At 33.6% G+C, this 56,720-nt stretch overlaps 3 protein-coding genes and 1 pseudogene across 6 annotated transcripts; 1 reads left to right on the forward strand and 3 right to left on the reverse strand.

The window, feature by feature from the left end:
- Positions 1 to 7,380: 7,380 nt before the first annotated feature.
- LOC114747721 (pentatricopeptide repeat-containing protein At1g52640, mitochondrial-like) lies at positions 7,381 to 12,892 on the forward strand. Of its 4 annotated transcripts, none has more exons than XR_003740402.1 (3): positions 7,381 to 7,636; positions 9,470 to 11,439; positions 11,909 to 12,892. XR_003740402.1 is itself a non-coding variant. In XM_028936067.1 (2 exons), the coding sequence occupies exon 2, from the start codon at positions 9,628 to 9,630 to the stop codon at positions 11,161 to 11,163; it is 1,536 nt and encodes a 511-aa protein (XP_028791900.1). In that variant the 5' UTR covers positions 7,381 to 7,636; positions 9,470 to 9,627; the 3' UTR covers positions 11,164 to 12,892. The 4 variants fall into 4 exon arrangements, 2 of the variants coding, with proteins under 2 accessions (XP_028791900.1, XP_028791901.1); XR_003740403.1 differs by having other exon boundaries at positions 12,475 to 12,892; XM_028936067.1 differs by having other exon boundaries at positions 9,470 to 12,892.
- Positions 12,893 to 13,709: 817 nt separating this feature from the next.
- Positions 13,710 to 16,253, reverse strand: LOC114747722 (uncharacterized). The gene is made up of 2 exons (XM_028936069.1): positions 15,543 to 16,253; positions 13,710 to 14,549 (listed from the first exon to the last, which is right to left on the reverse strand). Exons 1-2 carry the CDS (start codon positions 16,251 to 16,253, stop codon positions 13,758 to 13,760), a joined length of 1,503 nt encoding a protein of 500 aa, XP_028791902.1. The 3' UTR covers positions 13,710 to 13,757.
- Positions 16,254 to 20,744: 4,491 nt separating this feature from the next.
- LOC114747724 (trihelix transcription factor ASIL2-like) lies at positions 20,745 to 22,534 on the reverse strand. Its single transcript, XM_028936070.1, has one exon. The coding sequence runs from the start codon at positions 22,108 to 22,110 to the stop codon at positions 21,061 to 21,063; it is 1,050 nt and encodes a 349-aa protein (XP_028791903.1). The 5' UTR covers positions 22,111 to 22,534; the 3' UTR covers positions 20,745 to 21,060.
- Positions 22,535 to 30,193: 7,659 nt separating this feature from the next.
- LOC114747720 (ABC transporter C family member 14-like) lies at positions 30,194 to 38,572 on the reverse strand (annotated as a pseudogene).
- Positions 38,573 to 56,720: the final 18,148 nt, after the last annotated feature.

Raw genomic sequence — 56,720 nt, forward strand, 5'->3', positions numbered from 1 at the left:
AACTCTAGGCTTTATCACAACTTCAGCCTGAGTGTTAACCATTTCTACCAATACCTTCCTCTTCTTTTAATTCTGTCATCAGTTTCCTCAGCTAGACCTCTCTTCAATCTGACTTCTCAAGACTCTCCACCACTTCAGCTAGGGGAGATATACTGCCATATACAACCACAGCCTTTGATAAATTATTCACTTCCTCCTCAACCTTACCCTTCTCACATCCTTCCCAGTTACAATCTCCGCTACTTCTTTACTTTTCTTATTTGTCTCAGCATTTTCAGAAGCAACAGTATTCACCGATCCACTATTATACTATGCACTATTTTTGTCTGACACACTCCCCTTCTCCTCAATGCTCTCATCCGGACATGTTTCACCTTCCTTCTTATTTTTAATTTCAATCTTTTCAGTCGGGCTAAGATTAGAACACAAGTCTCCATCTTTCCTTTCACTAGCCGAGATACTAATATGCTCAAGCTTTTTCCCCTGCCTCCTTACAGAACCATTCTCATCATTTCCTCCCAATCTTTTTTACAGCTGACTATAATATCATCCACCCTTCTAGTAGCTTGCACATTTAGCCAGTTACCATACTGTGTTTCCACCGTTTCATCAGTATTCTCGCGGTAAGTACAGTTCCTCAGATCATGTCCAATTCTACCACAAACAAAGCACAAGTGGGACAATCTTTCATATCTTACTTTAATCCAGGCTGGATCTTTACCAGGTCTAGGCGACTTGATTCCTATGACCAGCGGCCTTTCAAATCAATGAGCACACGAGCTCTTAAAAAACTTCGAACCAGAAGGTCTCCCTTCCTCGGATCTTCAACTAGAACTACCTCACCTATCGCTCCACCAAGCCTCTTAGCACTCTCTACATTCATCTTGGCTCTTGGTAAGTCTTGAAACTGGATCCAGAATGGGCATCGCTCAAAGTCTATTTCACTTATAACCATATCATCGCTCCAGCATTGTATGTTCAGAAGCCATCCATTAACCGATCAAGGCCTCCCCTGAAGGATTCTCATGTAATCCTCCTTACGTCTGAATTCAAACATAAAAGCCTTTCGATCTATCTCCACTATCACCAAATCTTCCTTCCTCTCCAAGTTCCAACCCTTCCTGATCATCTGTAAAACAGTAGGAACATTCAAATTCTTGTCTATGATTAGTTTGCCGACTAAAACACCACCGGACCTATTACGGTCATTCGCTTCAATCCAGTTCAACTCAACCTCTACACCTTTTCCCTTCTTACTCGATCCTTTGCTATCACTGCCTTCTAACATCTCCATTCACAGTGATCTTCAAAGCACCTTCAACAACTCACAATCTCACTGAACCTCTAATACAGAGAATAACAGAGGCTCCACTCGATTTTCCCCGTCGCAGTGGGCGACGCGGTATACTCTATCACTCTCCTTCTTCTCCACCGCACCGGCACGACGAAACAAGAAGTTACGACTTCCGACGATAATCGTCGTAACTAACTCTCACAACGGAGAGAGAATACGCTCCCACAACGAAGAGAGAAAAAAATTTTCATTAACCCTAATTAAACTATATAGGACAGTGTTTTATTCAAATAAACTAAACCATATCGTAGATAAATGAAATAATCCAAGTTAATCTAGATCCTAATCCACATCAAATCTAAGAGAATTCTAAATAAAAAAGTAATCCTAAATCTTAAAATAAAACAAAACAACATAATTAATCTTATATTCTATTAATATCATAGATATGAATTAATAAACCACACACAAGCACCGGAATACTTAATTTTTCATGGACTTTTCAGGGGTGATTAGAAAAGCAAGAGGAGAGAGAATATTTTTGAAATCTTTATAATCGCGGAATGAGGTTTATCCAATGGTAGAGTTGATGTTGGACTTCTATGATGTACATGTACCTAGATGAATTGAACAATTATATTATACAACAAGAATCTTCGATGCTTTCGTTAAAAAAACATAATTTTATGATCTGTTGAAGTTGGCGGAGGTTACTTAGTTAAATACTACCTCTAGTCTTTAATATAAATCGAGTTGACTAATTTAAAATAATTAAAAAAACTAAAAAATTATTTAATTAAAACATATATTACTTGATCTCTCTAAAATATTTATTTGTATTATTAGATTATATATCAGTTTTATAGGCTGAGCAGACTAGTTTGGGGAAAAAAATAGTATTTTTAAGTAATTTACTTAACTTTCTTAAGTTTCCCAAATCAGTCAACCAAGTTTTATATTGAGAATCAGAAGTAATAGTTTATTCAGTTTGTGAAAGTGAACCGAATAACTTAATGACTTGATCAACTTCCTGGTCAACCTTTACTATGCGTTACATTTTGACCTTTTCACCTGCGTCCAGTTTCTTCAACTTAAGATTTGATCAATGATACAAAGCAATGAAAGTTATGTGGTAATGATGCATTCTTGATGGCTACATTGGTGCGGCGTATTTGCAGCATATGGCAGGTGAACTACATGTGTAACCAAATTCCGTACTAGTTTTAAAGCATGTGCTAAGCAATTTTCTGTACAACACTTTGGAGAGTTGTGTAAAGTACTGTGAATAAGAGTCTGGGAAAAATTTTGCAATTAAGTTTCTTGCCTGGACCATTCACCCAATTAAAAAAAAATTGACTTTCAACGGTCACAAAAAGTCATCTCAAAATTGCTTAAAGCATCCCGTGATAACTATTTCAATTCGCCACTAAAAATAGACAATAAGCGAAGACATTTCTTTCTTGTTGAAAATCAAACCATTTGCCTTTGAAAAGCAAGTTGTCGTTGAGGATAGGATATTGGCGGCGATAAGTGTAACTATTGCTGCTAAAAGTAGGACTGTTCAACATGTGGACAACACCGATCTCATTGAGCAAAATTGGTTTTGTCAACTCATGAAATCGATTTTAATGTATAGAATAGATTTTGTGAGAACAAGTTTTTGCAAAACATGATTTTTAAATGTAAATTTTCAATGAACATAACTTTCTTTGCTTAACTCCATACTCCCTCTGTCTTTTTTTTATAAAAAACAATCAATTTCTCTCATAGTGATCTTTTTAAATATGAAAAAAGAAATCATTTTTGTTTAAAATTTTAAACTTGTCTTTTTACTTCCATCCCTATTAAATTGTCATCAATTATCTCTTTATAATAAATTTTCACTTATTATTTCTCATGTACTTTGTTTTTAAATAAGGGTATAATTGAAAAAAAAAGGGTATATATATCTTACATATTTATTACTTTTAACTAACATTTTGACCTACTACTTGATTTTTATAGACGTTTCTTATAATAAGAAACATAATGAGTATCAAGCAAATGACCTATTGTTGGAGAGCTTTCCGAATGTAGGTTTAATGTAACAAAACCCATTCAAAAAGGCTTTATATTTCAAAGGGTTAAGATCTGAAAGTATTTACGAAGAAGCACCCAGCATCTGTAAACTTTTTTTTTTTTTTGTGTGGCTATAATATACTCAGGAAGTTTTATTTCGTAGCATTTTTGCCCTAAACCTTCATCCACCGTTAAGTTTGATCGTTAAAAATATGGTTTAAATTACATAATTTAACAGTCAAATTTAATTATAAATAATAGCAAGGGCATATTTCTTATAAAAATAAACTTTAAGAACATATAAAAGCCAAAAAAACAAAAAAAAAAATTCAGGTACTGAGTGCTCATATGTGGTTACTTCAGGATATTTATGCACCTTAATCATATTTTAAAAGATATGATCAAAATAATGGGTAAAGGTAAGAAACGTTTTTCACACCGGATTGAAGCACTAGATTTCAAAATAACATATATTCATGTGAAAAAAAACCTTTTAGTGAGATACGTGTTAGTGAAAATCTTAATGAATTGATTTTCAAATGAAACATGAAACAATTTTCACTTCAAAAGTATTTATAGCTTGTGTGATATGTAAGGACATTGATCCACTATCAAAGTTGAAATGTTTAAGATCTTCACCCACTATTTTGATCATATATTTCAAACTACAAAAAAATTTTAAATATGCTTTATTGCATTAGAAATTAGATTTTTTTTTTAATTTGAATTCAAATTAAGAAAGTTATATCCATTAAAAATTAACTTTTAAAAATCGTGTTTTGCAAACATTGGATCCCACAATCATTTTGTTAGCCTACTCAGTGTAAAGAATAAAGATAAAAATAACGGAAAAAATATAGAAATCAAAATTACAACTCATTAGAGACTAATTAAGAGTGATTTATCCCTTATTTTAATAGGGGTTAAGGTTCAAATTTACTCATAGAGTATTTAACCACGCACACATAACATCATAAACTTTGCTTGGATATAAAAATACACATGAATGTTTTAAAAATGATGCGAGAATATCATGGTCATAACATCAACCAATATTTATTGGTCAGCAAATATATCAATGAAGAAAATATTATAAAAATACACATAAAATTTTTAAAAGAATTAAAAAATGTTATATGCCTATTAAATCAACCAAAATTATCATTCATCAAACAATCCCCACACGCATTACCAAGTAACCCTGTCTGCCACAATGTGTCAAAACCCACTCCTTTTTTCTGGTTTCTTTGCCGTCAGTGGATAATATCAAATAATTTGAATACGATTAATTTCTATAATGATGAATGAGTCTTCTATAACCTTCTCTTAATTATCCTTCTCTTTATCTCCTTTCAGCATATGACTAATTTATAAAAAGAGAGCCTCTAATCCACAACTCGTTACATTTGAAAGTAAGCAAGCACAACATGAAATTCAAGTATTGGAAATCAGATTTTTATTTTCCATTCAAAATCGATTTTTGTTCTTTAGATTTCTTTCGCCAATGAATTCTTTGTTTTTTATAGCATATTTATCTTTTTTATGACTTAAAGTTCATCTAGCACTTTGATATATTTGCTCACATGTGTCTAACATCTTAAAATATTTTTTTTGGTTCATCTAGCATCTTGAAATTTGTTTTTGATTACGTTCAGTATCCTAAAGTATTTGGCGATTAATCTAGCAACCTAAAGTAAAATTCAGGTGCATTCAAAACTTTAAAAATATTTTAGGATACTTGATGCACGTTTATTTAACAAATTTTTTTTGAGGAATTAACGACGACATTAAAATTGCTTGGCAGAGTTTGGTTTATAAAGACTCTAAAATTACATTATGACAAACAAACTAAAATAATTGTATACACACAGAAGCAAAGATTCTAGACAGACATATAACATAAAAGTGAAGATGCCTTTAATTATTATACAAGACAATCACTCTTTGACTTAAAGTAAAGCTAAAGCAGACACTTAAAGTGGATTCTTGGTGGGTTCTCCTGATTTGTTATCCTTGAAGATTGGCTTATAGCTTGGAGATAAGTTTATGTAATATTTTGGATCTGAGTTGTCAGCATCAGAATTGTACCAGAAAATACTTTAGGGTGTTGAAAGCAACTGAAAAAAGCTTCATGATGGTGAATATGAACTTCAAAATTTTTAAAATGCTGAATGTATTTGTAAAAATAATTCAGTGTATTAAATACACTCTTAGCCTTTTTTATTTATATTTTTAATGAGTTTTGAATTTAATCAGTAATACGAGTTTTGGTTTTTATTCACATACTAAATGGCATTAACATGGTTAAACTCAAGCTAATAAATTCTTATGAAACTATAAGAACTAATATTTTAAACCAAAGAAATTATAATGACGAAAATATATGATTTGAAACTATAGAACCAAAAATCAAAATTCAATTAAACTCTTAAAACAATGTACTAACTAGGAGAAATGTCAGATAAAGAAGGTGGAATATATAATATTTCAATTTGAGAAGCTAAGGAAATATAATGACAGATAGGAAAGTCCTTCTCAAATTGAAATTTTGAAATTTAGTGAAATAACAAAAATACCCTTTGTATTTTTTTTTTTTAAAAAAAGCTCAGCTCCTCACTGGTGGCCGACCACCGACGGTGACTGGCCGCCGACGGCCAACAGTCACCATCGGGCTCTAATGCCAACCACTAGTGCAGTGGCTGTCGGTGGAGTTTTTCTGTCAAAGAATTTTTTTTTTTACCATGTAAATATTGCAAGAAAGTGGTAGGGGTGAGATTTGATCTCACTATCCCTTAGTTATTTGGGTCAACAAAAGATATTGACAATTGAGCCATCAAAGACTTATTAATCTTATAATACAAACAAAAATATAAGTTAACTTTTTTAAGTGATTCCAACCCATGACAACAATTTATCTAAGAATGACAAGTCTTAATTGAGAAGTAATAAGTCTAAATTTGATATTAATAAAACAATTTTTTCTGATGCATAACAAGAAATAGCATGTACATTAATTAAAAATGACAATAATTTATTTGAAAATGACACTTTTTACTAAAAAATGACATGCCTAAACTTGATATTAACAATGTGTTTTTTCCTGATACATAACATGAAAGAACATGTATATTAATTAAAAATGACAATAATTTATGTGGAAATGACATGTCTTAATTGAGAAATAACAAGTCTAAATTTGATATTAACAATGTGTCTTTTCTTGATACATAACATGAAATAGCATATACATTCTCAAATAAATTGTTGTCATTTTCTACTAAAGACGTGTCATTTTCCAACAAAGACATATTATTTTTAAATAAATTATTATCATTTTTAATTAATGCACGTGCTATTTTTTGTTATGTATCAGGAAAAGTTACTTTGTTAATATCAAATTTAGACTTGTTATTTTTTAATTAACATTTGTCATCCCCAGGTAAATTGTTGTCACGGGTTGGAGTCACAGCAAAAGAGTCGACTTATATTTTTGTTTGCGTTATAAAGTTAATAAGTTTTTGATGGCTCAATGGTCATCTTCTTTTTTGTTGGCCAAAATGACCCAGGAGTAGTATGATCAAATCCCACTCCCACCACTTTCTTGCAATATTCTCATGGTCAAAAGAAAAAATGTGACCAAAAAAACTCCACTGGCAGCCACCACGCCGGTGGTTGGTGCTAGCGGCCAATCGCCTGTGGTGGCCGGCCATCGGTTAGGGGGTGAGCTTTTTTTTAAAAAAAAGATACAATTTTTATCATTTTACTGAATTTTAAAATTTTAATTTGGGAAGGACTTCTCTCTGTCATTAAATTTTCTTAGCTTTTCAAATTAAAATATCATATATTCTATCTTCTTTATCTGTCATTTTTCCTATTAACTATAAACCCTTTAATAATCGACTCCACATCAACAACGAGCCACAAATCCTGATCCTCGATGCTAATTTAATCCTGACCGTTCATTCTTACACCCGTTAACCCCCAGTCTCTCTGTCCCTGTTTCTGGGTTTCTGCTCTTTTGGGTGAGCGACTGCCATGCCCACCTCTCCTCTCCGTTTACTGTTGGCTCCTCCGAATAAGCAATCGCCATTGTCGGCGAGCTTCCTCAGGGCGAGCAACACCCTTTTTCGGTTATTCTCTTTCCTCTCCATTCATGGCTCCCTTCCTCTCTTCTTTCTCTAGCCATCGACATCCCGGTACTGGTAATCGGAGGACAATGATGCGTGCGGAGGGATGAAGAAATCTTTGGTTGGATTATGGAGGTCTAAGATGAAGGACAATGAGGTGCTTCTTGGGTTCTTGCATATAATTGATCTACTCTGATTTATGATGTTTATTTTGTCTAAAGGGTCGTCCTATTGTGGATTCATTGCTTCCCATATGATTTTTTTTCCCCTTTTATCCAAATCTTGATTCTTGATTCGTTGGTCTAGGACGGAGGTATAAATCTGGATTTGAGTGCAATTGATGTGGGATATTCTATTTTCTTCTTATTTTTTTACTGGATTCGTTGCTGCCCATATTTGAAATTGTTTTTCAATATTTCCAGCCTTGTAATCCTTATGTTTACCCAGTTTTGTGGTTGTTGATATACAGAGAAATGTGTTCGAAGCACATTCTTAAATTGTATTGAAACGGAAGTGCATTGATACTCAGTAAACAATGGCATTGTATAAAAAAAAGAAAATCATATAAACTGGTACAATAATATTATAGATTGAAAATGAAAAATAATATAAACTAAAAGGAAGAACCGGAGTTAGTCCTTGGTTTATTTATTCGATTTCATATTTAAGAGAAGGACGGGGAAAAAGAAACTGAAAACTTGAACTAAAACTTTGAGACAATACAAATATTGAAAGCAAGTTTTCCCATCCACAGGCTAGTCGTTGCACTCTATTCTGTCTATGTTCGTCTCACCCCGCTGCACAACCTACGTGGTCCTCTAGCTGTTTGTGCTTGGCAGAGTACATTGAAATGGTGAATACAGCAGGAAGAAAATAAAAGAGGGTAGGAAAGAAAGAAGTAAATGAAGAGTCACTGTTTTCTTAGTTACTATTACAATAAAACAAGTGGCTGACAGCTAGGATGAATATCAGGTGAACGGTTGTGTTTTGAGTGGATAGAGTACAAATATGCTGGCACTTTGAGTATATGTAATAATTTCTCCTAGCTGCAGTCACTAAATCTCCTCATCTTTTGTTATTAGATCATAACACAAAATTGGAATGCAAGAGACAGCATAGCATGTAATTCTAACCAATGGAATTGGAATTCATTAGAGCTTGAAACGTTTTGCTACTTTCTCAGAAAAAATTCACTACCATATCTTCTATTGTAGAGGGCCTCCAAATGATTTCATCTCTGATGGAAACGTTGCTGAAATATATTAATATAAGCTGTGATAATATCAAACTGAAGCAAAATCACTGATTATGCCTTCAACCTCAGTGGGAGAATTAACGACTAGAACCAGAATACACAGCTTAGCTACGCACGTAGTACAAGACAGAACAAAGGGAAACAAAAGACACAATCAAACCTCACAGACCTCACCCTACGCTAGCATTCAAGAGTCTCTCACTTTTTCCATGCCTCCACAAAGACAGAACAACGGGAAACAAAAGACACAATGAAACCTCACAGGCCTCACCCTACGCTAGCATTCAAGAGTCTCACACTTTTTCCATAGCCCACAAAGACAGAACAAAGGGAAACAAAAGACACAATGAAACCTCTCACCCTACGCTAGCATTCAAGAGTCTCACACTTTTTCCATACCCCCATGCACACCCACACCACCACTATATGTCGGAATTCATTACACTAGTTTCCCCTTTTTCTGCCAACTGATATCTCTGGTTTGTATAGTTCTTTCTACCATAGGGCTAATGTCTCAGGCCCAATATTTCTCTCAGATCCCTCAAGCTCACTATTTTTGCTAAAGTTAGGCTTAATTCAAACTGTTAATGTATAGCAGCCAATTTTCATCTTATTTAGTTGGCGAAAATAGAAGTTCAGTGAAAAAACAATGTTGTGCAGTACATTCATTTGAAGAATCATTCCATAATTGTACTATTGGTTTAGTTAACGGATTTTCTCTTACTTCATATGCAGGGGTATTATGTTATTATTGTACATGAGTGATGGGCATTTGCTTTGAAAAGTATTCCAAATCCAATAGTTGTTTCTGATGGTGTTTTTGCTAAAACAACTGAGGACAATTATGTTGAGTGCTGGAATAAGCTCTAGATCAAACATAATCTAATTCCAAAATGGCCATACGCTTATTCTTCTCTAAGCATAGAACCTTGTGGTCTTTCTTTCAGCATAAACCCCATTGTTATCACTCTTCCTCTTACACCTTATCATCAGATCTTGTGAATGAGATTTCTCGTGTGCTCAGTGACCACCGTGATCCCCACCATGATTTGGAGCACTCTCTGCATCCATTTTCAACTCAAATATCCACAAATTTGGTTGAGCAGGTCTTGAAACGGTGCAAGAATCTTTGTTTCTCAGCTCACAGGTTCTTTATTTGGGCTAAGTCAATTCCAGATTTTCAACCTAGTGCTGAGAGCTCCCACATTTTGGTGGAAATCTTGGGAGCAGGCAATCAATTTGCCATACTATGGGACTTTCTCACAGAAATCAGAGAGACCCGTTGTTGTGAAATTAGGAGTGAACTTTTCTGGCTCATTTTTGGGGCATATAGCCGTGCTAATTTGCCAGGTGGTGCAATACGGGCTTTCATTAGAATGGAAGAATTTGGAGTTAAGCCAAATATTCATGATTTTGATAAGCTTTTGTTTATTTTATGCAAGAAGAAACATGTCAAACATGCTCAACAGTTTTTTTATCAAACTAAGAGTAGGTTCAAGTTAAATGCTAAGACTTACAGCATTTTAATAAGGGGATGGGGTGAAATTGGTGATGCAGAGAAAGCACTTGAGTTGTTTGATGAAATGGTTGTAGAAGGTTGTACTGTGGATTTGCTTGCTTATAATAACTTGTTAGAGGCCCTATGCAAAGGAGGTAAAGTTGATGAAGCCACCAAGTTGTTTCAAGATATGATGTCAAAAGGAGTTGAGCCAGATGCCTATACATATTCAATATTCATTCGTACATATTGTGATATGAATGATCTGCATTCAGTTTTCAGGGTTCTCAGTAGAGTGAAAAGAGGTAACCTCTTGCTAAATGTGTATGCATACAATCATATTATAAAGAGACTTTGTAAACTTGAGAAAGTGGAAGAAGCTTATGAATTGTTGGATGAAATGATTGCTAGTAGTGTCCAGCCAGATGCCTGGAGTTATAACTCAGTATTAGCTTACCATTGTGATCATTGTGAGGTCAATAGGGCTCTTAGGTTGATATCCAGGATGGAAAAAGAAAACTGTCTTCCTGACCGTCATACCTATAATATGGTGCTGAAATTGTTGATCAGGATTGGAAGGTTTGATAAAGTAAATGAAGTTTGGGAGAAGATGTTAGGTTGGGGTTTTCATCCTTCAGTTTCAACATATGCTGTCATGGTTCATGGATTGTGCAAGAAGAAGGGCATGCTGGAGGAGGCTTGTAAGTACTTTGAGATGATGATTGATGAAGGAATACCTCCTTATGTTACTACCATTGAGTTGATGAGGAATAGGCTCTTGGGTTTAGGTTTTTCAGATCAAGTTGAAATACTTACTGATAAAATGCGGCAGAGCACATCTTGCACAATCCAAGAATTAGCAAATGTTATGATGGGCACTAGAGCTCTAACAAAGTCAAGATGTGATGGGACAGACATGGAAAGTGACTGAAGAATGAAGTGGCAGTTTGGTGGATAAGGGAAATTGTTATGGTGAAGTGTGCTGGACTGTATGAACTTAGTTGTCCATTTTATAAAAGCATAGCGCTCTTAGAAGATTGAGAGTTTTGCAACTGCAATTGACCATGATGCTTGCTGTACTATGGAGATGCTAATGGAAGGTTCTGGGATCAGCAGAGCAGGTGATAGATGAAGCAAAATGTTGATGGCCTTGTTTTTTTAATCATACCTTCTCATGCCTGTTGCATTACTTTCCACCTATTGTCTTGTTAAGTATCCCTTTATTGCCATTATTTTCTTGATTGCATATGTGATTTTAAGTGACTGAGGATTTATTGAATCTGCATATTAGGATTCAGCTACATTTTCATAGATTGGTGATTATTATGGCTGAAATCTTGATATGATAATCTCGAGAATACCCTAAAAAATGAAGTGATTCCTTCTAGATGCAAATGATACTTAGTTGTCTTAGAGAAACCATTGAAGTTATTTTGCAGTTGTAAATCGAAAGTCCGAGGATTTATTGAGTCTGCATATTAAGATTCGGCTACTTTTTCAAAGATTAGTATTTATTCCTCTTTGTAGCTGAAATCTTGATATAATAATCTTAAAAGTACCTTGAAAAATGAAGTGATTCCTTCCGGACGCAAATGATACTTAGTTGCCTTAAAGAAACCATTGAAGTTATTTTGCAATTGTAAATTGAAAGTCTGACTTTGCTTTCGTTATTGCAGTTTCTCAATTCACGTTAGAGCTAAGAGCTGCGTAGAAATAACCTCAATTTATGTTAGGCCATATTATCCAAGAATTTTATTTTCCACATAAGAGCAATCTACAAAGTTCCTTCCGGAGACTCAGGGTAGAGCAGTGTATGTTTTTCGTCATAAACTTGTGATTTGGGCATATTCTTACTATAGAATGTGAGGCATAATTTTCAAGGAGCCCATGAGATAATGTTGTTTCTTAGCCTTGAACATTTGGTAACGAGTTTTGATACTAATATTGTATAAACTACGGTAAAGAAACCGAAAGCTATTGTATAAATAATAGAGATTTGGTCAAGGGATATTCTTGTCCAGAGTTTTCATTGAATTGCCCCTTATAAGACTAAAAGAGGTCCAGCTCTTCACTGCTGGGATTGTTCGCCAATGGTTCAAAGTTGAAAGATCGTATTTATATATTTCCCTAATAATTATATGACTTACCTCTGAGCTGTTGAGTTTTCTACCTTCACACTTGTGCTTATGGTTTTAGTTTCTGATGTAGGCTCTACGTAGTCTTCCTTTCGCGCTAATTCCAGGAACACTTGAAGCCCAAGGATCTATAATGAGGAATGCTCCCATAGAGTTCTGTCCTCCCATAAGAAGAGGATCTGTTTCGTGGGTTGATTCTGGACCTGAATTCTTTATCAGCCTAGCTAATCACAATGAGTGGAAGGAGGAATATACTTTGATTGGCTATATGTTCGTTATGTTCTATCTAAGGATATGGAAGTTTTGGAGAAAATATCTCAACTACTAAGCAAGGTTTGCAGTAACCTCTCCTGTGTCGGAGATGGTCCTGCTGCTCTCAGTAGTTAGTTATGTATCATTTTCTACGCTGTAAATGTAATCTGTCTAATCTTACTCAGTTACCCCTGTAACTATGAATGAATCGGCTCTTGCCATTGCTGCCGTTGGATGATGATATTTGTGTAGCTAACTGATGAAAAGGATGAAGTCTGAATCTCTCTTTTCCCCAAAACGAAAGCCAATTTTTCAGGATAAGATTTTACTGTTGTACACTACTAGAGCAGTATGAATCATTCTGCAATTTAATATCACTGAGCAACTTCACTGTGCTTGCCATAAGCATGCTTCTAAAGGAATGCGGATCATATACATCACCTTATGCTAATAAAGTTGAAGATGCGCTTGCAAGAATGATTGTGTTGAAGTCCAAAACTTTGCATTGAGGAAGAAGCTCATACTGAGGTATGAGACCTTGATTTGCGAGGATAATCTCAGGAATCCTCTCCCTATCACTGCAGGCATTTAATTTCAAGGTTAAAGAGCTCTCTCCCAAAAAAAAAAAAAAAACGATTTATTCTTCCCTATTATCTAAGAATTATGAGATATTTTAGGCTGGAACAGTTTGCTTTTCTGACAAATTTTCCCCAAAATTTTGCTGCTATAAGCTGCTGCAGTTAGATCGTGATATCCTTTGCCCATTAACATTTCGCCCTCTATAACCCTTAGTTACTCATTTATTTATTGTTTTATTGTCATTTTTAAATCAAATCTAGCTACCTTTTTATAATAAATATATTTATAATATCTAATCCTTTCATTCTGCATTTATCGTGCAGTAGGTGCCTTGCTTCTAATTGTAATTATAATGTTGAAAGCGTCAAATGGAATTGCTGAAACCTATATGAGACGTGATTTTAGGGCACTTTGAAAAACTGGTTTGTTCAAGACGATCTGAAATTGCCAATCTCACTCTTTACAAAGATTCCTATGTAGGAACCAGGATTCCTACGTCCATGCAAAATGAACATTTGAATGGAATTGCCATCCTGCTGCTCTTTATTTCTATGCTCATCTAATTACTTGGCGGTTGATACTGACAAAGATTGTTCCCATTGTTTCTGTTTGATATGCAAAGAAAAAGCCTTTCATAAGCAGCCACCATTTTTGTAGCAGTGAAGAATTTCAGACCTCTTTGCAGAGCAACCTGACCTTTCCTCTCTAAAACTTCCCTACCCCCACCACATTCCTCATAGATGGCCTTCTTTAATGAAGTCACTGTTGGAGAAAATGTATAACCCATTTCCTTGTCAACAATTACAGACCCTACAATGCTTGCAAGCCTAGTAGCCATTACTGGCTTCCCAGAAAGCATTGCTTCTAACAATGTGTGATCCAACCCTTGTGCTCTTAAAGTAGGGTTTAGGAATATGTCAATAGCATTATAGAAACAAGCCAGTTCAGCTTGATCAAGTGGCCCCAAAACCATTATATTCGGCCCTAAATCTCTGTATCTTGCAGCCCAAGGACCATCTCCAGCAACCAGAACCATGATATTTTCTTGGAACGTCCTGTTTTCTGATATAATCTGCTCTAAAGCTTCAAACATTAATGGGTGTCCTTTGTCTTTGACTAGTCTACCTGCAAGTCCTATAATCAGTGACTTAGAATCTGGAATGTTATGCCTCTGCTTGAACTCTTTTGCTTTGGAGATGTCTGGTTTGAAAACATCTTGGTCCACCCCATTGAGAATAATATGAACTCTTTCTTCTGGGATCATGTAGACCCTCTTCAGGATGTCTCCAGCATGGTCACTAGTGGCGACATGATGTGCATAATTTGGGAAGAACTTTACCTCTTCAACAACCTGCTGATAATATTCAAGATAGTGAGTAATTGTGCATATTTGAACCTTATGATTCTAGGATAATCATGATGGAGTTTAATAGATTAGGGCTATGATACAACCTGTTAGGCTCCTAAGGTTATAGTATTAGGAGAGAACTCTAGTGAGAGGAGAATCAAGAAATAGCTAGAGAATGCTCAGTGAAATAGGAAGTTGTATTTAGAATTTATTAAAAGAAAATGACAAAAAAAAAAAGAAGCTGAAAATTACTAAATATTAAATGAGAATGTCAACAAAAATTTGTTGTCATTTACAAATTAATGTTGTCAACACGAAATAAAGTGTTGTTATCATACTTGATTTGGGATTTAATAATTTTCAGCTTCCTTTTTTGTTATTTTTCCTTTATCAAATTACTTTCTAGTTACTTCAACTAAAAATATCAATGCAAAATAAATAAATTATTAACTAATATAGCACAAATGCCCTACTCTTATGTCGGCCTATTTAATCAGCCTTGTGATAGGAAGATTGGGAGACATTGCCCAGTAGTCAGTAGACCTTGTGTGTGTGAGTCAATCTATCAAAAACCACACATTTAAATAGGCGCCAATATGGTGGCCTCAATGGGGAGAAGTTGGACTTTTTAAGTAGTAGTAAAATACATATTGCTTGGTTCACTAAAAAAATTTAACTTTCCAAAAATTAAGCCTCATACTTTCCTTAAAACTAGGTAAATTCTACTTCTATGGTGTTTTTGTCTTACGAATAAACAGATAATATATTTCTTTAAAAAATAATTGTAATTTCCCAATAAATACAAAATAAACCAAACAACTTATACATTAACCTTCTGGGAAGTTACTTCTCAGTAAGTGTCATTTTCTGGGAAGAACTTTCTAGTTGAACCAATAGAGGCGTTAGTATGTAAAATCAAACTGATTACCCAATTAAGGCCATAGATGTTATAGCAATAAAATATACTAATCCACAATAAAAAGATTGCAACACAACCTTCATTGCCCTTTCGGTCAATGCTTTCGCCTGTGGTTCTTGGGGACTTCTCAGAAGTTCTTGAATGATATCAGAATGAATGGTTTCATATGCAATCCCATGCCAAGAGACAGCCAAATTACTAACATAGCGTGATCGAGTGTACCTAAGACCAACACTCTCAGTATGAACCACATCAAATGGTCTTCCTGTTGAGTTCTCTGCTTGAAATTGCTCCCAAACTGAAGCTTGATCAAGGTAACCACCAGGCGTTGGTTCTGAGAGGTGAAAATGCAAGTTGGTAAGCTCATATTCTGGAAGAGATGAATCCGAAGGCGGCGGCGACGACGACGACGTCGTGAAGATGTGAAGTTCATGGCCTCTTCTGGCAAGAGCGAGGTGGAGTGTGAGGGCGTGGCGTTCGAGCCCGCCGGCGTGAGATCTCCGAGGCCATTTCTTGACAAAAAGTGCAATCTTTAAGAGCCTTGGAGGTGGTAATTCTGATGAAAAGGCAAGGCGGTTCCATGCAAAAGGATATGAAAGGAGGTTGATGATTGGTTGATTGCTATTATAATTTGACTTCTTTTCTGTTGATAATAATTGGTTTGGATAATAGCATTGGCCAGAAAAGTGACACCAAGAGAGGACTAAGATGACGGAGAAGATGGAGAAGATGAAGACAAGGTAACAGAGACGTCGGAAACTGAACATAAAACGTTGTTCCCTGGCCATGAAAATCAGGTTCTGGGAGGCAAAAGCTGATCACGAGATTGAAGTCAAAGTCACCTATTTCTATGCATTGATTTGTTTTCATGGTGAACACACAACGAGAAGGTGGTGGGAAAGTACAAAAATGAAGAATCCTAAAATTGAGGCACATGGCTGTTCTGCTCTGTTCATGCCTCGTAGAGATTGACGAAATTATTTTAAGAGTTTGCTTCGACGACAATGTTGCTGTTTCACATGAGGTTGCCACACAACTCTGTTGTGGATGCAGCAGAGAAATTCATCAGAGTCGAGGCAGTAACTTACTCTGCGGTATCCTTATTTATTATAAGGTACTTCTAACCTCCTCACCAAAAATACAAAGATGGTTAAATTATTAAATTTGTTTGAAGACTAAAAAAAGTTAAATTTACTCTTATTTTAAATCATGAATTACATATGGAGAAGCGAACAAGAAAAATTATATGGAACTTTAAATGGGAGCAAGTTTGATGATTAAGGTCCAATTTTATCCCGAAAGTTTTTATTTTAAATTGTAGGTACTGGAATTTTTTTTTTTAGTTTACTCATCTCTAACACGTGGCAGTGCCATGTCAGCATCAACTTCCCTTCTTTCCTTTACCTCTGTACTCCCAAGTCCCAAACCCACCCCCTTCTTTTGAAACCTTCCATTCACTCCATCCACTCTGAGAAATAAATTGCAATACTTAAATATGCTTATCAGTATATAGCCAAAAATTGGTTTTAAAAAAACTTTTGAATATCCACAGCTCCCGAATAAAGACTTGCGGATAAAATTGGACCTTGACCCTCATTAAAAAAAAAAAAAATTGATATCCCACTTGAAGACTTCTAATAAGGCTGTCTTATAATAGGAACTGGGGTGGTATTATTTAATTTGATTCAAGCAAGATGTTAAGAGTTTGGCGCGAAGATTTGACTTTGAGAGCTCATAGAAGCTTCATTTGATCATGTGTATTATTATTATTATCATCATCATCATCATCATCATCATCATCATCATCATCATTATCATTATTATTATATGCGAGTTTGTAGAGGCAATTCCTTTTCTTCTTTTGGCGTTTATCCAATTTGTGTTCTTCTGCAATTAGATATTTGGTCTTTACCAACGTAAAAGTTTTGAAAAGTTGCAACAGTGGAAGTTGAAAAGGAGTACTCAACCAAAAGGGCAGTGTCTTTTTCTTCTTTTTTTTAAGTGATCTCTCCCGGTATCCCAGGCCAATGCCATCTTTCAGGCTTTTTAACATTCCTAGACTAATTTGGAACGGCACCTATAAAGGATCCCCTAACGGATGGTTTGCCTATCACTCCACGCTGCTGCGTTCCCAAACGGGATCGAATCCCTGATCTTGGTTAAGTTAAAACGACCCCACAGCTAGTCGATTTAAACACTCAGTGGTAAAAGGGCAGTGTCTTTGTTGTGTCTACATGTTCCTAAAGACGCATTTTCTTTGAAAATGCATAGCCATTACTTCGTTTCTGCCTCATAGACTGAGAAAGTCAATTGTGAAACTGGCCTAGGTGCTTATTTCATCATCTGGACCGTTCAAATCAAATTGGTCCAGATTTATTTTGTTTTTTTTGTTTGCTACATCTAACATTCTAAAATATTTTTTTAAATACATTTAATATTCTAAACTATTTTATAATGCATCTAGTATCTAAAATGTTTTTTTAGGTGCGTCGTGAAATATTTTTTGGTGCACCCAACACCAAGACAAAAAAAATCTCACTGAACCGAGATCACTAACTAATACTAATCTAATACTAATATAATAACTGTCTTTTCTGTATACTCTCCCTGATTCCGTTGCTACAGCAGGCTATACGCAATCACTTAAAAAATACTTCAAAATGTTGAATGCACTACAAAATACTTCAAGATATTAGATACATCTAAAAAAAAATTTTAGGATGCTAAATGCAACTTAATATTTTAAGAGTTTGCTTCGACGACAATGCTGTTGTTTCACATGAGGCTGCCGCACAGCTCTGTTGTGGATGTAGCAGAGAAATTCATCAGAGTCGAGGCGGTAACTTACCCTGTGGTATCCTTATTTATTATAAGGTACTTCTAACCTCCTCACCAAAAAAATAAAGATGGTTAAATTATTAAATTTGTTTGAAGATTTAAAAAAGGTTAAATTTACTCATATTTTAAATCATAAATTACATCTGCAGAAATGACGAAGAAAATTATATCAAACTTTAAATGGGTTGGTTTTAAAGATTAAGGTCCAAATTTTTCTCCGAAGTTTTTACCCGAGCTTTTTTTTTTTTTTGAATGTCATCCCAAGAGTTATCAAAACGTAACAATATTGCTCCCACCTACCCGTTAGCAAAGTTAATTTTAACTGTTTATTGGCTCAGTTATGCTTAGATGGCTTTAGCACGTAGGTATCATCATCTTCCCTTCACTCCTTCACCTCTGCACCCCCAGCCCCATCCCTTCTTTTGCAACCTTCCATTCACTCCATCTACTCTGAGAAATAAATTGCAATACGTAAATATGCTTATCACTATATACCCGAAAAATGGTTAAAAAAAAACTTTTGGATATCCACAGCTCCCGAATAAAGACTTGCGGACAAAATTAGACCTTGACCCTAATTTCTTTTTTAAAAAAATGATATCCCACTTGATGACTTCTAATAAGAAGAATTCAATTCTTCTTAAGACTGTCTTATAATAGGAACTGGGGTGGTATCATTTAATTTGATTCAAGCAAGATGTTAAGAGTTTTGCAGCAATGGCTCTGCATTTTCAAAGAAAATCGCCTCTTTAGGAACATCTTGACACAACAAAGACACTGCCCTTTTGGCTCTGCATTATCACTATACACCCGAAAAATGGTTAAAACATCAAATTTGTTGCTAATAACTTTATTAAGCTTTTAAAGGGAAAAAAAATCCTAAAAAAATACCTCTAAAATTTTAAAATCTTAAATAAAAAATGACTACAAAAATATATTGTTATTTACTTTTTAAATATTGTTAATTATTATTAAAGTGTAGTAAATAAGACAAATTTAAAATTTTAAAATTCAAAATTATTTTTTTGAGATTCTCGCAGAAAAAAAAAAATCCAATCGACAGTCATCCATCATAAGTTAAATCAAAGCGATGCGAGTGAAGTTGTTTCTAAGAGAACAATGCTTTTTGAGTCTACTATACAGACAATAATACAAGTTGATCCGCACAGCTGAAAGGCATTGCATATGAAAAAAAAATGCAATAAACTTTATGAAGTCGAGAAAATTGCATTTTATGGAAGGCCTGCAAAACGCTACAACCGTCTACACAAGAGTCAATTATTTAATTCAATTCACACCCTAACTACCCATGCAGGAGAGATGAGTCATAAGACGTGTTTGGATTTAAAGTGAGAGCAAAAAATTTTCCCCCCTTTCACTCACACCTGTTATGCTTCTAAGAAAGAATGTGAACTTCAAACCTTACGCTTAAGAAAGCCTCAGATGCCTAATGTCAATAGAGCAACAAAGTCTGATAACACAAGAGCCATAATTATAATTTTCTTCAAAAATAGTTTTTAAAAAAAATACGATCAAGTTCTTTATATCTATTATATCAAATTCTTCAATCAAACATATGTCTTGTTTTTGTTGAGTTTATAATTAATTGCTATTAAACAATACTACCTCAATCCTTAACATAAAAACTATTTTGACATTTAATTTGATTATAAATGTAAAACTTCAAATAACTTTGTCTATCTTTTACCAATACCTTACATGTTTCATTAATAATATTTGTAGCTAATACATATAATTAACAAAGATATTTTAAAATTTTCATTCATTTATCTCACTGTAGACATGTCCAATTGGCACAATGAGTGCAAGTGCGTGTGCGCGTGTGAGAATCTTATCTTAATAAAATTAATAACAATGAGGTTAGGACGTTGTATTATTATTTATTAATCATCTTTATCATAACCTTTTTCTAGACACAAATTCCAAAACAGGAATGAGAAACAAGTGCCTGCAAATAAAGTAAAATAAATTCCTCAGGCGATTGAACCAAAAAAAAAAAAAACAAAGAAAGAAACTCTTCAGGCAAAACAAAAAGGGAAAAACAACAAATCTCCATTCACAGTTTTACAATCTTCCCTGTATGCCTAAAACCACTAGAAAGATATAATGCAATAGTGAACGCAAGTGTTAATTGGGAAATGTCAAGAACGTCAAAGAACGCTCAGAATAAGCATTTGCTCATACTCTAATGATCAAACCCTAAAAATTCTAACCATCTGTCATTTTTTTACCCCGTCACCCATCATGCCCACAAAGAGTCAAACTCGCAGCCTCTTGTTTAAGACAGGGCTTAAAAGAGAGCAGTTGGTTTTGGTTGAGCCATACAATTCCGACTGTAAGAGTTACAACTACAAGGAGAGGGCAAAATAGTGAGCCATAATCATGCAGGATTATGCCTCACATTTTCATGCCAGATTCAATTAGTTCTCGTAATATATGTTTATTTATAAATAATTTGATTTAAGTACTAAGCACATATTATCCATCATCAATCTTAAACTGATCAAGTTTTCCCTACTAAGAAAGAATAAAAGACAAATGAAATCCAAAAAAGAGACAGAAAAGCAAAGACCTAACTCTAATAAACAAAGAAGAAACACAGCTGAGCTGAGCTGAACTGAACTCACATACAGATGATAATGATAAAGTGAACTCATTGGCTTCTCTAGCAATGCTCCATCATCACTTTACAACGTCCAAAAAAAAACCCTATACGTTACCCATCCATTGATCTCTCTATGATTCTGAAGGTGATGAAGGCATTCTCTTTGTCTTCTTCTCTGAAACTGCTTTTGCAAATGCCTCCACAATCCTCTGCTGCGATTCCAGAATCATCTCCGTACGCTTCATCTCCATCTCCATTCGCATACTCTCAATCTCCCTCGCCATCTCCATCTTCATCTGCTCCATCTTCACAAACCCATCTCCCAAAACCTTAATTGCACACACCATCTCACTCACAGGATCTCTCTCCCTCTCTCTTTCTCTTTTCCCCAGTCCACTCCTCTCTTTCAAAACCCTAGTTTCATAATTGGGATTATTAAAGCCATGCCCAGATTTTGAACCAGGGTTGTTATTGTTATAGTTGTACTTCTGATCAGAAATTTTCCCATACAATTTGGAATTCCCAGGTTGTGCAATGCTTACCCCATCCGGAATTCGAATCCGAAATCCTCCGCTGCCATTGACGGTGCTGCCGCCGCCGCTCATCCCATTCCGGTACAACTTATTCAAGCTCCTCGTATTGGACCCACTGCCACTTCTGAATTCCTCGTACAAGTCATTATCCTCATCGCCATCAAACTCATCGGGGCTATCATCGGAATCGTTCTCAGGTTTGACAGGGGAGGGACCTTTCTCCATGGAATCCATCCGTTTGAAGTGAACCCAAGAGGAATTGAACCTCGCAACAGGCATGTTACGCGCGCGTTGGATCTCCGTGCGGTACCGCTTCCGGAGCTTCTCCATCTTGTGACGGCACTGCACGGCGGTTTTGGGCGGCGACGCCCCGGGGCAGCGGGAGGTAACAGCATCGGCGACATCTTGCCAATGCGTGGCCTTGAGATTACCCCGGCCAAGAGAATACCACTTGTCACGGTACGCTTCGATGAGAGCGACGGTCTCCTCAGCAGACCAGCACGGCGGCGGAAGGCGGCGAGAGGATGACGAAGGCTGCGAAGAGGGCAGAGCAGGGGGAACAGCAACCGAGAGAGGCACAGCGGTGGGAGGATCGGCAGGTGGGGTGGTGGTGGAGGAATCAACCGGAGAAGAAGGAGGAGAAGCCATGGAAAAAACAAGACGGAGGAGACAAACCGTTATCCTCAGAGATTCAGATCTTATGGCGGAGGTGGCGGAGGATTAGGGCAAAGGGGTAAATGACAAGGAGGGCGGCGCAGGATAGTGAGAGGAAAGAGAGGATTTTGGGAAGAGGGGGTGGTGGTGGCGGCGGAGAAAGAAAAAGTGGGGAATGGTGACATGTTGGGTTGCGGGTGTAGGGTTAAAGGGGTGGTGGTGGGAGTGGTGTGCGGCTGATTATGAGATCTTGAGCGATGGGGAGGCCACCACCGCTTAGGTAGGGTGGGCGGCTAACGTGCGCCGGGAGATAAGGTGGCGCATGATTGCCAGGAGGTGAGGAACACATAAAAGGGCAATTACCGTTTGGATCACAACTCATATTTCAGGTAATTAGAAGGGAACTGAATTGGTAGGAGGCGAATTGGGAGAGAGGGATATCATATAGAGACTAAATAGTTTTATATAACCCAACACAGTTTTTTGTTTTGCTAATCAAATGAGGAGGGAAGGGTTAGCCTTGAGGGCAACCGGGGTGGGGCATCAGTTTTCCTTTATTATTATTATTTTAATTGAGGTGGGGCAATGGGATTTTTTCTTGCTCTTTTTTTATTGGAAAGATCATGTGAGTTTTTAAAGGAAAGATCATGTGGGCTAGAAAAAAATTCATTGAAATCAGCACAATACCACGAAATCCCATAACTTTCAAAACAGCTCTAGCTGCTACGTAAATTTGCCTCGGCTTCTTGTCTCCTATCCTCGTAAGCTTCGTTGAAGATCACATATATTGATCACCTCAAACCTTTGTTATTGAAAAGACCTTATAATTTTTCATGGATTTGGAAAGAAATATTTGAAAATGTAGACCTCATTGTCATTCATCCTAACCGGAATGTGGAAGCGAGCTCTTCTGTATTATCCAACCGCCCCTTACAGCAAAATCCTTTCAATTGGAATCCCGTGCAATGAAATTGTTCTCCGGTTTATTCCCTGCACTCTCCTCTTATTGATAATAAAGTCTTGAGTTCTCGGCCCCAAAAAGTCTTGAGTTCTCTTCTTTCTTTTACTAATATTCCTAATCAAATCCTATGGAATGGCAAGATCTCTACTCTGTCAAAGATGGCTTTTCTCTCTAGGATTAGGGATGATGAAGAGGAGGACTTGTTGAGGTTTGAGATGAATTTCTGGAGTTGTTTTGCCTTGAGTTACTTTTTGGAGCCTTAGACCTCTTTCTTTACCCAAAAAAAAATATTTATTTACCGGTTGAGACAAAATACTTCTAATAAATTATTGTTTAAATTTGTATTGGAAAGTAGAGCTGGGAAAACGGGCTGGGCCCGTCGGGCCGGCCCGTTTAAGCCCGTTTAAGTCGAGAGCCGGGCTTATATTTTGGAGCCTTGAAAGAGAAGTCGGGCTTAAAAGGGCCAGCCCTGTATGGCCGAAAAATAAACGGTCCGGCCCTGTAGGGCCGCGGGTCGGCCCGTTTAGGCCCGCCAATTTTTTTTTTTTAATTTCTGTCCTTTTTTCTTAACTTAAAAAAGAAAACCCTAACATTTTAAACATAGCATACTCTTAGTTTTACTTATCTTGACAGCTCACATAGATAGCATTCACAAAAAGAAAAAAAGAATCACTATAGTTGTGGGAAAAATAACCAAAAAAACATGAAAATTGCAAAATTTAAAACTAGGTATATTCATAAAAATATATTGTTATTTATAAGTTGTCAAAACCTATTAAAATACTGTATCTATAATTTTTACAGTCTTTATTTATCATTCTCCCATATTTTTTATACTTGAAATATAATTGATCAAAAAATCTTTTAAACTAAAATAAAGATCTATATCATTTTTATAGTAGAAACAAATTTAGAACTAAGAATGATGGACTCTTTTCTTTTTTGTCGGTATGATAAATGATTATTCTTTATGTATACTATGTTTGTTAGTTAAACTTTTTTGTTAATTATTTATAATCAAACTAGATCATCCGCATTGTAATTATCTACTGAATTTAATGCTTATTTAGTTGTTTATGTCTGTCATCTATTTAGTTTGTTTATTCAATAGACTTTATTATACTGTAATATGTGTTAGACATGATAATGTTTATATTTGTGACTCAATTTTATTTATATTTATACATTTTATTAGTAATTTTTATTGTTTCATTTTTATTATTTTGATAAAATATACAAAAAAATAAAAAAATTATTTTAATTAAAAAGACCAAAAGCCCGCGAGCTAGCCCGAGCCCGTCATCTCACGGGCCGGGCTTGAAAAAATGACTTATTTTTGGAACTCGGGCTTAAACGGGCTGGCCCGTTTAAGCCCGAGCCCGTCACGGGCCGGCCCTGCAGGGCCGGGCAGGCCCGTTTTCCCAGTACTATTGGAAAGGTGTCTACATTAAATATCAGATAATAGGTTTTTCTTTTAATGGGATACATGTATTTAGGGGAAAAAAATGTCTTTTAAAATTCTTGTGGTCAATATCTTTTTCAATTAAATATTTTTTTAATTTGAAAATCACTCATGTTAACTTCTTGTGACGTTCTTCTACATCTTCTAAACATAACTAAAGAATGTTTATTTTGATTGTACAAAGGAGGAAACTCTCAAACGCATGCTTGTTGTGTTAACTAGCATGTACTACCATGTTATACACGAGACGTTTTTTACACTATTGAGACATTAATTCCGGAATAATTAAATAAAAATTCTGCAACTACACTCTTATTACAATTCTTTAGCTACATTCTCATCAAATTATAGTTACCATGACCTCAGCTTTAGTCAGAAAATAGTTTTGTACAAAAAATTTTATATCTCCTCATCAAACAATGCCCCATTGAGATGCAGAGTACATTAAAATTAGGTTTAGAAGTATAAGCTGGTAACTTTAATACAATAAATTTACAACTACTTTTTAGATGTTTACTAATCATTTGCAAATAAAGATCGAAAGCTTCGTTGACAAATTCTCATAAGGTGCTTGTAAACTGAGCACCTTTACTAGCAACTATTCAATGAGCATTAACAATTTTATTATAGCAAGGTGGCAACTACTCTCAGAAACATTTACATGTCACGTCACACGCAGAGAGCTCATCTAGAGATGCAAAAAGTATATTTCCATATATTTGTTAAACATGTTTTTTTTTTAACACTTGGAGCTATAATTAAAAACACCTAGAAATGGCATTAGATAATCCATATGTAAATATTAAAAAAGTGGCTTTGCTGAAAATTGAACCTTCAACATCTCAGTTACTAAAAAAAACATATGATCATCAAGCCATTTAATCCAAGAATTAACATAGTGCAAATTATTCTATATATATTTAATCTCCAACATGTTTAAAAGAAAATGTCAATTTAAGAATAAAGTTGTTAACTTATTCTAATAGAGTGGTTCAATTAATTAGTACTTTACCAGATAACTATTAAAAAATTGTTAGCTTTTTTTTTTTTACAAGGAAGTTGTAATTAATATCCATTTGCAAGTGATTAGTAAGTTGGCAAAAAAAAAAAAAGGGGATTGGTAAATTTTTTAAGTTTGTTATGATTAAGTTGTTAAATTCTTGCTGCGTAATTGTGAAACGAATTACTCCACTAATAATTAGTTAACAAAAATTTATAACTTTAATTTAATAAATTTAGAACTACTTTTCAGAAGTTTACTAGTTATTTACAAACAAATTAAAGACGAAGAGCTTTATTGGGAACTTTCCTATTAGAATTAAAAGCTTTTTTATTGTTTTTTGTAAACTAAAGAACTCTGTATATGTTGCATAGCCGGTCCCAAACCTGAGTAAAGGAGAAGAATTGTGTTAAGCCCTTTGCAACCAACATAAAGCTCTATCGAATCTTTTATGACATGAATCCATGAAAAAATAGTGCTATTGCTAGATCGTTACCTGGAAGTAATGCTATATGGTTTGAGTATGGTGAGAAGTGAGCAAGAGCCGTTGTGTTGTCACCCAAAGGTAGTGTTAAATGAGTAAGAGATACCACACTTTTATGGACGGAGGCGGTTAAAGAAGTTAGTTCATGAAAGCAAGAGTAGGTTTGGCACTTAGAACATTGGGACCCTGTATAGTAAATTGAGGACGTAGTGAAAGTAATGGACAAATAAACTATTAATATTTTATGCCTCCAAGGAGCTAAAAAAAGTTGGAGAGAAGGCTTTTGAATTTACTAATAGATCCAAACTTTGGCACACAGAAAAGATAGGTATAAGGAACGAAGCAGGTATTATCGTTGATAATGATTAAAAAAAGAATGTGGTGAAAGTCAAAAGGATCAAAGACAAAATCATTTCTTTAAGAATGATTGTGGGGAGGGATACTATCAATGTGGTTAGTGCTTATGCACCTCAAGTAGGGGTAGAAGCAAATCTTAAGGAGAAATTTTGGATAGATATAAAGGGATTGATTCAGAGCATACCACTTGTAGAAAAGATTTTTATTGGTGATAATCTTAATGGACATGTTGGTAAAGAAGCAGGATAGTATGCAAGGGCTTATAGTGGTTTGGGTTTTAGAGAGTTTAATAATGAATGGCAAACTATTATTGATTTCTCCCTCATGCATAACCTCAAGATTGTTAACACTTGCTTTAAGAGGTGGGAGGAGCATTTAATCACATACCAGAGTGGAACCTCTAAGTCACAGACTGACTTCTTTTTTGTAAGAAATCTTGATAGAAAACTATGTACAAACTATAAAGTGATTCCTGGGGATGGTATGACAGCACAACATAAGGTCCTAGTCCTTAATGTACATGTTAAATGTATAAAACAAAAACGCTAACAAGTGTCAACCCTAAGGGTCAAGTGGTGGCAGTTAAAGGGAGAGAAGTGAGAGATTTTGAAAAGGACTCTTGTAGAGTAAAGGGTTTGAGAGCTACAAGTAAATGCTAATCTTATATAGATAGAAATGGCTAAAAAGGTTCAAAAGCCTACTAAAACAATTTTAAGAGAATCAAAAGGCCATGATTGGCTAGATAAGGAGACATGGTTGTGGAACGAGAATGCACAAGAGAAAGTTAGGAATAAATGAGATTGTTTTGAAGTGATACATTTGTGTAATAATACTGAAAATTAGGAAAGGTATCGCTTAGCTTAAAAAAAGACTAGGAGAGCAATGGGTGATGCTCGTTCTAAAGCTTTTGAGGAGTTATATAAAGATTTAGGCACTAAGGCTAGGCAATGCAAGATTTACAAGATTGCAAAGAATAAGGAAAGAAAAATAAGAGATTTGGACTAACTAAGATGTATATAGGACGAAGAAGGTAGATTTTTTATTACTGATAGAGGTAGGATTGATAGGAAGTCTACTTTCATAAGCTATTTAATGATATGGCCGAAGGATTGACTTATGATCTTGAAGACTTGACAATTGGAGAAGGGATGCATAATTTAGCATTTTATCAAAGAATCCAAGTTGGTGCAGTTAAGGAAGCTCTCAAAAAAATCAAAAGCAATAAAGTAGTTGGACCTGATGGTATTCCTATTAAAGTTTGAAAATTTCTGAGTGAAGGTGGTGTGCTGTGGCTTATTAAGTTATTCAATAAGATATTATACTCTAAGAAAACGCCTAATGATTGGAGAAAAAGTGCTTTAGTACCTATTTACAAGAATAAAAGGGATATCCAAAAATGTACTAGCTACAGAAAGATTAAGCTCATAAGCCATACCATGAATTGTGGGAGAAGGTGATAAAACACATGTTGAGAATGGAAAATTGTATTTTGAAAATCAATTTGGGTTCATGCTAGGAAGGTAGACAACATAAGCGATTTATTTACTATGGGGGTTAATGGAAAAGTACTGAAGCCACAGAAGAGACTCGCATATGATTTTTATTGATTTGGAAAAAGCTTATGATTAAATACCAAGAGAAGTGCTTTGGAAAGCCATGAAAAATAAAATTGTGTGTGTCGCTTATATCAAAGTCATAGAAGACATGTATGAAGGGTCACAACCAATGTTAGAACACTGGGCAGTGAGACAAAGGACTTTCTTATAAAGATTGGCCTACATCAGGTATCACCTTTGAGCCCTCATCTGTTTAACCTAGTCCTCAATATTCTAACTAAGCATATCAAAGAAGAAATCCCTAAGTTCATGATTTTTGCTAATGATATAGCTCTATTGGCTGAGTCAAAAGAAAAGACTACCACTAAACTTGCGACATTGGAGAAGAACCCTAGAGTCGAAGGGTTTTTCGTTTTAGTATAAGCAAGACAAAACATATGCATTGCATTTTTTATAGGAGACAAGCTAAAACAAATTTGGAGGTTAGACTGGGAGATCAAGTCATTCCACAAGTAAAAAATTTTAGGGGTGCGTTTGGATTAGGGGTGACAAAACTGACTTTTATTTTATCTAACTTTTACAAAAGTCAGTTAAGGTAAAAGTCAATTAGTATAATATGATTTATGTTTGGATTGATGTTTTTAAAAAGTCAGTTTGAAAAGTTTGAACTTGTTTGAATAGATAATAAAAAAGTAAGTTTAGATATGAAATAACTGAAAAGGGCATTAGTTTTATATAAGACTCAGTTAACTAATTTAAGAAGATTAAGAAAGTTAAATAAATTACTATAAAGTATTTATATTTATCATTTTTCTTTAAATTAATTCATTTGACTTATAAACTAACATGTAATCTAATTATATATATATATATATATATATACAAGTATTTTAGGAAGATCATGGAACATATAATATAATTAAGTAATTTATTTAGCTTTTTTAATATGTTCACATTAATCTATTAGGGTCTTATATTAAGAAACGAATGTAATATATCATACATATACAATTTGATAAATTTTAGAAAAATAATAAATTAAATTAATTAAATTTTATTACTTAATTTTTTTCCTTTAAAAAAATCAAATTATTGGGTCAAGATATGACGCACTTAAATACCCTTATCTTTCTTTTCATCTTCATTTTATCTTCTCTGTCTATGTTGGAAATAGCAAAAGCTAGAAAAATTGACTTTGTTGTACCAAGTCTTTTTTCAGAACCTAGATGGAAAAAATGTTGATTCAAACAAGGCTTCATCTCTAACTACACCAATCAACTCATGTTGTGCAATTTCCAATGCATTTTTTCATGTTCAATCAGTGATCCAAACATGCTGTACATATTTGGGATCAATTATTAAAAAAAACTGGTAAAATTGATGGTGATGTTAGTCATAGAATTCAAGTTGGATAGTTTAAGTGAAAAAGAGCAACACGAGCTATATATGATCAGAAAATACCTAATAAGGCCAAAGGAAAGTTTTATCGCACTACTTTGAGACCATCAATACTATATGGTAGTGAGTGTTGGGCTTTAAAAGGATAACATGAACATAAAGCAGCTACAGTTGAGATGAATATATGTTCATATAAGAAATGATAATATTCATAATGAAGATATATGCGAAAAAAGTTGGAGTGACTACTATTAATAAGAAAATAGTAAAAAATAATCACGAAAAGGCCTTTGGATGCACCAATGAGAATAGTTGATTAAACAGTATGAAGTCCTCTAAAAAAGAATATAAAAAAAAGGCTAAATAGAACACTTAATAAAATCATTAAGTGAAATCTTACAATTAACAATATATCAAAAGATACCTCAATGGTATATATAAGAGTATTTCAAATATAGGTGGTCTCAATTATTACCTCCCACCCTAAATATAAAATTCACTTTATAATATAACTTATATTACAAAAAGGATTGTAATATAAATTACACTATAAAATAAATTTTATATTTAAGATTAGAGATAGCATAAAACACAAGAAATTTTGACCAACTTTTTCTTTTTGCCATAATTACATGTTAATTTTTTTCTAAATATAAAATCTAGTTTTTAATATAATTTACATAAATCATAAATATGAATGTTCCATTCATTCCACTTTTGAAATTATATTTACATTACAGACTAGATCTCGTATTTAAAACCAAAAGTAATACATCATACATATAGAGCTCACATAGAGATGCCAAAGGTATATTTCAATTTTTTATTTATTAAAGACGTCAGTTTTAACACTTGAAGCTATAATTAAAAACACCTGGAAATGGCATTAGATAATCCATATGCAATTAGAATTCCACTTCAAAATTAGCTAATTTTTTAGTTGCTTGTAATGTCACCAACTACAACTCTTCAATTCACAGGATCAATCAAAAGGCCTCTTCTTTAGCAGGAGGTTTCATTTCCCTTGTGAAAAGCTTGAACAATGATTCAGAGCTCTGAGGAGCGATTGGCATATTCTTGAACCAATGCCCCAAATAATGATGGCCTCTGAAGCAACTTGGAAGGTTTATCAAATTCTTTCGCTCGCCCTATCATAACGAAACACAAACTTACTTTAGGATTATGCTACATGTAATCACACACACACACACACATCCACTACAACAAGAATTAATCTAATGGTAGTTAGATTAGACTAAGTTTGAATCTCGACTTTATGTAAAGTGAGGAGAGATGTAGACACAAATGAATGGTTTTAGACTTATAAGACCCGTGGAGCTCACTACATACCCTCCCCTTCACAAAGACTAAATGACACAAAACTCTCTTGAACTTTATCTCGTGTAAATAACCTTCCCAGTCTTTAAAACCTTACAAGAACTTTTATATTTATAAAATTGATAGTTCCGAATGATCTGCACATACTTGAGAGTTTAGGGGGATTTATTATTAAGTTTTAAAAGTTATGGGAGTTATTTGCAAGGAAAATAACAGAAAAAGACCGTAAAATTTACAAAATCCCAAATCAAGAATTCTAATAAAAATTATTGTTATTTGCAAGTTAATGTCGTCAAAATCTATTGAAATATTGTAACGAATCCTGATTTGGGATTTATAATTTTCACAGTCTTTCTCTGTTATTTTCCATTACTTGTAGACGTTTTAAGCTCAGAAAAATTTCAAACAATTTAACCCTTTATAAGACACAAGGATCCCCAAGCTTTAAACTTGTTAAAATGTCAAGTGTTGTGAATGAATGAATACCTGCATCTATGACGAGAACCCTATCACAGTCCATGACAGTTGGAATTCTGTGAGCAATGCTAATGATGGTGCAGGCTGCAAAGTCCTCTCTGATGATCTTCTGAATCACAGCATCAGTTTGTGAATCCACAGAAGCCGTTGCTTCATCCAAGAACAATAGCCGGCTTCTCTTCAGCATCACTCTCCCCAAACACAGTAACTGCCTCTGCCCCACACTCCAATTCTCCCCATTATCAACCACTGTCACAGTTCAATAACACAACAATCCTAATGATCAATTCAAGGAAAAAAGAAAAAGTGAAATTTAGAAGGAACTCCTAAAATCATATGAATCTTTCAAACCTAAAGAGTCCAGTTTCTCTGGCTTGGAAGCCACGGCATCTTTTAGCTGACAGCGTTCCAAGCTCTGCAACAAAGAAAGCAGACACGGTGTTCGGATTAGCATATTTTAAATGATTTTACACTATGTGAGGTAAGTATGTGAGAAGAGTTTTGTTTCAAATACGGGCCATTAAGATGAAAACTAGATGATTGAATCACCTTCCATATGTCCTCATCTGAATATTGACCCGTTGGATCAATGTTGCTCCTAACTGTGCCCTCAAAAAGAACAGGCTCCTGGGGGATGATTCCGAAACGAGACCTGAGATCGTGGAGGCCTAATGCGGTTATGTCGATGTCGTCGATGATTATTCGGCCTCCTGAAGGTTCTACTAGCCTGAAGAAAACTAGGATTAAAGTAGATTTTCCACTTCCTGTTCTTCCAACAACGCCAATCTTCTCTCCCCCACTAATGCTCAAGTTGAGGCCTTTAAGAACCAAAGGAGTATTGGCACGGTACCTAACCTGTTTGCCAGATAATAGTCATTACCATAGGAAACAATAGAGCATTAAAATGCAATTCGAGTTAGCCGGTCGAGTTGACCGGTCAGACCGATAAACTGATGAACCCACCCCTAGACAATCCACTCAAGAATTTTGAACAGGTGCATTGGATTTGTAGTTTCTCCTTAATAAAGCCTAAAAAACATTATCCTAAGTTGCCAAAAGATAACAGTCATTCACATTAGCACCTTAATAACTTTGTTTTATAGGATTATGTATGATTTATACATGAATGCTCAATTAACTCATGAATTAATTCATTTTTATTTAAAAATTATTCCTTTCAAAATTATATATGAATACTATTGTATATTTTAATTAAATTATATTATTTTAATCATGATGGGTTAATCCTGGTTCAATCATGATTGAACCTCTAACTATTGAACCACTGTCTCAACTAGTTCAATGACCGATATGGTTTTCAATGCCTAAAGACTAGATTGCATATCAAACAAGACTAAGAACTTGTTTTATAAATAACATTTTTTTTTTGGGTCAGAAAACATATATTTATCAAGTCAGCTTTATGTACGTTCATGCTTTAAGCATATAACACTGAATATAAGGACAGTAATCAGAATGTAAACAAAATTTCATTGTAAAATATAATCAGTTTGGTCATATAAAAGCTACCTGCAAATCTTTGATGTTAACATTGCCATGGGTAGGCCAATTCGGAGGAGGTAGGCGATCTTTAATACGCCATGCTGCTTCAGATGGAATTCTTGTGAACTGCTTAATCCTCTCCACAGATACCATTTTGTTCTCAATGAAGCAACTCAAATATATGGCCGAGAACAACATAGCATTCAGAGACAACCCATAAGAGAGGGATAAGCCAACGTTTTCTACATCATGCAACAAAAAGATCCAATTACTCTATCATCTCAATAACATTTTGACAGAAAAGAAAAATCTTTGGTCTATAACTTTTTCTCGAATAGAGGATTAAAAATACCTGGTTTTATGATATTGCTGGGTAATATAATCATGAACATAGTGGAAATACAAAAGACCAAGCTTCCGAGCAATTCTAAGCGAAAACCCAACCACTCATTGGAACCATTGTTGTGGAAATCCATCCGCAGATTTTCATTCACTCGTTTAACATTTTCTTCACAAAAACTCCTCTGCTTTCTGAATGCACGAATTGTCATGACCCCAGAAATGCTTTCTGAGAAATGATGAATCACAGGTGCTTTTGTTATTGAATCCAGCCGAGTTAATTCACGAGATGAAGAAAGGAAATAACCCTGCAAGATTAAGTATAGAACCAAAGTTATTAAGGTAAAAAAAATGATACACACATGTTTGGGAATGAACATTCGCCATTTGACAAGGCAATCATATCATACCCGATACCATATGTTCAACCAAATCAGAGGAATCAGCAAGAAAACTGTTGGCCAAGAATTCTGACATGTCACAATGAAGATGCCAAGTACTGTGATGTACATGGAAATCACAATACCCAAAAAGAATGGGAGAAACACATCAACATTAGTCTGATCAGTGGATGCCTGCATAAGGAAAATTAAAGTCAATACAAATATCTAGTGTTTTGATTTGATTAGCTTTTTTTCAAGTGATTTTAAGTTGTATGAGATAAGGATGTGAAAGGAATTATCTCCTAAAGCGCAAAAAAGTTTTTTTTTTTAAAATTGATTATGGGGTTTTGCAACATCCATATGGATTAGGTTCTTTCTTAGTACTAGCTTGTAACATGGCATCCTTGACCTTTGAGTACTTACCCGACTTAAGATTCTTCCAGAAGGCGTGGTATCAAAGAAAGACATGGGTGCATGAAGGATGCTATCAAGAATCTGAGAGAAGAAAATTTGTGCTGTCTTAAGCCCCAAGATGGTGACAGAGAAGGATCTAAATATCACCAAAACAACTGAAACTGCCGCGATAATGGCATAGATAGAGATAAAAGGAGACGGGTTAAAGACTCGAGCTTGCTCTTCGGAGGTTTCATATGCCAGCCAATAATCACCAACCATTGAAGATGCTTGCCATATCAAAGAAATTAGAATTACTCCTGTAATGCCCCACCATCCATAAGCCTCAGTACAATACAGTTTATAAATATGCAGGCTCACTTTGCCAGTTTCCCTCTCTTCATCTTTGATGAGTTTAGAATTTTCCTTGCCAGTCTTGGGCTGGTCAAGAGAATTGCTTTCACCATTGGTCTCTCTGAAAGTAGAAGCTGGCTTTGGAGATCTGGGAGATTTGGCTGGTCTTGGGGAATTTTCACCAGGCAACTCTTTACCTTGCTCTACAAGTTCCATTGAAGTCTCATGTGCTGCAACCAGATCTCTAAAATCCAGTCCAGAATTTAACAGATCATTATACTTGCCCGATTCGACTATCATTCCATCTCTCATCACCTTTAAAAGCAAAACATTATATCAATATTTTCATTCCTCTCTGAGTCAAATTCAATGTTGAAAACAATAATAAAGAAACCTACCATTATAAGATCAACATTATGCAAGAAGTCTACTTGGTGTGTCACAAGAATAATAGTCTTGGCTTTTAGAGCTCCCCTAACACATTCCTGTTTAAAAAGTCATTGGATTTGAACTTAGAAAAATGCCATAACAAGAAGAATGTTTATATAGTAAGTGACTAATAAAAAATAGCTTGAGTTTGAGAATACCTACCTTGAATATAGCAGAGCCAGTATGAGCATCGACAGCGCTAAAGACATCATCGAGAAGATAGATATCACAGTCTTGATATACAGCCCTAGCAAGCTGTATTCTCTGCTTCTGTCCCCCACTAAGGTTGATGCCACGCTCTCCAATCTCTGTCTAATCCCCATCTTCCATCATTTCCAAGTCCTTGTCCAAACAACAAACCCTCACAACTTCATTGTACTTCTGTCTGTCCATTGGTAATCCATACAGGATGTTGTCCTGAATCGTCCCATTTTGAATCCATGATGTTTGAGCTACATACGCTGTACTCCCACAAACTCGAACCTAACACAAACAATAACAGAATATTTGATTATTTGTTAACTTTCTGTTAGGCTTGTCAGCATTTAATATGATCATTTGACGTACTCCTCCAATCCTCAATATAAGACCTATTTAACTAATTTGATTAGATTGAAAAAGTTAAGTAAATTAATTAATTATAAGAAATATGACATGTTTTTTCTCAAATAACATAATCATCTTTATTCATATCCTCCCTCTCTTTTCTACTTGATCATGGTTGAGGGACTATTCATAAGGACAATTTAGAAAAAACTAATAAATATGAGAAATAATATTATATTTAGGACTAAAATCAACTCAAAAATTAAGTCTTATATTAAGAACAGGAAAAGTATATTTATATGTACTTTTTCTGCAATAACAGAATCTTTTCAGTTCCCTATTTCCTTTTGCTTTGGCCACACAAATATATATCAATAACTCTATTAAAGTTGTAACATCATGGTTCCTTCTCATCAAGAAAACAATACCTTGCCAGAAACCTTGTGCATCTCCCCAAGAATTGATGCTAGGAGAGAAGATTTTCCTGAGCCGACGGTGCCAACAATGGCGGTGAGATCGCCTTTTCTGATGTTCAAATTAATGTTCTCCAAATCATAATCCGTTTTACTATCATCATCATCCCAGCTAAAGGTGCCATCTTTCACCTCTACCGCCGTTTGTCCATCGCAGCCTTCCTCTCTCTCAACTGAATTGTCTGATAATTCCTTGCTCATCATATACCTATCCAACCTCCCAAGTGATATCATGGCTTGTGAAAGAGAGATCATTGATTGTGGGAACGTCATAATAGGTTCCTGCAATATTTTAAAGATTGTTGTTGTGGTGAAAACCGTGCCAGCATCAAGTCGAACTCTGAGCAAAATTGCTGTCCCAAATGTTAGAGTTGAGATCAACAACGGTGTGCTCCACATCACAATAATATTCCCAGAAATTGAATACATAAACTTAGAAAGCCAGCTGAATTCTGATTCACGAAAACCCATAATCCTCTTATTGAAATGCTCTTCCCATGCTTGGAACTTGATCACTCTCATGTAATTTAGCATCTCATTAACAGCTTTCATTCGCGAATCGCGATTCTTCATCACGTTGAACTGGAAACGGTTGTTTCTTCGAGTTACAAATACCACAAACACAAGAACACACAAAATTCCAAGTAAGGCTGTGACGACTGCAGCACCTAAGTATTTGTACAGCAGAAATAAGGCAATTCCAACTTGAAATGGCATCATCCACACAGCATGAAGCTGCCACATCATATCAGAAAGTTGTTGTGCATCCACAGCCATATAATTCACAATAGTTCCAATACCATGGTCTTGTCTTGCCGAACAAGACAACCTTAACCCTTTCTTGTACAATGATGTAATAAGAGAACATCGGATAAGCATTCCTAGCTTCTGAGAGTTGAAGTTGAAATGATGAGCGGCTAAAACTTCCATGAATTTTGCAACCAAAAGGATTAACACCAAGTAGTACCCTTCATAAACAGAGCTTCTCTTACCCGCTGTGAAATCAACAAAGCTTTGGATAAGAACTGGACCTACGAACATAACACTGAGTCGAACAATAGCAAGGAAAGCAGTGAATGCTACTTCCTTCCAGAAGCATCGAAGAAGTGTGATTAGAACAGGATGCTTCGATCTTTCTTGTGGCTTAGGCCATTTCTGTTCGAACAAAACTGACATTCTTTCGGCTCTATGGTCTGGAGAAAGCGATGGGACTTCATCAATCTTCAAAGGCGACTTGTAACCTTTACTCAACAATGGATTTATCCATAGCCAGAAGGCTTTGGATGCCAACGAAGCTGAGGCAAAACCAGTCACGTTCGATTTGATATGAGTTTCCCCATCAATTAGCGATTCAGTTTCGGGTGTGAAACTGATCCCAGTAGATCCTTTAATGGCAACAAGAGAGAGAAAAAGAGAAAGAGGGAAGGAGATGAAACAGACAGTATCATCATTCCTACAGTCATAGCCTGCTTCAGTTTCTTCCACAGAGACCAAACGAACAACCCCAGAAATTACGAACAAACAAGTGACTACGAAGTTCACAATCCAAAAGATTCGAAGTGGAATAGGATGAGAAACAGCTTGGAATCTCTTTTCGTGAATGATTAAGATTGCAACAATCGCATGAGTCACGGCTTGAACTAACCAAAACAATCCATCGACTTGGTTGTTTCTGACAAATCCCAGAACACACGCAACAACGTAGGATATAGTCAAAACAACCGTCACAATTAGAGTTAGCTTAAACCACGTTGTTGTTCTGATGAAATCTCTGTTATGTCTGATAAGGGGCTTGCCAAGTTCAGAAGCTGACTCTCTGCCATTAGAGGCGAACCTGGAACAGAGCTTCTTGACGGCAAGCACGAAGAGTACGAAGATGAGTAAAACATCAATGGCGGCCATGAGAGCTCTCTGAGGACATGGAGAGAGGAAGACAAATTCGAGCCATTGAGTCAACGTACCACCTGGGACTTGTTTCCCTGGGGAAGAACAAGAGAGGGAAGTGATCCAGCTTGCAGAAAAAGGCATGTTTCTGCCAAAAAATCTCAGCTTTAAACCAAATGTGTTTGATATCTTCTATATCCTCATAGATCCTTGTTTCTCTGTGACAAAAACGAACAAACCAGAGTGAATAATGAGGAATATGAAGAAGATATGAACAGGGATTAGAAAAACGACTTTGAGAAGAAAACTCACAAGACAAAATAACAGAAAGAGAAAACGGAGAGAGAGAGAAAAAGTTTGAATAGCAGAGATAGAAAAGCCGCGGAAAGATAAGAACTTCAATTCTCTCCACTACCTTCCCATCTTCTTTCCCTCCACTATCATTCTTTTCTCTTCATAACCGTTGGATTAAAATTTCAATGGTCTAGATTTAACGTCGTATAAAAATAATGTTATTAAAAAATAAATAAATAAATTTAAACTGTTAAAATCTGGTTTGAACAGTTTACAATTGTAATAAAAAAAATTTTAAAAAAATTTACTCTATAATAACAGTCTATGAACTGTTCAGATTAGATTTTAACAGTTTAAATTTATTTATCTATTTTTTATCATAATATTTATTTTTATAAAATGTTATAAAATATTAAGTCTGAACTATTGGAGTTTTGATCTAATGGTTATAAAGAGAAAAGAAAAGTAGTGAAGGGGAAGAGGATGGAAAAGGTAGTGGAGAGGATCCAATTCCGAAAGATAACAAGCGTTGAGGACATTATTATCATTCCAGCCTTTTGAGGCCTTCCACAGTCTTATAAAGTTCCTCAAATCTTGCTCAGAAAAAGTCGAACTAAAATCTAGGAGGAAAAAACAGAACAACAAACAAAATCAAACATATTATCCACAGCAAAAATATAGGAACAGGGTTTACCGAAAACAAAAAGGTACTCAAAGGATATGGAGATTGGAGAGAGAGCAAACCATAAATTCTGAGAACTACAAAGTAGAAAGCACGCAAATGCACAGTTAGAAAATTTGAAAATGCATTTTTTAATTAATAAAAAGAATCCAACAAGGCGGCGTCAAAAAGACTCGTTATTTAGTGCGAGAAGACACATTATTTGGTGCTAGATTATGCTCAAAGGATCAAAAACATAATCAATCTAATAATAACAAATAATAAATGAATAAAGAATATATAAATAAACTTAAGAACTGAGACAGTATACGTTTGACAAGTCTTGGCCACAAGTTTCCACGGAAGAGAACGAGAACCAGGCTCTGATGAGCGATGACAAGGCTTTCTCCAGGGAAGGGAGAGAGTGGAAGAGAGGTTCGAGGTAGGTGGGCCCCACCAAGAGAATTTCTGCAATTTTTTATGGGTTAAGGTGCACCCAGCACCTCCAAGTATTTTGCCAGGTGCACCCAGTGGCCTGAAGTAATTTATGGTGCAATTTTGCCCTCAAAGTAATTAAAATGGTGCACCGGTATCCCATGCTAACAGATCTGTTAGTTTGACCGTTAAATTGATGAGTCAGCACAAGTTTGACCAAAATAATCTGAAGTGGCATGTCTAATAAGCAGGTGACGTGGAATTTTTTCGGGGTTAAGGTGCATCCAGCACTCCCAAGTATTTTTTCAGGTGCACCCAGTGGCCTAAAGTAATTAAAATGGTGCACCGGTATCCTATGCTAACAGATCTGTTACTTTGACTGTGAAATTGATGAGTCAGCACAAGTTTGACCAAAATAATCTGACGTGACATGTTCAATAAGCAAGTGAAGTGAAATTTTTTTCGTCTGTCACTGCTTTGTTTTCTCTATTTAGTAAATGCTCTCTTCGGCTCTTGGAATTTTTTTAGAGTAAGAAATTTTTCAGAGATACTCTTCTGGTCCTATTTATAGGGTAGAGAGAGAAGATATTTTTTTGTCCTATTTATAAGGCACTGAGAGAAATTTTTTATATGAATGTACAAATTTACCCCTCATTTATTATTGTATTGACTTTGTTTACATGAGATATAATGTATATTAAATAGGGATAAAGTTGAAAAGTTATTAAAATTTAAATGAGAGTTAATGAAATTTAAGGTTTTCCTTGGTGTGTGTGAAACATGCTGGAAGTACCTTATAAATAGGATCAAATGAGTAATATTCAGACAAAACAATGAAATTAACAAGAAAAGTCATGTCACCTGCTTATTAGACATGCCAGGTCAAATTATTTTGGTCAAACTTATGCTGACTCATCAATTTCACAGTCAAAGTAATAGATCTGTTAGCATAGGATACCGGTGCACCATTTTAATTACTTTGAGAGCAAAATTGCACTATAAATTACTTTAAGTCACTGGGTGCACCTGAAAAAATACTTGGAGGTGCTGGATGCACCTTAACCCCGAAAAAATTCCACGTCACCTGTTTATTAGACATGCCACGTCAGATTATTTTGGTCAAACTTGTGCTGACTCATCAATTTAACGATCAAACTAACAGATCTGTTAGCATGGGATACCGGTGTACCATTTTAATTACTTTGAGGGCAAAATTGCACCATAAATTACTTCAGACCACTGGGTGCACCTGACAAAATACTTGGGGGTACTGGGTGCACCTTAACCATTTTTATTCTGAATTCTGGTGCCTAAGCTGAGAATGGGAAAAAGCACGAAGTGGAGAAATAGGGCATGGGGCAGAGGCAGGGGTACGTAGTACAACCCTTCTTCCTTTCCATGATAAAGAGGTTCATTGATTATTTTTTGCATAATTTTTCACTGTACATATTAAATATAAATTAAATCAATATTACATATTTCTATTTCTAATATATTGAATAAATGAGTCCTAATAAATTGATGCTCAATATATGTACTAGTCCATATAAAGTCGGGGTAAAACCAACCAAAACAAAAGTGTGTATTGAATTTGATGCATGATCTTTAATGATACATCTTGTTTTGAAAATCTGTTTTTATTTTTGAAATTAGATCTTAATCACATTATTTATTTTAATCCACAAAGAATATAAATATAAATTAATATCAATACCAGAACTATTAACTCATAAAATAAATAATATTTTAACTTAAAATATAAAATTTGAAATAATAACACCGAAATTATCTTAATTTAAATTTTGTTGGTATTTTTTAAATCAAAATCTTGTCGGTATCTGGATCATTCACCCAAAAAAAAATTCACTTTTTTAATTCACAAAATAAAACTATTTATTTTATACAAATTTATTTAAAATTAAAACAAGTTAAACCATGACCCTTTTTATACTATACAGACAAAGCACAGGGCTGGCAAACCCAAATAATTAAGCACCTACCTTCCCTCAAATCAAAATGAACCACTTCAAATAAACAGCGCGGACAATTTGTACTCTTATTACTCTCCCGCAAACAAACAAACAGCTAGAGACGAACCCAAAACAACTTGCCATTCTAGAAAAGAAAATATTAAATATTCCCTGTAAATAAATAAATAAGGATATTATGACAGAAACATATCAGTTTTGAATATGGAAATTAATTATGTAATTTTTTATAGAAAAAGTATTTATTTATTTATTTATTTATTTATTTATTTATTTATTTATTTATTTATTTAATGTGATAATAGCCTAGAGGCATTATTGGATGTCTTTGTTATTGACTTCGCAATCTGTCGACTATAAAGTAGAAAGAATAGGGTACGATAAAGGCCTCACATAGTCACGTAGATGGCAAAATAAATAAATAAATAAATATTGCCTCCTTTTGACCCAAAAAAAAAAACACAATATTGCCTTAAAATATTTCAAAAAAAAAATATTGCCTCAAACATTGGAAAAAAAATATGCCTCTAACAAAATATTTTATTTTCACCAACGTATCATTTATTACGTATATAATAACACCATCCTCATTTATGAATTTGGTTTTTTGCCAATACTCATTTATGAATTTGAATTCATTGGCAAAATAAAAATTGGGAAAATATATACACGGGTTTTTTAAGTTTCATTCAATTTTGAATCAGGTCCTTAAACTTTTTTTTCTTTTTGTTAAATCCTTATACTTTACACAGTTAAAGCCATCCATCCTTAAACAAACGGAAGTGATAACACCATTTATTTTGGATGAGGTGACAGACAGTTATCCACAAGTGGCTTCTCACTAGGCCATGACTGGACTCCTCAAGGGCTAGGCTGGCATATGTTAAGCCGAGGGTTTGAGTTCAACACGGAGGAGACAAGCGAGAAGACGAAGAGAAGGTCTCCGAGCAACGAGTCATGTAAGGTGGTTCTCTAAGTCTTCAAGCTGGAAGACGCTCTCACCTTCTCGCATCATTGTTGCAACTCTGTTTGCTTGGTTCTCCAACACTCAAACCAGAGTTGGCTGAATCTTCTCCGTCTACTGCAACTCTTTTATCAACTCCTTGAACAATCAAATTATTGATGGCTTATTCTTCGAAAGCAATTGGTCTGACAAACTCTAAGCTCTTTCATCTGCCATCCCTTACTCTGCTGATTTTTTTTTTGCCTTAAAAAACCTACTCCCTTCTTTGAATTTGAAAACCTGCTCTCTTCTTTGAATTGTGTCTTTGTGCTTCTCTTTTCTATTTTATTTCTAGACAAAGTTGGAGTTAATGTCAAAGTTGAAATTAAAAACATGAGTATATGCCGCTGATGAATTGCGTTGAGTTAAGGAATTTACAAGTCAATATCAATCATTAATCAATTGCTTAATTTTTAATAATATCAGTTGACTGAATTGTCTTAGGGTCTTCTAATTAAATGAGTGTTCCTTGTTATCGTATGATGAACAAGACAATGGGATTGGCAATTTCAGCATTGGCCCGTGTATCTCCTATTGAGCCTCCATTCCCTCGGCCCATTTCAGCATTCATTACAAGCACCGAATTTGGATTTTCATCATCCACCCAAACCCATTTCCCTCGTCAAGAAGAAGAGAACAAATGACCATAAACATTGAAGGAACATGAATTGGAGACTTATCGGATTGGTTGTTTTGATAGACACTTCGAAATCCATGTCAGACCTCTCTTTGCAAGGGCCTAGGTGTTTGCTTTGCCATTCTTTTAATTTGCTTCGAGTTTTTGCCTGCTCCTTTCAGCGTTGGTCTTGCCGCACAGATTGTCGGGTCTTGGCTAGCTCGATCCTTCTTCCAGGCGTTTGCTTGGTCATCTTCTTTGCCTTGCTTTTTTTCTTTTCTATCCTATGATAGCAAGAGAGGAGTCCAGTCACAGCCTAATTGGACTTACATATCCACCTATGCATATAATCATTTGCCATCTCATTCAAATATAAACAGAGTTATATACAGTTAGTGCTTCAGTAACAGTTTTAAACTTAAGGGACGGATGCCTCTAACGGTTCAAAATATAAGGACTTAATAAAAAGAAAATAAAGTTCAGGGACCTAATTCAAAAGTTGGTTAAACTATAAGGACCTGCATATATATTTTTCCATAAAAATTTATGAATTTGAATTCATTTATTAAGTCATTAAATAATTACTTAGGTTGTCATTTGAAGAAATTTTCGCCACTAGCCATAGCTTTTCCTTTTGTGCCAACAACCAATAATAGCCATAGTACTAATTAAGTTTGCAATTGAAATTTCACTAGCTACATGCTCAATGTTCTGATTCTAGATGTAAAATTTGAATGCATTTTATTTCCCAAATTATTATTAGTTACTAGTACAACTTACAAAGGACTCATAGTAAAACTAATAATTATTTGAAAATGAATATCTTCCAAAGAGTCATTGACTTAAAAAAAATATTTCACATGATCTATTTTGTGAATTGAATATATAAATCATTATTCTATTTGGCAAAAACAAAACCATTAGTCTATTGAAAGATTCCAATCTCAGAATGTGCAAAAATATTATAAGATCTACAACTAACTAACTCATCATAAATATATTCACATTAATAAAAATCATGACAAATAAATTAATAATAATGACAATAAAGTATAAACGACCCCAAAAAAAAAAAAGATTTTTCCCTATTCAAATCTCAACTACCCTCATATTTTGGTGTGTGTGTGTATATATATATTCAAACCAAAGACTAAAAAAATAACAGAAATTTCAAACTATCGTCGTGGCAATTAACCGAAACGAAACGAAACTGGGCAAGAAAATTACACAAAATTTTAATTGCTGACATTGTAAACTCATATAAGATATCATTTTATTGAATTATTTTCGAACAGATTTCAATTTCATTATATTTTATAATAGTGCTGATCCTTGTGGCAGACAAAATAATAGTGGTGATCCTGAACGATGGGCCAGAGTCAAAAAAATATAAAAATAAAAAATAAAAAAGATCTGAACAATGGGAGAATATACTTTAAATTGACCAAAAGTCCAAACCTGCAAGCTCCTGACACAAATACTTGTGTGATTCTATTTATAGATTTTTTTTAATTCTATTTATATGTCATTTTATTAAAATTTTAATATTATACATCATTTTATTTTTTATTTGTTATTGTTTATATTGTTATTTTCTTCAAGATTGCATACGTATTAAATAGGAAGATAAAATTAGTAAGCTGTTAAATTTTAAGATAGAATTAATAAGATTTTAGGTTTTTTTTATTTTGTCGAAACATATTAGAGATCACATATACATAGTAATGGATAAATATCTCCTTTTCCAATTTATTATTATTGTTGTTGCTATTATACTCCCATAGTCCTAAATATAGAAGTTAAAATAATTAATTTGTAAAAATTGAGAAAATTAACTAAGTTACTTAAAAAAAAAGTGTATGAATTTTCCTAATATACTCTATTTTCATTAGATGATACTCATTAATATTTATTTACAATTAAAAAAGAGTTTGGGAAACAAAATTACAGATTTATAAAATGAAGTGAATTGAGAACAAAAACAAACCTGGTCGTTGAATTTAGCACGATAGGAAGTATTTTTTCCCCCATAAAATAATCATCATTCTTATGCTTTTCGGAGTCATTTATTCCTTTTTTCCCCCTTCCTTGCTACGGTTTCTTTCCACTCTTTGATCTATATTGCAGATTGAATTTTGATGCTTAAGCGTTCATTTAATTTAATCGTTAAAGTGTTCATTTCAAGAGAACATCCTAAGAAACTAAAATATGTTTTCTTCACATATCATCATCTCACGTCAAAATTCCAAATATTACCCGATTCTTTAAAAACAATTTTTTTAAATAATAATTTATGAAATATGCTGTGAGTTTGTAAAAAAACTTTTATCATAACATAAAAGTTCTTATAATTACTTAATTAAGTAACACCAAAGGACCACTAAATTTTCCCTTCAATATAGAGAGAGAGAGAGAGAGAGAGCCATAGAGAGGAAAGAATCAGCTGTTGAAGTGAATTCACAGAAAGTTGCCAGGAAGGTTTAAGCAGCTAATTAAAAGTATTGGCAAAACCTCTTTGTCACGTTAAAACGTTTTTTTTCCATACTTTGCGAATTTTCACGTATTTAAACTAATCACAAAAACAAATCAGTATATCTTCTCGTTGGTGCAATAACCACAGCTTTAGAAAGAGAAGACAAGAGATTGACTTACAAGTTCTATGTTGTTGAGGAGATCAGCTGAACCAAACAAGTCAAACGAACCCAACACCACAGCAAAGCAAACAGAACGAGACAAGTTAGATCCTGAAGAACTGAAGAAGATCGAATCTGATAAGAATGAGAAAGAACTAAAAATACTCAGATAGAGAGAGAGAGAGAGAGATGTGAAAGTGAAATTACGGTACTGTGAGGCTGAGACTGTGATTCATCATTCTTTTGAGAGAGAAGGTACAAGTGTGTGGCGCATGTGATCAGAGATCAGAAATCAGAGGAGAGATGCTTACAGTTAAAACACAGACATGGAAAATGGCTGAGAAAGTGAAGGAGCGAGCCTGCTGGGGCTTCCCAGACCAAAGGACAGGAGGAGATGAGGGGGCGAGGGAGGGCACATGGAAGGTGCACTGCACGGGACAGGATCAGTTTTAATTAATAGAGGCCCCGCCAAAGTCGCAAGTCGTATATACATTACAGCTCTCTTTTCTTCTCTCTTAGTCAACATCTCTGATTAACCTGTCACCTATTCACCCACGCCTTCTCCTCTGTGTAGTACTTTTATTTTTACCGTATACAATATATCTTTCGCGATATATAGACCACCTTCATACTGACAATTGTTGTATTGATGATATATTATATAACTTACGAATTATAGTTATACTCGCCTAACTTTAAATCTTTTACTCCCTCCGCTCCTTATTATAAGAGACAAATAATCGAATTACGTTGATAAAAAACAATTAAAATTAGTTAAAAACAATCAATGTGTAAAAATATAATTTTTTTCTAAAAATGCTCTCATTAATAAGGAGAGAAAACAACGGTAAATTATTAAAAGAAAAAGAAGTGGACAAGAGAGAGAGTGTGAGTTGGAGATAATAAATATGGGTAAAATAGAAATCAATACAAAAAAGTAGAGACAACTTTTAAGTGTCTCTTATATATAGAAACATGTCATAAGTATCAAATGTCTCTTATAATAAAAACGGAGGGAGTAACAAATTAAGTTTTTAAATAAGACTTTTAACCAAATCTTCATAATTTAACATGGGTCCCTCTTAACCTTTTAATTAAAATCCTCCTTGCCCCCTCCATTTCCGTGGGAAGGGCTTGCTTTTATGTCTATTGAAAAACGGATCAGGATCTTCTCAGCGGCCCTCAGCAGCGTGAATTTCATCCGTCCAGATCAATATGATATCTCACGGGCTGCCACTTCGTCATACTTTTGAAACAAAAAATTAAAATAAACCTCAACATTTATTTAGGAAAAAAGACAATAAAATATCTTAGAAATTACTAAAAGACAAATTAATACGGGTGAATTTTAAAATCCTAATTCAAACTCTTTATACCATTTTAGAATTTTTAAATCTTGTAAAAATATATAAATGTCATTTACTATTTTTTTCTCTTTTTTAAAATATTGCCACCTCAACACCTTTAGTCAGTTTCTAGCCCCCGGAGCTCCGGCACCTGTGACATTGCCGATAGCCAGCCATCGGAATTCCTGCAACATGTTACAGCAACTCAGGTGACCATTCATTGAACCTCTGGTAACTACTTTTTTTTAGCTATTGATTACATTTGTTTTTAAAACTTTGATGACTACCCATGTTTAACTACTGACTACTTTAGTATTGTGGCTAACTACTTTATTATTGTGGCTAACTATTCTAATTTTATTGTTGATTACTTTTATTTTAAAAATTCAAAAAATGTATTAAATGTTGTTGGAGATCAAGTGACTACTTTTTATTTAGTTATCTATTACTTTTATGTACTCAATAGCTATATACAAGTAGTTACCAGAACTTTGAAAACAAAAGTAGTTAATAAATAGATAAAATAAAGTAGTCAATAGCTATATAAAAGTAATAATCAAGAATAAAGATAGTATTGTCATTTTATAATATTCTAAAATTTCAAAATAGTACAAAAGGTCTAATTTGATATTTCAAAATTTACCCACTATAATTCGTCCTTTAACATTTTTATGGATATTTTAGTGTCTTTTCCCCTTTTGTTGTTTGAAAATTAATATTTTTTGTGATTTCCTTTACCTGCATCATTTCAGCTAAGAGACTTGTTGAGGGTACTGATGCGGTTTTATTATTATTATTATTTTTTATTTTTTATTTGTTTACCCCTAGTGAGTGACGTGGTGTTTTGAACCTATCTCACTTTAACATGAGAATTTATCAGAAGTATAGGTTAATCTGATTCGAATTTGGCAGTACCACAAAGGGCATGAAAATTCTGCCACCAAGCATTTTAATTTTAAAATATTTGTGGCAAAGTTTAGCTGCCCTGTACACTCCTGCTTAATTCAATTTGGATTAATTTAGACATGGATGAATTCTCATGTTGAATTGAGGTAGTAGCAGAAAAATGTAAATACTTGGTAACTGAGTTTTGTGTACTGACTGAGTTGATTTAGATTAGCCTATACTTTTACCCTATATTAGAAATGAAACAGTTGTAGAAAAAGAAAAATTGTAATGGGCTTTATTTAAAAAATTAGAAACACAGAGTTATAAAATTTTGATAAAGAAAAGATGTAAGATAAAAGAGTAAACAAAATTAATTTTTCATTATTTAAATCTAGTTTATTAAAATTTTTCTTTTTTCCTGTTTCTCTTCAGATACTCAATAAATCTTCCCGTTGAAATGAGGTGGGCGTAAGAAATCACACAAAAGATTATTTTTTAAAACAAAATGGTTCAGGATTACTCTTTAATTTATTGTTTTAAAATGATGTTGAAGTGGCAGCCTGTGAGATATCAGATTGATTTGGACGGGTGAAATTCACGCCGCTAAGGGACACTGAGAATTTACGCCGCTGAGAAGATCCTGATCCACTAAATAACTTGTCTGTGCGCAAATTAATATTAATAAAAAGGTGGGTTTCAAAAATAATTCTTACGCTTCTCAGTATAAGTTTCAAATAATTAACTCACAAGTAACAAATCATTATTTAAAATTAGTTAAAAAAATAAATAGGTTAGAAATATATTTATATTTTCGAATATGTTATTATAATAAATGAGAAAAATAATAAGAAAATGTGTGAAAAAACGTCACAAAAGAAAAATAATTACGGAGAATATTAAAAAATGCATTAAATTTCAAAACAAATTCAAATTGAAATTTATAAAATAAACCACATCCCTTCTTAAATTTGAAATTTATAAATATGACTGGAAGGAGTACTTTTTAGTAGTAATATTTAGTATTCTAGCTTAATCTTTAACGCATTTAGCACTGTAAAGGAATTTTTCATGGCAGCAAGTATTTTTGAAGTAATTTTTTGTGCATAATGTATTTTTGAGTATTTCTTACTAAGATTCAGTATTCTGAGTTTAATATGCTTGTTGTTGTTAGGAAAACTACTTTAATAATAAAATTGTACTAAAAATTATTTTAAAATACTAAGTGTTACGGACAAGATATTTTAGAATGATGAATACATTAAAAGTAACTTAAGATATCGAGTAATGTTGGAAAAATAATTCACTTGGATGCAACTTAATCCATTAATAGAAGAAAATCTAATGTAGTTTTGAGTTGGCTAAAACTTAGTTTATAAAGTTTAATTTAGTGCAACTTAATCTTCTCAAAATTTTGCCATCTAGTCTCGGTTGATTGTATTCCACACCTTAGGAGTTATGACTTAATTACAATTCAGTTGATGAAGAGCTAGATATCTTTCTCTTAATATTGCATGTTTGTGGTTGATTTGAAATAGACAGGCCAAGTGAAATATAGTAGTATTTTCTTTTCTTTATATACTTAAACCGTAACACCCTTTTATCACGTCCATTATGTAGGTGATGATGTTTTGGACCGGCCAAGTGACGTCTATGATGTACTATTATGGTATATATGCTAGTTCTACTTATACATACCCATTTCAATTTTTGCTACCAGGAGACGATCCACACATTGAAAGCCTCAAAAGGTGATGTATTAATTCCTATCGTCTAAAGAAAAGCTTAAATGCACCAGAAATTATTTCTTTGATACTGTCGATATTGTGGCTGATGATACTATAAAAGAGCAAGAATGAGTTCATCTTCAATAAAGAAACAACCAGGCCCCGATCCTTTTTGTTGGGTGTTCTAGGAAATGGGTGGGTGAACTCTATTCCACTAGTGAAGTTGTATTAGTGATTTGGTAGGTATGTGGCTCAAAGCTCCAAACATTAAATATATTGCTGGAAACCTCCGGTGAATGATTGGGTGAAAGTGACTTGTGATGGGTCATTTACGCCTAAAACAATAGAAGCTGTGCTATAAGAATAGTGCGCGAAAACCATTTTAGGGAGTTTATGTGAGGCTTTGGCGAGAAAGAAATAGGGGAAATCACTAAGAGTCATCAAAAAATTCTAATGATAAGTTAGTAGTAGGGATCCTGCTGTTATTTTTTGTATTAGAATTTGTCATTAACTTGTTATGAGATTTTTTTTAATAATTATATTCTTTTTTTAGGAAGATATAATGATTTTCCCAAAGTGATATTACTTCTAATTCTTAATACAAGAGTTAGTTGACTAATTTAAATAGATTAAGGAGACTAGTTAAGTTAGTGATTTGTAATAAATAGATATTGTTTTTTCTAAAATATCCTTGCTAATCAAGTATATTAGTTAGAACTACTATTATTACAACTATCTTGAGAAAAAATAAATAAATAGGAGAGAGACAAAGTGAACTTAGGTTTTATATTTAGGACTAAAATAAAAGTCAAATAAGCTCTTATATTAAAAACCATATGTAATAATTAGGATTGCTTTCATGATTGAAGTACTTGTTCTAAGAAAAGCTTTCATATTGCTTGATGAATTTCAAGTGCCATGACCCATTATGAAAGTGGATAAAAAGGAAGTGTATAAGTGTGTGAATAATAGAATGGATTTGAAGATTGTTGTGGAGAATGGGATTGTTGTTTATTATTTGAAGATTTACAGGAATCACGTATCATCCAAGGGAGATTGGCCTTGTTGGCAACAATAGTTGTTTGAAGAGTTAAAAAAGAACAGAACTTCAAAATACAGACAATACTATACTTCCTTTTAGACTTGATCCGCCCTAACCTATTCTAATCTTTGGGTACAAATTGGATTGACTGACGAATTTTTTTAGGTTATAATGAAAACTTGAGTATGATTTTGCACTATCAAAATTTGAGTTAGGATAACAACGACTTTTACTAAGTGATATAATTTAACTTGATCTCTTATATATTCAAAAACAAAAGTTGTGAGTTAGATATTGTGTGTGAAAAGATTGGGGATGAGAGGTGTTTATAGACAATAAAATGATAGCCTAAAGAAGCGCTTCTTGAAGCAATACATTTCACAAACCAACATAAATTTAATAACAAAAAGTTATTCCTCTGGTTTTTAATGTATGAACTATTTTGAAAATTGATATTAATCCTATATATAAGACCTATTTCATATGTTTATTAATTTTTTAAAATTAAATCTATTGATATTCGCTCAATAATAATCAAATAAACGAGAAAGAGCGGGAATTAAAGAAGATGATTAGAGTGTTTTTGAAAAAATATATCATATTAACTAATTTAACTAACATCTTTAATATATTCAAATTAGTTAATTAGGTCAGTATTTAAAATAACTTTTTATGAAGAATGTATACTCTTCTAGTATGTAGGATTTTCTTAACACAATCTTTCATCAAATCAAATGATAGTTATGACACATTATAACCTTCCATACTTGTTAATACCTGAGAGGCATGATCCTAGTGACTTTCAATGTTGTAATGCTCTACACAATTTGTCATATAAAATTTATTATGACTTTTGGAGGATAAAAAACTCATCTCCTCAATTAGAAAATATTCCAACACCAAAAAAAGAAAGGAAATTAGAAAATATACATTCACCAAGAAAAACGAAAATAAATAAATATATATATAACCAAAGCTTTCCTCGTGGTCCTCGTGGTGAGCGCGGACCCACTGCAACTGGTGGCTTTCATAGTTTCATTATCAAAGTCGAATTTTCAGAAACATGTCAATAAAACAGAAATATAGGCGTCTTTCACTTACCATGCTTAAAAAGGTCTTTGGGTACCATCCCAAACTATAGTTTGAAAAAAAAAAAATTATCCAAACACTTATCAGAAATTAATAACTATGGTTTTGACTCCAAAATCATAGTTTTGTGAGAAGCATTTTGAATCTGTTTCTGAAAAAAAATAGGAGAGTGTTAGCTAGTTTTAGGGAGAAGTATTTTGACCAGACACATATACCTTTCGGTTCTTCACTTTTCAAAGGTAGTATATTGCCTTCGGTCCTTCACTGTTCACGGTTAGTATATTGTCTTCGGTCCTTCACTGTTCACAGGTAGTATATTGTTGTTCTTTCTGTTTTTGTAATTCACTTCTTTTCTGTTTACAAAAAATTATTCATCTTTTTCAAAAATATTTTTAATCTTATATTTTATATTAAAGATGAGAGGTAGTTTGTTGTAAAAACCAGTTATAAAAAAATGTTATAGAATTTCATGTTTAAAATCTTTAAAGAAAATTAATATTTTTCTGTTACAAAAAAATAATCATTTTTCTATAAACATATTTAATCTTATAATTTATAAATATATATACACATATTAATTAATTATTAATTATATTATCTTATATATTATTAATTATGTTAGTAAAAATTATTTTATTAACAATTTTATTCCTTCAAATTAAAATATATTATAAAATCTATCTCTTATATAATTATCATATTAACTTATGCCCTTTTTAGTAATTTGCACATGTAAAAAGTATTTTTGACAACAACTATCCAAACACTCTCATTTCTCAGAATTACTTTTTACATACAAAATCTATTCTTCACAAAATCTATTCTTTCTAAAATCTATTTTCCAGAAGCTATTCTCTAAACTATAGTTTGGTTTCATCCAACACCTTTTAAGTCTGATACGACAATGATAAGTCATTACAGAAATTAAGAGAAATTGAAACTTTGAAGAGGTACAAAAGTTGGGTTCAAATTTTAGGGTCTTTTTTTGTGATTTTCCCAATAAATTATATAGATTATTTTTTGGTAAAGCTTTTAGATATGATATAACGTATAATAATATATAATAAATACTTAAATTGAAAAAAAAATGCAAGGTAGCCCGTGTATTGCGGGCTTGTGGCAGGCTAATCTATGGAGTCTAACCCCCATTTTTTACGGGTTATTATCAGCTCTAATTACAACTTATTTTAGTTGAGTGTTACTAAAAAATATTTTAGGATATTGATTGTATCTTTGCTTAATAAATTTTTTGAAGAGTTAACAATAAGATTAAGGTTACCCTTTAAAAAATATTTCAAGAACAAAATTGCCCTTGAAAAAGTACTTTAAGAATAAATTATTCTTAAAAAATAGGTTGATGATGAAATTACATCACAAAATATTTAGAATACTAAATACGTATAAGAAATAAAACTTTATCCAAATTAATAAAAAAAGTTATATTATTCGTAATTACAAAACGTGGAATTTCAAAAGATATTATTAATTCCTATAATAATAACAAAGGTTCAACGACATCATAACGACAAGCCTTTGGAGGACGACAACTTATAATTGGAAGTTGAAAACTTGAAATTGCACACGGCTTCTCTTCTTCAGTGCTTACGGCGAAGCAGATGATGAATAGGAATAGGAATTTGTCCCCGTGCTGCATCTTAGGGCCTTGTTTACTAACCATTATAATTTACTTCTTCACTCTTTAATATAAGACCCATTTAACTAATTAGATTAGATTAAGAAAATTAAGTAAATTAGTTAATTATAAGAAATATGACACTTTTTTTTCTAAAATATCATAATCATTTTTCTTAATACCCCATCTTCCTCTTCTACTTGATTATAGTTGAAGGAGTATCTATAGGAGTAATTTAGAAAAAATGATAAATATGAGAAATGAGTCTTATATTTAAGATCAAAACTAACTCAATAACTAGGTCCTATATTAAGGACCGTAGAAGTATTAATGATTTTATTAGGGTACTTCATAAGTTTAAAATACTTTGTAGCTTAAACTAATAATAAAAAGCTGATAAAAATCATGTATTATATATATACACATGTATTAAAGATATTTTGTTAATTTTACATATTACTATATATATATATACTCTACCGTCCTTATTATAAACCCATTTGACTTTTTATTTGGTCCTAATTATAAGACCCAATCCATTTTCTCTTTTATATTTATGTATTTTTTTTCAAGATAATCCTTCTAATAATGATAGTTTTACCCATATACTTAATTAGCAAGGATATTTTAGGAATAACAACACTTATTTATTATAAATAACCAACTTAACTTACTTCCTTAATCTCCTCAAATAAGTCAATTGGGTCTTATAATTAGGACCGGAGGAGTATATATTGTGTTATAATTGTGTATATTCTCCGCAACCAAAATGGAAGATTAGGAAACCAGCACATGTTTAAGGCAAGAAAGGAAACTACTTTTGCGGCTAGATTATGTGATCTCACGAACCATCTCCCTCCACCTCTTGCGCTGCATACACAAGTGACAATGTTTTTGCAGTGGGCCCAATAAACGGTCACAAGACCCGAAAGTTTATTAGCGCTAAGGCATATCTTTAAATTTAGAGAACGCTTACAAAGAACTTATACATCACCTACTACCGAAAGTCCTTATATTAACAGTGTAATTCAAACTCATAATCATATGGGTTATGAATTCACTTCTTGCCAACTAAATCAAGTTCAGCGGAAAATGGCAATTTGCCTCCTCACAACATGAGTTATGTTTTCACTTTTAGCTTTGTTTTTGTAACACACAATTCTAGTACACAGCATAATCCCAATTTTTCAAAAAAGAAAATTTAACCAATCTAATACATTAATGTAATATATAAGGATAAAATTACTTGTTACATCAGTCAATGACATGAGAAAATGGATGTTGGGAATTTTAATTTACATAAAAGATTTTAAAATAAGATGATATGTACTTTTATACTTTTAATATATATGGCGTGATAACCTGCAGAATAAAATAAATTTTGGTTCATATTTTTAATATGCACATGAATAACAAAATATAAAAAAATAATAGTTAAAGTATATATTTAATCCTTTCACTTTATAGATGATTTTAATTTAGTCATTTAACTTTAAAAAGTATACTTTTAATCTTTTAATCTTAAAATTATTAACAAAAGATATGATATTGAGATATTCAATGTTAATAAAACATCCTTAAATGTTAAATATCAAGTTTAATCTTAAAAATAACCATAATTTTTACAAAAGATTATTATTTAAGCTTAACAATTTTAGGATTAAAGAACCAAAATTATACTTTTTAATCTTAAAGGACTAAATCGAAACATTGTGTAGAATTAAAGGATCAAATATGTACTTTGGCAAAAAATAATTAATTATCAATATAACTTCTAATACATGCTATTGTATTTATTTATTTTTAATTACTTATATAATTTTATGTTTTATTATCTTATAAAGACTATTGTTTTTTTATAAATTTATTAAATTCATATTCACTTTGTATTTAATTTTTTAATGAAATTTTAATGTATGTGTGCATGGCTCCATGGCCACGAGTATAAAATCTAATTATTTGTGGGGGGCATGCAAATTTTAAGTTTTATATATATATATTTTTTTAAAAGGGCCATGAATGGGGCCCCCAAAATGAAAAAATAAAAAGAATAGGGAAAATGACAATAAAATACCACTTGAATTCTAAAAAGACAGATAAGGGACCTGATAAGCAAATGACAAATAAGGCACTGGGTACCAATCTGGAATTCATATTTTCGGCCAAAAGACCAAAACGCCCTGATGAATGCGGGAAGACCGAAAGCTGAAAGTGAGAGAAAGGAGAGAGGAAGACCGACGCAGTGAGAGAAAGGAGAGAGGAAGACCGACGCTGATGAAATGCGGGAAGAAGGAAAGAAGAATGTTGGAAATGCTATTATCTTACTCCTTCGCATCACCATTCTGTAGAGATTGTTGATTTTGGTTGTGGGAAAGAGGATTTGTAGTGAGAGAGGGAGTGAACCGAAGCGGAAATCAGCAAGCAATTACGTAACGTAACTGCTGTCATATGCCTGCTGGTTTTTGGTAAATCCCATTACGTGAATGGTAATTTCACTATACATGTAGTTAATTATGAATTTTACAAAATACATATTGTGATTTACAACTTTTGTAGTGAAAGTGACTACTTTGTTAATGGGTTTTGCAACCTGTTTTCAGGAGATAAACAACTTGTTTGTAAAAACTAATAAAATTTCACGCTAAATTTGACAAACGTATAGTGGGATTTACAACTTCCGTAGTAGAATGACCACTTATTCAATGGGTTTTGTAACTTGTTTTCAGGGATGGCAGCTTGTTTCTAAAAACTAATAAATTTCCTACTAAATTTGACAAACACATAGTGAGATTTACAACTTTCGTAGTGAAAATTAGCACTTCTTAAATGAGTTTTGCAACCTCTTTTCAAGGAATTGGCAACTTGTTTCTAAAAACCAATAAAATTCCATGCTGAATTTTACAAAACACCAGTGATATTTACAACACTTTTGTAGTGAAAATTACCACTTCTTAAATGAGTTTTTGCAACCTCTTTTCAGGGATGAGCAACTTGTTTCTAAAAATCAATAAAATTTGATGCTGAATTTTACAAAACCACAGTGATATTTACAACTTTTGTAGTGAAATGACCACTTCTTAAATGGCTTTTGCAACCAGTTAATTCAACGTGACTACAAAAGTTGTCACTTTTATTAGTTTTTACAAACAGTTTCTCTCCTGAAAACAGGTTGCAAACCCATTAATAAAGTAGTTACTTTCATTACAAAAGTTGTAAATCACAATAGTATTTTGTAAAATTCATAATTAACTACATGTATAGTGAAATTTACCATTCACGTAATGGGATTTACCAAAAACCAGCAGGCATATGACAGCAGTTACGTTACGTAATTGCTTGCTGATTTCCGCTTCGGTTCACTCCCTCTCTCACTACAAATCCTCTTTCCCACAACCAAAATCAACAATCTCTACGAATGGTGATACTAAGGAGTAAGATAATAGCATTTCCAACATTCTTCTTTTCCTTCTTCCCGCATTTCATCAGTGTCGGTCTTCCTCTCTCCTTTCTCTCACTTTCAGCTCTTTCGTCTTCCCGCATTCATCAGGGCGTTTTTGGTCTTTTGGTCGAAAATTAATTCCAGATTGGTTCCCAGTGACCTCCTTGTCATTTTGCTTATTCAGGTCCCTTATTTGTCCTTTTAGAATTCAATGGTTTTTTTGTTCATTTTCCCAAAAGAATAAGGATAATAATCAGAGAAAAAAGGAAGAAAGAAAGAGTACTGACGGAACACAGATAATCCAAATTCCAATTTCTTGGAAGCAAGTTCCACACAACTTGACTTTATGATTGAAGGGAGGGGCATTTTTGGTTTTCCAGTTCTTTTTTTGGTGAACGAACTTCCTACTGCGCTTCCCTATTCCACCAAGGCGGTCGCTGCTCACACTTCCCAACGTCACTTTTAGCTCATTTTTT

Source organism: Neltuma alba, unplaced genomic scaffold, assembly GCF_004799145.2.
Source record: "Neltuma alba isolate B1F8T4 unplaced genomic scaffold, ASM479914v2 tig00005422_pilon, whole genome shotgun sequence".
NCBI classification, from domain to species: domain Eukaryota; kingdom Viridiplantae; phylum Streptophyta; class Magnoliopsida; order Fabales; family Fabaceae; genus Neltuma; species Neltuma alba.

Excerpts from the sequence above, each read along its gene's own strand:
- LOC114747724 (XM_028936070.1), bottom strand. The coding sequence starts at position 22,110 with ATGGCTTCTCCTCCTTCTTCTCCGGTTGATTCCTCCACCACCACCCCA.
- LOC114747721 (XM_028936067.1), top strand. The coding sequence starts at position 9,628 with ATGGCCATACGCTTATTCTTCTCTAAGCATAGAACCTTGTGGTCTTTC.
- LOC114747722 (XM_028936069.1), bottom strand. The coding sequence starts at position 16,253 with ATGGCCAGGGAACAACGTTTTATGTTCAGTTTCCGACGTCTCTGTTAC. Across the intron at positions 14,550-15,542 it reads TGACCGAAAGGGCAATGAAG|GTTGTTGAAGAGGTAAAGTT; the intron begins GTTGTGTTGCAA and ends TATTATCAGCAG.